This window comes from Natator depressus, chromosome 4 (genome assembly GCF_965152275.1).
Source record: "Natator depressus isolate rNatDep1 chromosome 4, rNatDep2.hap1, whole genome shotgun sequence".
Classification (NCBI taxonomy): Eukaryota; Metazoa; Chordata; order Testudines; family Cheloniidae; genus Natator; species Natator depressus.
In genome coordinates this window covers 43944616-44016704 of record NC_134237.1, presented here as the reverse complement: position 1 = coordinate 44016704, position 72089 = coordinate 43944616, and the positions used below count along the sequence as shown (strand labels likewise).

The 72089-nt window shown below is 41.0% G+C and overlaps 1 long non-coding RNA gene across 1 annotated transcript; it reads left to right on the top strand.

Moving 5' to 3' along the window:
- The first annotated feature begins 39292 nt into the window (after positions 1-39292).
- On the top strand, positions 39293-42669 carry LOC141985828 (uncharacterized). The gene is made up of 3 exons (XR_012639028.1): positions 39293-39490; positions 40835-40901; positions 41674-42669. It is a non-coding gene; the product is annotated as an uncharacterized LOC141985828 (long non-coding RNA).
- The last annotated feature ends 29420 nt before the right edge of the window (positions 42670-72089 follow it).

Sequence of the window (72089 nt, the reverse complement as noted above, 5' to 3'; positions counted from 1 at the left end):
TCCCCCAACTGAGCTGTAATGCCAGAAATGAGCAGGGGCAAATCCATTCCTAATATTTCATTACACAAGGGATGAACATGACCTTGAGAAGACTCTGCTTACTCAGCCACTGCAAGCTTGAAAAGAATAAAGAAAAATCTATAGCACTGGGGGGGGGGGGGGGTTGAGAACAACAGTTTCATGAGAATGATTAGGTTGTCAGCTGACAGGAGGGGAAGAAGTAATCAGTTGTACAAATGAAAGTTGTGAATAAATAGCGCTCTCCCAAACTTCAGTGAGAGAGGAAGAAGAGAGTCCAGGTAGCCTTTGTTCAAGAGAAATGTTTGTTCTGCTGCTAGTACAAGGGAGTTCTGGTCCATGAGTAGGTATCTTAGGGTCTATGGTAATATAAATAATGTTTCCTTGTCAATGTGGGAGACCAGAGCTTGTCTGAATGCAGAAGAAAAGACAAAAGAGGAAATAATGAGTAACAAAAGGGATAAAGAACTATGCAAAAGCATAGAAGGAAGGGAATCCTAGAAAGAAGAGAATCTGTTTGATTAGTCCTGCCAAGACTGTCTCCTAAGCTCTCAACATCAGGAAGTTTAACTTTAGACCATTAGGCAGATTCAGTTTAGAACCACAATAGGAGAATTAAACAGTCTATTTTGGCCTTGCATGGTTGCACAGAGGCAGAGTATAAGGATACCTTTTGTCCCCTGGGTGGAGTACAGGTACTCTCACTGGTCAGAGGAGTGCATGGGTTGCTACTTCCATGTCTTTTCTAGGAGGCAAATTGCTTCAAGGGGGAGGGAAAAGGGTGGGGAGAAGATGGAGCCACTGGCCCCACCTCACTCAATATTGTCCCATGGAAATGATTGACAGCAGAGAAAGAAGCTGTTCCAGCCTAAGTTACAGTGTAGTTTGCCTGTCTACCAGTGTGCTGGCAACTGAAGGAAGGACTGTGACTCCTTCCTTCCTGGCTGCTGGAAGCTCCACACCTCTCCTGCCCCCATTGCTGCTCAGCTGCAGGGGGAGGGGTCACTGTATGGGGAGCTGCTCCCCTGTCTGCCCAACCCTGATGCATCCAGACCCCTCTCAGAGCCAGAACCTCTGGCTGAGCCTCATCCACCCCACCGAGTCCCTGCACCCAAACCCCCATACCGCTGAGCCTCACCACCTGTGAGTCCATGGGTCCAGATCTAATGCATCCAAGGGTGCTGAGGGAGTTGGCTGATGTGATTGCAGAGTCATTGGCCATTATCTTGGAAAATTCGTGGCGATCTGGGGAGGTCCCAGATGATTGGAAAAAGGCAAATATAGTGCCCTTTTTTTTTTTTTAAGGGAAGGAGGAGAAGCCGGGGAACTACAGATGGGTTAGCCTCACTTCAGTCCCTGGCAAAATCATGGAGCAGGTCCTCAAGGAATCCATTTTGAAGCACTTGGAGAGGGGGAATGTGATCAGGAACTGTCAACATGGATTCACCAAGGGCAAGTCATGCCTGACCAACCTAATTGCCTTGATCTATGATGAAATAACTGGCTCTGTGGATATGGGGAAAGCGGTGGATGTGATCTTTACTTTAGCAAAGTTTTTGATACAGTCTCCCACAGTATTCTTGCCAGAAAGTTAAAGCATGGATTGGATGAATGGACTATAAGATTGTCCGGCTCAACAGGTAGCGATCAATGGCTCGCTGTCTAGTTGGCAGCCCTTATCAAGCGGAATGCCCCACGGGTCGGTCCTGGGGCTGGTTTTGTCCAACATCTTTATCGATGATGGGATTAATTGGACCCTCAGCAAGTTTGCAGATGACACTAAGATGGGGGGGCAGTAGATACGTGGAGGGTAGGGATAGGGTCCAGAGTGACCTAGACAAAGTGGAGGATTGGGCCAAAAGAAATCTGAGGTTCAACAAGGACAATTGCAGAGTCTTGCACTAAGAGGAAAGAATCCCATGCACCGCTACAGGCTGGGGACCAACTGGCTAAGCAGCAGTTCTGCAGAAAAGAACCTGGGGATTACAGTAGATGAGATGCTGGATATGAGTCAGCAGTGTACTCTTGTTGCCAAGAAGGCCAACGGCGTATTGAGCTGTATTAGTAGGAGCATGGCCAGCAGATGGAGGGAAGTGATTATTCCCCTCATCTGGCGCTGGTGAGGCCACACCTGGAGTATTTCATCCAGTTTTGGTCCCCCCACTACAGAAGGGATGTGAACAAATTGGAGAGAGTCCAGCGGAGGGCAACAAAAATGATTAGGGAGCTGGGACACATGATTTATGAGGACAGGCTGAGGGAACTGGATTTATTTAGCCCACAGAAGAGAAGCGTGAGCAGGGATTTGATAGCAGCCTTCAGCTACCTGAAGGGGGGGTTCCAAAGAGGCTGGAGCTAGGCTGTTCTCAGTGGTGGCAGATGACAGAACAAGAAGCAATGGTCTCAAGTTGCAGTGTGGGAGGTCTAGGTTGGATATTAGGAAACATTATTTCACTAGGTCAGTGGCGAAGCACTGGAATGGGTGCCAAGGGAGGTGGTGGAATCTCCTTCCTTAAAGGTTTTTAAGGCCCAGCTTGACAGAGCCCTGGCTGAGATGATTTAGTTGGTGTTGGCCCTGCTTTTGAGAAGGGGTTGGACTAGATGACCTCCTGAGGTCTCTTCAACCCTAATATTCTATGATTCTATATGGAGTTCCCTGCACCTGGATCACACCCTGGTGAGCCCTGCACCCAGACACCCCCCCCCACCCCCCCAGTGCACCTGGTATGGAGGGGCAGGCCTGGCCCTTTTGCTATGTCCGGGTCAGGTGCAGCCTTGCCACAGAGTCCATGTCCTGGGGAGGGTTGGGGACTGCAGGGTGATCTCTCACTTCCATGCAGCTGGTGGCCTATGCTTCCCACTGCCATGCTGGAGCCTCTACATTTATTTATTGACAAATAAAATTTGTAGAACTTTAAATTATTGTGTGCAGCATTTTTATTTTTTTGGTGCACAATTCCTTCAAGAATAACTATAACCCACAGCTCCTTTTCAGCAGTATTCCCTCCTAGATAGTCATTTTCCATTATCTATTTGTACAATTGGTTATTCCTTTCTAAGTGTAGCACTTTTGCTCTGCCCCTGCTCCCTACTGGCAGTGCCCCCCTAAGAATTTCATCCTGTTTATTTCAGATCATTTCTCTAGGTTTTTCAAGATCATCTTGAATTCTAATCCTGTTCTCCAAAGTGCTTGCAACCCCTCCACAAACTTTATAAGTGTACTCTCTATGACATTATCCAAATTATTTTTGAGGATACTGAATAGAACCAGACCTAGGAAAGATCCCTGCAGGGCCCCACTTGATTTGCCTTTCTACTTTGAGTATGGTTTTCCAAACAGTTGTGCATACATCTAGGTTATATTTTGCTAGTGTCCTTATGTTAAGGTCATGTGAGACAATAACAGAACAGTTACTGAAGTTGAGATATACTCGTTTTCCCCCATCCACATTGTTTGTTACCCTGCCAAAGGAGGATATTAGATTGGTCTGAAAGGATTTGTTCTTGACAAATCCATGTGGACTGTTCCTTATCACTAGGGCTCCATGTTTGTCACAGAGGTTGCAGAAGTCACGGATTCTGTGACTTCTGCAGCAGCCAGTGTGGCTGACCCCCAAGGCTGCCCAAGCAGCTGGCGCTGGAGACAGCCCCATCGGCTGCTGCTGGAGCAGCTCTGCAGTCAGCTGCTCAGGCAGCCCAGCCCCAAGCTGCACCAGCCACTGCTGGAGTGGCCCCAGTCCCGGGGCCAGCCACAGTGGCTGCTGCTCTGGTGGCCCCGAGGACTGCCTGAGCAGCGGCTGATGCAGCTGGCCCGAGGGACTGCCTGAGCGGTGGTCCTGAGGGCGGCTGGAGCAGTCGCAGTTCAGCGGCTCCCAGTAGTGGTCCCTTCCCCTGCCCATGGTGGTGTCTGGAGCAGCTGCTGGCCCCTCAGTGCTTGCCGCCCCTGGCAGCTGGTGCCTTGGGCTATGCCCCCCCTCCACCCTGGCAGTGCCTCCCCTAAGCTTCAATCAGGGCTATTTATGGAATAAGTAACGGACAGGTCACGGGCAAGAAACAAAAAAAAAAATCATGGCCTGTGACCTATCCATGAATTTTACTAAAAATACCTGTGATTAAATGATAGCCTTACTTATCACCTTTTTATCTTCTAGGTGCTTATAAATTGATTATTTGCTCCATTATCTTTCTGGGTACCAAAATTAAGCTGACTGATCTATAGTTCCCTGGGTTGTCCTTATTTGCCTTTTTGTAAATGGTGTGACCAGTGATATACCTATTGTTCCCTTCACTCTGTGGTAACTACTTTTTAATTTTTTTTAAAAAATTTTTAAAGGTGAATTGTAAATTTTTCTTGTAAAATGACTTCTTTTACAAAAACAATCACAGGAAGCATCACTAACAAGATCAGTATGAATAAATCATTACACAGCAGCTCCATGTCAGTCACAACATAACTTTGAAAAGTTTAATATACAAAAGTGTGTAAAACAATTTTAAAATTGAAGTCAGTTTAGTAAGGAAGAACTAAGCAGCCCTTCTTGCGTTGGTCATGAAATGCTGGTTAGATAATATAAGGGATAAAAAAGCATTGATACTGAGTGACACTAAGGAGAATATAAATTCAGAGACTAAGTTTTTGTGTTCTAGAAAAGGTATATTTGTAAATAACTTTGAATAATTGAATATTGGCAAATCGTATATCTGTGTGAAAACAGACTATACCTGATGAATTTAACTACCTAGATACTGTGTATATCTTCCTAGGTATGCAGTGAGGGTGAAGTTCACCCCCAGAGACAGCTAACACAAGCTCTTTGGTGGTTTCATCCTGAATGAGGCAGGTTTCTGAAGGAGTCGGTGTTGGCTTGGCCACCCCCAGTTTCACCTTTTAATAATCTGATTTGTTCCAGTCATTAAAAAAATCTGTCCTCATTTAGCTCTACAAAAGAAGTTAGATGTAAAAAAATAAATAAGTATATTAAAACACTTTGTTTAAAGAATCAGTTGAGGTTGCTAAAGGGTAATGATCACATTATAGCCTCTCACATAAAACATATTCATTCACATTAAGTGAATGCTTTAATTGTGAAACTTGCTTATTTTTTTTGGACCATCTATGTTCTAATCAAGTATAATGATGCATATTTCATCACAGCACAACCTTAATTCTGACCAACAGTATTGTTCTTTCAGCAGTAACCTTAAGAACCCCCCAACCCAACTGTTACATAATTTTTTGTTTTTTTTATGTATCAAGTTCACATACATAGATCTTACTCTACATCAATAATGTTTTATACTTTTTTAAATATACACACAATAGTCTCAAGAAACAGCAGTTTCAAGCACTTTCCCAAAAGATGCAACTAATAACCATATTTTTACTAATATAACCTTTTAAGAGTATCCCTTCAAAAGTTAATGAAATCAAGATCAGAAAAGAATGTATTAACAAACAAACCACCCAACAGTCCAGAAGTCAAACCCACCCCAGAAAAGATTAAACCCCTTTCCAATAACAGAACTCTACAAAAAGGCAGGCAATACTAATATCGCTTCACAGACCGTTGGTGCCTGTAATAGGCCAAGATGGGGCAGGGAGGTGCAATTTGCAGGGTTGAGCCCATTCTGTACTTGGTGAATGGAAAGTGTTATAAAGCAAATATGTTTAGGCTACTAGTTATGATTAACAGGCCTAAAATTAAACAGATCTATAGGTTTTAGAAAGGAAAATAAGTGCATAAATCTGAGGAGTTTCAGAAAATGTTGAGTTTAAAGGGTTTAAAATTACACATTCAATAGATCTGTAAATGATTCTGCTTCAGCAAAGAATAGAAGACTTTCAGAAATTATTGCTTCATTTCCTATTAGAAAAATTAGATTTCCCTACCTCTTTGGTGATATACTAGCTCTGTTGAAGTCAATGGGAGCTTTGCCGTTTTTTCACGCATTGGTCAATCACCTTTCAGATTGAGTATTTAGTGTACATTAGTTTCTGTGCCCACTTCTCATGTATGGACATTAGCAGTAGAACAGGTTGCTCAGTAACACTATCGGCTTTAAAAACACCTGTAAAATTATTGGCCAGGGTACTCTAAGTTATGCTAAAAATAGTATGTAATTACACAGTTAGCTTTATTGCTGAAGTTTAAGCAGTCCAGATATTGATGTATTAGGATAACATAAATGATCCAGGCAACTATCTCCCAGCTTTGTGTTCTTCAGTTTAAAATAAATTCTCTTTTCAATTCATCCTTCTTAAGCGGCTGAATGAAGTGGAGAAACTCCATTAATTCAGTGTAGTGCCTCTATCAAATGGATTGGAAAACTTACCTCATGAACACCAAGGGATCTCCAATTTCTAATGTTGAGACACTCATTGGTTTTTATGTTGACTGCTGCCATGTAAAACTACAAAAATAAATGAACAATTACGCAGGTGAATCTGATTTCTAGAGAAGCTGCAAACTGGATACAATTAACTTAGGCTTGAATAGAGACTGGGAGTGGATGGGTCATTACACAAAGTAAAACTATTTCCCCATGTTTATCTCCCCCCCCCCCCCCGTTCCGCACTGTTCCTCAGACGTTCTTGTCAACTGCTGGAAATGGCCAACCTTGATTATCACTACAAAAGGTCCCCCCCCCCCCCCCGCTCTCCTGCTGGTAATAGCTCATCTTAAGTGATCACTCTGGTTACAGTGTGTATTGTTTCATGTTCTCTATGTATGTAAATCTCCCAACTGTATTTTCCACTGAATGCATCCGATGAAGTGAGCTGTAGCTCACGAAAGCTTATGCTCAAATAAATTTGTTAGTCTCTAAGGTGCCACAAGTACTCTTCTTTTTGCGAATACAGACTAACACGGCTGCTATTCTGAAACCTAAATTTTTAATGTAAATGAAGCTGCCACAGAAGTTCACGTTTGTAGGAGACTGCTTCAGAATTCAGTCATTTTGCACCGAATTAAGATCTGGGTTGTCATGAAGGACACAGGGCCTTGACTATATAGATTATTGGGGCAGCATAATATAAGCTAAAATGTTTCACTACCCTTGGCTTCTCAACACTTCAATTCTAAAAACTGAAAATATTCCACAGCTTGTATCAATCTAGTGCCATTTTGCTAAATCTCCTACTCTGCATGACAGGGCTTTATTTACAATGGGCTTGTTTTCAATATACACAGAGGGACTTGAAAATCCAAATAACTGTGAAATTTTCACTGACTATATACATTCTTATTTGCAAGTGAGAAACACTAGAGGGCATTAAAAGTTTTACTCAGCTGTTAATTCCACAGTGCTCTCAACAGCAGCACTCTGGTTGACAAAATACTATTTACATGACAGAAAAGCTGTGAAGGTCACTGTGCAGTGGGGCATGTGTGGAAATTCTGGCACTTAAATGATAAGTACAATGATTGTTTCAGGCAATGAGCACGGGCATTACACAATAGAAACAAAACAAAATATAATGCACATTCTCTCAGAATGTAAATGAAACAGAATTAGATACCATTTCTGAGGTTGAATTTTCTATTGGGGACCAGGCAGCTGGTAACGTTAAATTTTACATCTTGTCGTTTTTTTCTTTAAGAATAGAATAAATCTTTTATTTTGCCAGCAGTTGTAGAAGTGCTCTTCAAAACACTTTTGTAAATATAGTTCTATTGAAATTCTATGAGCAGCTAGCTTCTGCTTCCAATGAATTCCAAGCTATATATGGAAATATGAGAGTTAAAAAGGAGGTGAGTAGTAATTTGGACAGTGCAAGTCCGTTAACAGAAATGGGATGGAATTAGCAGGATGGCTCTTTGCTTTCCCTGCAAATATTTGGGATCTGCATGCAGCTCTCTGCTCTGTGATCCATATCACAAACTTTCCCATCCTTGGAAAGATAATGCAGTAGAAACTCAAAAGGTCCAAGAACATGAAATGGACTTTCTCTGGAAGATATTACCTGTCTTATGAATTTTGACTGCCAACTTGACAAGTCCATGTATCTCACTTTAAAATCACAGGAAATTGTACCTATACTCAGTGCTGAAATAGGCAGGAATGCCAAAAACATGAAGAATTCCAGAGAATTCACAATGGAAGCTTACAAATAAGGAGCAAAACTCTGTGTTTATAGCTGAAGCAGAATCACACTGCTGCTCCATGGCTGATCTCCTCCTAACTTAGGCTTCTGTGGGCAGCTTTTATTCACTTAGGATGAACTACTGGGAGTAACCAATAGCTACAGCTCTCACTGAAACATTTGTGTACTCACAAATTTGAATACGTAGCTCCCTTTTGTGATCCCCAGAGACTGTGGATTCTATGCTTTCCAATGTCTGATAGACCTGAGGATTCAGATGAGGGCAAATTGACTAGAGTTCACTTCTTGACTAGACAAAAGTGATGCTGGCTGGAGAGGGGAAGCATTGTGAGGGAATCGGAAGGGAGACACTTGTGCCTTCTAGTGCAGGAATGCAACATGGTCTTGTCAATAGCTTTTGGAGTCTAGAGGCATACTTGACTTGTCACTGCTTCTGGGTTCTCAGATCGTAGCGGTGGCTCATACTAGTTTGTGTTTTTTTTTTTTTCTTCCCCGCAGGTGAGGCTGGCCGGAAAACAATTGCTCCTCTTGGATATGGACTTTGACACAATGATCTATGCTTTTGTTCCTCCCAGACTGAATTTCTGGAGTGGGCTTTATTTGGATCTACCCTTGACAGTCCTCTGAGAGAACAGAATGCAATGGTTCAATCTCAGAGAGGTGAGTCACAGAATACATTACACCAGCACTCCATGAGTAGGATGACCACGTTTCCCTAAACTGAAAACGGGACACTGGCTAAGAGGCAACAACAGGCAGGTTGGGCTAACAACATGTGGGGGCCCCTTGTCCAGAATCCACCGTGACTTTTTTTGGCAAAATTTGGAATTTATGCCTTTTTGTTCCTCTGTACCCCCCTTCTCCCCAGCAAGAGAAAACGAGACAATGCCCAGTGTTGCCAAAAAAGTCGTGACATCAGGGACAGAGCTTAAAAATGGGATGTATGGTTACTCTATCCATGAGCTGCACAGTACTGATATGCTTCTGGTACAAGTCAATGTTTTGGTCATGATCTTTAAAGCCCTGAACTCAGTTACCTGAGACACTGCATCTCAGTTCAGATCTGTTGCATTGTTTCTGCTGTCCATTTCTGAAGTTGTATTATCCAGAACTAGACACCAAAATCTCTACTGGAGTGAGTGGAGTGTCAATTGTTTCCTAGAATGGTGTGTGTGACGGCCTGATTTTTGGTCAAACAACAGGGCACAACGTAAGGAAAACCTGCTAATCTGGTCCTCATTTGCATATTATTTATCATGCAGATCATTTAGTATATTAGTTTAGTCTCTAATTGGAGAGAACACCATTTTAAATACTTGTTCTACTTCAATATCTGCTGGGCTCAGAGGCTACCAGAAGGAGCATCATGCAATACAAATTAAAAATAAGTAGGGCTGTTGATTAATAGCAGTTAACTCACGTGATTAATTAAAACAATTAATCTCGATTAGTTTTTAATCACAGTTACCAACAGAATAATTGGTATTAAATATTTTTGGATTTTTTTCTACATTTTAAAATATATTGATTTCAATTACAACACTGAATACAAAGTGTACATTGCTCACTTTATATTACACATATTTGCACTGTAAAAAATAGTAGTTTTCAATTCACCTCATACAAGTACTGTAGTGCAATCTCTTTATTGTGAAAGTGCAATTTACAAATGTAGATTTTTTTTTGGTTGCATAACTGCACTCAAAAACAAAACAAAGTCCACTCATCCTACTTCTTTTTTTAGCCAATCGCTAAGACAAACAAATTTGTTTACATTTATAGGGGATAATGCTGCCCGCTTCTTATTTATAATGTCACCAGAAAGTGAGAACAGGCTTTCGCATGGCACTTTCTTGCAGCTGGCATTGCAAGGTATTTACATGCCAGATATGCTAAATGTTCGTATGCCCCTTCATGCTTTGGCCACCATTCCGGAGGACATTCTTCCATGCTGACAACACTTGTTAAAAAAAAATAATGGGTTAATTAAATTTGAGACTAAACTCCTTGGGGGAGAATTGTATGTCACCTGCTCTGTTTTACGTGCTGTCTGCCGTATATTTCATGTTCTAGTAGTCTCGGATGATGACCCAGCACATGTTGTTTGTTTTTTAAGAACACAAGGAAGGTACCAATGTGAGATTTCTAAAAATAGATTCAGCACTCAACCCAAGGTTTAAGACTCTGAAGTGCCATCCAAAATCTGAGGGGGATGAGGTGTGGAGCATGCTTTCAGAAGTCTTACAAGAGCAGCTCTCTAATGCGCAAACTACAGAACCCAAGCCACCAAAAAAGAAAATCAACCTTCTGCTGGTGGCATCTGACTCAGATAATGAAAATGAACATGCATTGGTCTGCACTGTTTTGTATTATTATCGAGCAGAATCCATCATCAGCATGGACGTTCCTCTGGAATGGTGGCTACAAAAGTTTCTGAAGTGGACAAGTGTACATGAAGAACTAGATAGCAATTATCAGATCATGTCCCACAGCCCAACTGAGCAGCCAGTTTACTGTTTGTACTGAGCAGAGCATGAGAACTATATCACAAGACCAATGCCCTTCTTTCTCACTACTGAGTTAAATTATACGAGTACCTGCCATGTATTAGTGAAAAGGAGAATGTAGATTGCAGACTCACTGCTGTGGCGCCTCCTGCAGCTCAGTCTGGGAATTAGCTCTTTTCCAGCCCCAGAGCACCTCCTGCTAGCCAGTGTCCCTTCCGTCACAGGCCCCATGTCTCTCCCGGACCCTGGTACCCCTTTCCCTCAGGGTTCTGCCCACAGTAGTACCCCCACTCTGGGTCTCCCCTCCCAGGGGAACCCCCCGCTATACCCACCTTGCCTCAGTGGCTACTGCCAATCATCTAGCCCCCATTCTCTGGGGCAAACTGCAGACTGTGATGGCCACTCGTCATTGGCAAGGGGGTTGGACCTGCTGCCTTTCTTGGTCCAACTGTCTCCCTGCAGCCTCAGTACCTCCTTTGGCCTTCAGCAAGGCCTCAGCCTGGGGACTCGTCAGGCCAGAGCTCCTCAGCTCTACCTGCCCTTTTCCAGCACTGCTTTGCTTCAAGTACCCTGTGCTCCCAGGCAGCTGGATCCTTCCCACTGCAAGGCTGGAGTGAGACTCTTTGCCATCTGGCCCAGCAGCATTGTTATAGAGCCCAGCCTGGCCCTGATTGGCCGCCTCCCAGCCTCTTCTTATTAGCCCTCAGCCCCAGCCCTCTCCAAAGGCTGGCTTTTAAGCCTTTCAGGGCCAGAGCAGGGTGACTGCCCGGCTACAGAGACCAGTTCATACAGGTTAAGGATTGGAATCAACTTCTAATTCTCTAAGGTCTACCTGTGTTAGCTTGCTACTTTAATTACGGAAAATAGAACACAAAACAAATATTTGTAGTTAAAACCTACACAAAATGGGCCAAATCCATTCCCCGAAGCTAACCAAAGTGAATTTGGACTGAAATGTTTTGTATTGTTTTCTGGAGTTTTATAACCTCCAGGGTCTGAAGATTGTTTTTCCTCAGGAGGACAAGGACCTTGACAATGTATAATGTTTATTAGCTACCAGGCATTAAAATCTCACTGTAGACAAGACAGATGTCTTTTTAGCTGGTCTAGGTAAACCCTAAACCCCCTCCTAGGATAATTCTGAAGGCAGGTTACATTCATTCACAGATTATAGCACGTAGGCATGCCCTTAATTGGGTCAAAGTACCTGTCCGATGGCCTGATCATAAAAGCTTTCATGATGAATATAAAGAGAAACAACATCAGTGCATTGCCCAGTAGGAAAGCAACATGACAATCCCCACAATATGTTAAAGGCGATTAGTATGATCTGTGCATTGAAGAAAATTGATATATCTGTCAACTTGGAACACAACTGAACTCTTTTAAGTGTGCATAAGAACTGGTATCTGCCATCCATGGACAAACCACCCTTTACAGTTATCTTTTTCTAGAGCGCTATTAGTACACAAATGGTGTCAATGAAGCAAACTTCAATTGTATTACAGCAGAGCATGTACATTTAATATAAAACAGCATGACAACAGAATACTGGTGAATTCAGGTCACTTTTATAAAGGTCACAACTCTATTTCAATCAATTCCCAGATACTTTGGGACACAAGTTGGCAAGATATAATCATAATAAAGCAAACACCAGGCATACAAGAAAAATAATAAGGCTTTGAACTGAATTTTCTGAAAGGAGCCATCTGCTTGGTGGATGATGAAGTCATACCCCTCCAGCAATTCTCAAACAATGCATGGATATGACATTGGCCTAACCACCTTGCTTACATTTTAAGCACCACTTTCCATATTCTAGCAAATAAGCTCAAGAAAACAAATAAACAGGAAAATAGAGTCCAAATCTTTAATCTTTTGTTCTTGTGTTAAGTGGGCATCTTTTTAAAAACTCTTAAACAGAAAGATCACTACTAATACTCTGTCTCCCCACTACTCACCAGGCTTGCTGACCTCCTGTCTGTTTTGGACCCCTGTGTTGCATTGGTCAAAATTTCCGTAGTGCTTTGCGTACTTCTTTTTATCATATTTTTTTTTTTAAATCTGGGAGAATTTAATTCTCCTAATTTATACTCTCTATTTTTAAATTAGAATGCTAAGAGCGGTCAGAGGAACAAGTGACAGTTAATGAAAGCTGTAGCTGCTCCAGCACAATTAAAAAAGCATTTTTACATTCATATTGTCTGCATAGTAGTGGATTTCTGATGGATTTTTTTTTCTGGTCCAGATGTTACTGATCATAAACTTAATTTTTTTATCACAACAATTTAAATGTTTTTTAGTGAAAAATAAAGTGGTGGTGTTGAGAATAATGAAGAATTCAAGGTTTCAAGGCCAAAATCTGTGCTGAAGACAGTAGGACTAATATGTCTGAGAGCAGAATTTGGCCCTATATGTTGGACCAATGGTGGGGGTCAGAGTGGAGTGAAAAGGCAGGCTGAGGGATGTTCCTCTGTCAAAAAAAAAATACAGGAAAAATATTAACTAATTGCTTCTAAGAATCCTTTTTAGAAGCAGTCATGTCCAGATCTCTCTCACCAGGCTGTCAGGTAGCATTTTTAGCTCTGAAGGGGGGGAAGCTCTAGGCAATGTCTCACTTCATTCGGTAACCTTTCCTCCAACTGGTTAAGGAATTTATGGATTAAGAAGTCCTGTCTCAGAGAGTGTCCCAGCCTCATCCCTCCACAAAGATGATAGTGAATTAAGGATTGGAGGGTGTTTGATTTAAAGACAGGACAATGAAGAGGGTGCTACTTTCCAAGGGAAAAGAGTACATGTTATACAGTGTGAAAATGTATTGGAATTAGCTTCTTTAAAAAAGTTTGAAATTGATTTAATGCTGTATTTTAAATTAAAGTCTGAAATTAAGCTTGGTAAGAAACAACTGTAGCTTTACAAAACACTTTTGAGTTTTTCTAGTTTAAAAAGCTTTTTGCTTTTATATAAAAATAATAGAAAGTTCATCAGTAACTTTTTATTTGATACAGGGGCACACTGTCAAATGCAGAGAGATCATGGAGTAAGGTCCAGTAAATTTGAACAGTCCTCCTTTGAAAACTTACTCTCAACTGTTCCATTCTTGGATTCCTTACCCAGGCAAAACTCATGAGAGTTTTGCTTGAGTAATGAATCTGGGACTGAGACCAAATAACACTTAACTGTAAAGTGGCTTGTACATGATTATTCAGCAAGGATTGTCTTGAATCAGTGAAGTGTAGAATAATGGAACTGTATTTTTGTAATACTACCCACAAGTAACAGTAACAAATAGTTAGAGCTGGGTGAAATTTTTTGGCCAAAACTCCTCAGGGAAGCAATCTCTCCACTTTGCTATCTATCTGGGACCCACTCCCATTTTCTAGTTCTTCTGACAGAAGACTACCTGGGCCTTGCTCCTGTTCCAGCTGGTACTTGTTTTCATGCTAGCCAGCCCCTGCTCATCATGCATCCAGTCTTGCCATAGCTGGCCACCCAGAGATTCTGACAGATGTCTCTTTCACTTTCATTATATTATTAATGTCTTACCTCAGAAGGATAGGTTGGATAATACCAAAGGAGTAAACAATGGTAAAAGAAAAAGATGGATGCCATTTATTTACCAGATGGTCTGAATAGCCATGTTTTGGGGAAGGAGAAAAAGCATTAAACACACCAGTACATCCATCTTGTATGGAAAACCACATACAGTAACAGATTATTAGCTATCCAGACTTAATTTGCTGAAACACGGTTGCAGGATAGAGATGTTTAGAGATGCTTTGACAGAGATGGTTGCTCTATAGGTTCCCACTTCCTTCACTACCTACAAACATTTTTTTCAAAATTACAATGGATAGCCTAGCAAGCTGCAGCACAAGTTTACAAAGCTGCAAGTCAGCCATGTGGATGTAATATCACACTTTTGAGGATATATGTTTTTCTTCCTGCTGCAAAGCATCATGATTAAACCCTCTTTTTCTATGTAGGGAAATGGTACTGTTAGAAGCTACCCTCTGCAATGATAAATTAGACAAATTTGAACTTTGTGTCCTACTTATAAAAAGACTGCATTTTCATATCCATAAAATTAGAAAGTGCATGGCTCACTATTTACATGCTTTGTGTCCTTCAGATGTGGCCTTTCTGAACAGTTCTATTGTGAAACATGATTGCATTTAACTGAAGAGAATATCGCCTATCATGGTTTTAAAAAGAATAATGATTAAAGTATAATCTGGGACTAATATAATTCTTGTTGTTTTTAGGGCATAACTTAGTATTTACCATTGATCAAATGGTGCATTTCAGGCTTTTTGGTTGTCCTGTGTAGTTATCCTTTCACACAGAAAAGTCCAAAGTGGTGTTCCTGAGTTAGTTTCAGTGATGTGGTTCCATTTTTGCCTGCAGTCTTTAGATCGTCTCCATCTTGTGTCCTAAAAGACAGTTACTCAACATGCTGGTCTCTTCACTGACAGGCATCTAAACTTTAACAAATAAATAAAGGCAGTGTGTTCATGTTTTCTTTAAGCATCATATGATATACTAGTTCGCTCATTCACAAAAAGCTGGCCTACAAGGAGTAAAAGATTCCTGCCTTATTTTGCTGCACATATAAAGCTGGCCAGAATTGCAGCCTTTAAGCTTAGGGAAGACTGAACTGAGCAGGGGCTGCTGCTGAAATGTTTCCTATAGGGAATGTGGTGCTCTAAAGAGTGTAGGGAGGGAAGTAAATAAAGAGAGAGAGCTCTGTCTCCCTGCCCCTAAAAATATGATTTTAACTGTTTTCAATGGTCAGCTTGTTGCTGTTAACACAATGAAGCATATTGTGAAAATGCATTTAAGATGAGTTAAGTATGGTGAGAATATTCAGGAGGAGTGTTTAGGTATTAAAGGATTTTAGTTCCACTTCAGCTGCAAGTCTCAACACAACCTTAACTATGGATTTGCAATCACTGCCTCCATAGTATATAATTTTCAATTTTATTTCACTTGTTTCTTAACTGTTTTATTTTCAAATATCTGTTTAAAGTAATTTAAACACTTTGTTTTAAACTAACTAAGAGGTAAACGGATCTGAAGCAACTGACCAGGAAGTCGCAATGCCAAAGCATTGATGCAAAATGGATAATGATTTTGAAACGGGTCATTGTAGAAAATGCCAGAGAGGTCTATAAAAATTCTGTTTGCTTGGGGGGAAAAAAGGGTGTATGGTATTATACACACATTATGGTCAATTCAGAAGGGGGAGTGATATGAGAGAAGTTCCTGAACTGCCTAAGTAATGAGGTGTCAGCTGGGAAAGAGAACAAATGTCAACATTTTGTAAGGGAACACTAAGAACAAAGCACAGGCTGTGCATTATTTACAAATAAGTTTAACAAATGCAATCACCTTGCTGCTCCCCAAGTGTCCTTGTTACTCAGCTCAGTCAACCTAGTACCACTTAAATAAAATATTTGATTAAGCAACTTTAAACGAAATGTTGCAATCAAGCTGTGTGAGATAGTGTAACCAGCAAAATATCAAGAAGAGTTCAAAAGATAGCAACGAGAGGAAAATAAGCACATATATTATACCAATATGTGTAAATGCCTCCCTTGGAATGAAAGCTGTTTTTTAAAATTAAGTTTAGAGCTTGTCACAATAGGTTATCACCCCCCCCCCACTGAAAATTGACTTTTTGGCAGATATTGAAAATGTTCAGCTGAAAACTGAAACTTTTGATTTGGAAATGTAGCCATGGTGCCTCTTGGCAGTTATAGTTCATTTGCCTCATGTCACCTGTTGCTGAGTCACTGTGGTGCATAATGGGAGTCCCATGGCTACAGTATGGCATGGGGGAATATCACACTCCCAGCCCCACATAGATCTTATCTGCAAAGAGCGTTTACTCAGTGTTTGCATGGATGTTGAGAATTTGGCCCCCAGTCTTTACTCTGGCAAAACTCCCACTGAACTCAATGAGAGTCTTGCCTGAGGAAAGATTTGCCCCTAAGTGGTATCACTACCACAGGATGGACACCAGCAATGGTAGGTTTGCAAAAAAAAAAATAAATCCTCTTTAAATAGGGCTAAATTCAGTCTTCAGATGTATTCCATAGCTTGGTTGTTCAGTCGTACATGTGTTTGTCACATTTTATCCATGCTGTCATTACCATCTGCAGATTTTACATTGAACCCAAAATCTGTAGATGATTGTTTGTTTGTTTATTATTACTATATAACTCTGAGTGTTCAGCCGGTCAGGTTTCTCAATTGTTTAAACATTTTGACACCTCTCTTTTGAAGAGATGTCAGCATATGTAGCCAATGAATTTTTCCATTGTTACTGTTTTGAAAGGGAGTGTTTCTTAAATTGTATATATTTTAAAAGAATTAAGAAAATCTAAGATGGAAAAACATCATGGGAATTCCATGGAAAAACAGAATATATTCATTGATTCAGCAATAGAAAAATTCTGTGCTCTCTTTTGAGAGGCCTCATGCCTTCCACTGCCTTGGGTGTGTATCAAATATAGAATAAACGATTTCAGTACAAATCACCAGACTATAATTCTATCAATAAAATGGGTGGGTTTGGTAACTTAATTATAAGAGTGAAGTTCAAGTCACCGAACCGCTGAGATGGAGTTACAGACCATAGTGTATGATTTTATACTTCCTAGATTACTTCTTCCCTGACCCTGAACTCCTCCTTCCCCCAGTAATCTCCCATACTTGCCTTGTGTTGCTCTGACTCTGCTTCCATCTTTTCTACTGCTTCCACTCCTTCCCTTGTCAAGGTTCTCTTCCTCTTCCTGCCCACTTCTACTGAGTCTCCTCTCCTTGCCTTCCACGCTTCCCCTGCTGGCCCCTACACCCACTTCCGGTTTTTGCTGTAGCTCCCATTATTTGCAGTGCCTGTTCACTCATCTTATTAATCAGAAAAGCTCCCCTTCCTGCTCCAGTTGCAGACTGATCTTCACTGTTGTTGTGGCTCTTGCTTTCTGCTCCTTGCAGGTGTCACTCTTAAATTCAAAAGGGTCTTGTTAAAAGCATTGCCATTTATTATTAAACCAATAAAACACATCAATGAGTCTCTTCACTGATGTGTCAGGGAAAATTCCCCTCCTTTTATGCCCTACGAACAAGCACTTGGGTGTCTAGTGCATAAGCTGTGCTAGACATCCAAAAGGAATGTGGATGCATGGGGGGGAAACAGAGACCAGTCCCCTCCTACACCAGTCTGTGTATGGAAGCTGGTATGGGGTATCACAGGCTTCACTGTTTCAGAGAGAGTAACAAGTGCTGGTTCAGTGTGAGCTCTTGTAGGTGTGTCTTGCTACATTAGCTAATGTGGCTACTAATATGCTGTGCCTGAGACTTGTATAACTAAAATTATTTGGTAATGTCTTGCCTATGTTTTGGGAGTGGTTTAAGTTTGGGATCACATCACCAAGAAGCCCCAAATAGCCTGCCCAAAATCCATATTGTAATCGTAGTGTATCAGGAAAAGTCACTATTATGTCATCTTGTCTATTCCCTTTCCAGTGCAAGGTTGTTCCTTGCTACATATTTGCTAGTTTCATCCTGTTTCTAATTATCAAAGCAACGGGGCTTCTATTGGGTGTTCCATCATCTAATAGAGTTCATTCTTAGGAAATGATTCCTCTGTTCGGCCTCTATTTCTTTTGTTGAATTTCAAAGATAATGGGGCCAGTGAGGATTGCTGATACCTATATTTTATTAAAATAGGATGAAATATTGGCCCTCTTTGAAGTCAATAGCCAAATTCCCATTAACTTTAAGAGGCTCAGGTTTTCACCACCCATATGCTATGAAGGTGTGCTTCCAGCTAGCCTATGTAAGTACATGATCTTATTACTGTTACCCTCATCTTCCCTCTGCCCTCCCTTTCCATCCCATTGTATGTAATGCTCACTTGTTGTATCTTCTCTTGAGTTAGATTGAAAACTTAACAAGACAGGGACTAATATTTCTATACATTTGTATAGGACCTACCACAATGGGGCTTGATACTGTCTGAGACCTTTGGGTGCCGTTGCAATATAAATACAATTATTAATAATCCCATTACTTCTAGTTATAATAACTTATATCATCTCGAACAATTCATATTCTTCCGGCTGTCAGATATGCATATATTGATTATATCTCCTCATGCCCGCATAGATGTCATCTGGCCAAGCTATATATAATGTTTTTTCAATCTTTCCTTTTATTCTTTTCTAGTGATATGTCATTGTATTAGAGTATCCTCAGTTGTCATTTTTTCAAGCTATTTATATCACAATACTCAGATGAAGAGAGAGCAGTGGGAGTTGGTATTAGTGTATAGTTTACTTTATGGTTGCAAGACAGACATCTTTATAACTGTATTGTAAGTTAAATCTAGTAGCTATGTCTATTTCTTGAAAAATTCAAGTATTTTCTTTTGCTTTACATGACCACTTTTGGTGGAGTAACTCAGCCTCCTCTGGGAACACATATCTTAACTCTTTGTGCAGATAAAAGGGTTGATCATCTCTGCATTTAAACTACACTAAATACAATTCCATTCCTGGAAAAATGGAAGAAAAAAACCACCAGGTTATAAAACTTGAGGCGCTCAAACTATTGTGGTTGGACAACTTTCTTAAATGGACCTGAGAGAGCTTTTTTTTTTTGAATATACAGAGTAATAAAGTAGTAAAATAAATCATTTTAAAATACAGTTGATCCTAAATAGAATGATTGCATTTTCCAACTCTTGATAAGTTAGAATAGGACTATGAACATGATCTTAAAAGGAGACCTAATTTTTTTTTAAATGAATGAATTCTAGAGCTGTGTTTCAATTCTCAAACTACCAAGAGCAAGAGGTGTTGGCTGATGTGGAGGGGAATGGGATCAAGGTTTCATGTTGTGCATTTGCGTAAAGACCAGTCACAAGCTGGCTCACTAGTAGTCATATTGAATTAATAATTTTCAGAAACTCAGCTTCTTCCTTTAGCATTATTTTGTCTCTCTCTTCCTTCATCAATTTCAGTCTGGGAACTTTTGTAGGGTATGGGAGAATTTCCTGGTGGAAAGTGTAGACAGCTTGTCAGAACAGCAGCAATAAATAATCTGAGACTAAGTGTGCCACGCACTTCAGGAAGGTCTCTCCTGGAGTTGACCCCATGATGTCAGCAAGAACGCCATGTGTTTTGGGGTACTGTACTCTAACACTGTTATTTGATCACAGGCCAGCCCTGCAGATTAGTGAAAGTCAAGAAAAACAGAGTAGATAATACAAATTTGTGCAGAGGAGTGTTTGTTGTCGAGGAAGATCAAAAAAGAATATTTTGGATGTGTATCAAGAAAAAGTTGAGATTATTTGGAGAAGAGGATAAGGCAAGGGAGTATGCCAGAGAAAAGGTCAAAAGGAAGTTAAAAGAAAAGGTGACTTGTTTCAGATTTCTGAGAGCCTTGAATTAGTATGCTAAGGCTTAGTATTAATATAAAGAACCAGCAGCTTTGATGATTACACACAATCGGGCTACATGTTTACATATAGTGTTACTAATGACTTCCAAAAGTCCTGTCTCAAATGCACTGAATCTATTGTAAAACCTGGGATGGAAACAACAAGGGGTAGTTTCTTCTTGTTCTTCTGAAGGCTTGGTTAGGAATATTATAGTAATTAGACAATGTTAAGTGACCCAAACGTATTTTTTTCAGTCACCCTGTAATATTAATTGGTTATGCAAAATTATTATTTTATTTAATATGCACATATTTAAAAATAATTTTAGGGCAGTACTTCCTTCTAAGGATTTAGCTTTACAATATTAATGTCTTTCTGCTGAAGCAGAGACCTGTGGTATCGCTGACAACCTCTGTGATGCTGGAGCAGCAGGGATCCTGGTTGACACAAAGCAAACTCCACGTTCGCCCTGGAAATTTATCTTAGTTTGTCCTGTAAGACAAGGGCACCTCATGCAAATATACTGGTATGGTGATTTCCACTTAATGTAGCATCTCCACATTTCTTTTAAGTTTTCATGCTGATTTTAGCTGGTTAGAAAACTTTAATTGACAGTTTTCTGTTTGACAATGCCAATTTGGTGAAACCAACTTTTGTGTATGTGAATTTAGTCACACAGACTAAATTTTGTTTAGGAAAAAAATTGGAAAAAAATATCAAGGTAGCCTGAAATGGTTTGAAAGACATGAAATTAAATTTTAAAAAACTTCAATTTTGGCTTTTTTGTCCCAACCTGGGTCTTTTTTTTTTTTTTTTTTTTTTTTTTTAAATCTTAAATTTTTTTCATGAGATGGAAAATTTGTTCTCCACATTGTTTTATTATGACAAACGTGTTTTTATGAGGTGGTGTGGGGAGTCAAAGTGGAAAAGTTTACATAATAACTGTGTTTTTATGTGGTGGGGGTCATAGTCATAGAGTTTAAAAACAGAAGGAACCACGTCTGCAGGTTCGGCCGATTTTTGGCTCCCAGTGACTGCAGTTCGCTGCTCCAGGCCAATGGGAGCTGCTGGAAGCGGCGGCCAGTACATCCCTTGGCCTGCGCCGCTTCCAGCAGCTCCCATTGGCCTGGAGCAGCGAACCGCGGCCACTGGGAAGCACGATCGGCTGAACCTGAGGACGTGGCAGGTAAACAAACCGGCCCAGCCCACCAGGGGCTTTCCTGCACAAGCGGCAGAACAAGTTTGGGAACCAGTCTTCTAACCAATAGAAAAAACAGGCTCCTCCCCCCCCCCATCTTATTGGAAATCTATTCAAAATTCTTACTCCTTTTAAATGCTGCATAGGGTAATGCATTATCTCCTTCAGTCACAGGCCTTAGAGCTTGGTCCTTTAACTATTGTTTAAAAGCAGAGTGCTGTGTCCTTTTTGAGAAACTGAAATCAGGGGGGTGCATTCTTTCTGGTTTCCTCATCCAAGAAAGTCTCTGCCTTTAGCAAACAAGTCCAGAATGGCAATGTTACCATTGACTGCTTCCCAGGGAATGGGTTTAAATTCTGGTTCTGTCTGACTTGTCAAATTCTTTACTGTCTGTACAATATTTGATCAGTGAGCTGGACCCCCTTAGGGCTGCCCATTTCACAGGTGAGTGCTTTTTCATTTTATGGTGCTCCAAAAGCACAATTTCCTTCATCTTCTGTGGTCTGATCCTATCTCAGTAAATTTTAGAGGAGGGATAAAGGGTTTGCATAAAGAAATTGCTCGTTAACAATAATCTCCTGATGCTGTTGGGGGGCTCACTCTTTCACGTTGACTATTACTCATTCAAGACTAGTGCTGGGTGAAATTATAGTTTGCTGAATTTTTTTGCTGGAAAATATGCAGATTTGGGTTGCCAGCAACATGTCACAAATTTGTTATGAAATCCAACCCTCACTGAAGTCAATGGGAGTCTTGTCTAGGCTTTGGTACATATGTTTGAAGAAAACCACATAGTAAGCTGCATAATTAACTGTAAATAACTTTATCCTAATGATATTGATAACTTTAGAGTCACAGTGGTAAAGAGACCGTACTAATTTTTCCTCTGTACATTTCTCTGTGACCAGTAAACAGGTACTACTTCAGTGTTTACATAAAATACCTCATAAGGCTCAACCGAAATAGTACATTCATTTTAAAAAAGGTATAAAATCCTAGAACTTTTAATATTTCTAGTATTTTGTTTTAAATAACTTAGAAGTTGTGTTTGTAACATACCTTTTCCAAAACCACCACAGCAAGGAACAAGGAGTTAAGGTAATTGACAATATATACTCCATCCAGACACCCACAAATGAATTTTGCCACTAGATCAGTCACCAGTGCACCATAGACAATTCACCACAGCCTTAGCTCTGCTCCAGTAGGAGTGCTGCCAACACTCTTCCTTCAAACCTTCCCTCTGTCCCACCTCCCCCGAATATTCTAGAGTCTCCACAGTACTGAAAATCGAACTTATTCATGTTTGGAGAAGACCCTGACAAGAGATGATTTAAACAGCCTCCTTACATACTAGGAATGGACAGACTGGGCCTTGATGATACCGGGTAATTAAGAAAAAATCATATCTTCTGATTAACAGAAACTTAAAGTAATGACATCAAATACAAAAATCTAGATGGTGCTTAAAATGTTTGTACTGAGCTATGTACAAACGCCATTTCATTGTTTTTAAGAGTCAAGATGAGTTTGAGATTAATTCTAACATGCCCTCGTTCTGACAACATCATAGTATCATGAGCTGGGTGTTATGGGTTGAATTAAAACCTGTTGAGATTGGTAGGTGTGAATTTACCCTTCAATTTATATAACCGTAAGCGGAAACCCTTCCCCATTCCACAAAAACAAAAGATATATAATATATAAAAATAAATCTGCCCAGGAGCTTTTGGCTGAGTATTGTTTTGGATAGGGGTGAGTGTGTGTGTGTGTGTGTGTGTGGTGGGATATCTTCATGATAGTCTTAGATGGCAGTCTTTTTATAAAACTTCACATCGTACTGTGTCTGTTTCACAGAAAACATGAGTATACCGTGGTGGTAGAAAAGTTAAGTTCAAATGACCTGGGGCAAATGAGCCACATTCTTGCCACATACAAAGGATATCAATAGCAGGGAAAGCTCAGTGTGATGAGGAGCCAAGATCAAGAGCTTGTTACACTAAAGAAATTTCAACGTTTGTAATTGCTGCTCAGGGCAAATAAATGAAAAGTCACCATTTTTGCAGGAGAATGGCATTTTACCATTTTCATTGAAAACAGATATTTATTGCTGGAAATGTGGAAATTTTGCCTTGCATCAATTTTTCAAATATATTTGCTTCTGTAGGGGATGACGCACATCTACACTGAACTATTGGCAGCAGCCGATTATTACAGTTTTACAGCCTATTACTAAATCCTGTCTCGCTAGGTTGCAGCAAAGGCAGGAGATTTGTTCTCAGAGGAAGGCAAGGATCACTCTCTGTGACACATAGCTGGATCTGGGCCTTTTGCTGCCATGCTGTTCACAGGTGTCTTTCTTGGTCTTTTGTGTTCCTAATCACCCTGGACATGATTTCCGCTAATCTCCAAATAAATATTTTGAAAGGACACCTGAGAGAAATTTACCTAGGAAAGATTTTTGGGACAACATAATTCAAATTACTATATTTAAAATATAAAATCTAAAGTCTGTGGACAAGGCAACAACAGGACAATTTCAGGTAGCTGCTATTTAGGACCATATGTGTGTCTCCATTCATGCATCACAAAAGAGAACCTAGAGATGCAAATACTCTATTGGGGGGGGGGGGGGAAGGAGTCTGGGAGGTGATGTGGAAAGGCAGCTAAACATGTTCCTCTACCACATGGCTCTTTCCCTATAGCCACAACCATCCCTGACACAGCTAGAAGGCATGGCCACAGAAAGGAGTGAAAGGAAGAGCTACTCTGCACAGCAAGTTTACCTTCCCAGCCAATCAGGAAATAGTGCTTAAAGCACTGTTAGTAACAGAAATTCCTCTCCCTGCCATGGCTTGTCAATACGATGGATGTGGTGTATGCACTGGGAAAGGAGGTAAGGCAGGTACACCACACAGTAATATCATGAACCCACGATGGGACCTGGAAGACTCAGTAGCAGCGTGTTACAAGGCTAGCTGTCCATTGGTTTCTCCTATACAGATCCCAGCATTTTCACTTTTGTTGACCAGCCTCCTTCCCTATTCATTCCATCATTGTCCCTCCCTCCAGGAGGGGAAGATTATTATCTTTAGATGTACAGCACCAAAATTGTGTGAAGTGCTTGATGTACAAAGGTGATGGGGGCAGATTTGAACCCTGTATCTCTCTAGCCTTTTCATGCCTTTTTAAGGCAGGAAGGGGAGTACATGGGTCTTTGGTAGGGCATCAGGAGAACGTTACCATTTGTTACGTCACTTGGAATAAATACTGTTATGATGGGAGTCAACAGATGGTGCTGTTCCATAAGGACTCACAAGTTCTTTTTTCTTAGTATGTGAGCTCTCTTCAGTCTTTGAAGAAATGCTTTTATTGCTTTTAGTTTTTGTGATGTAGTTCTTTGGTAGAGCTCTGTCAAGAAGCAAGGGAGTTAGCAAGGGACTAAAATAAATATTGAGCATTGTACCTTACTCTGCCCAAGTGTCCATTAGCATTTTAATTTTATTTGTAGCTAATTATTGTTAACATCTGATTATAATTGTGTCAGTGGCAACATTTACATTGAGTAATACAGGAGAGAGGACTGAGCCTTGTGGTTTTCCACAATAAGAGGGCTTTGGTGGTGGAGGGACAATTGCCTATGAGGAAGGCCCTGAGTCATTTAAGGATATGTCTTTTCACTCATCAATTTCTTAGGCAGGTCTTACTTTGGCATTTGATACCATCAGTCACCACAGAGAGGTCCAGTAGGGTGAGTATGGACTTACTTCCCTTATTTATAGTCATGAGGCCATCAATACATGCTGGATCAGTACAGTGTCTCTAACAAAAGCCTGACTATGTGGAGTCCAGGATACTGGCAGATGGTGGTATTGGAGATTTTTTTTTTTAATAGTTGCTTAATTAGCTTGCTTAGAAATGGGAGGTCAGATGCTGGGTGGTAATTTTTTTTGAGGTCTCTAGTGTTGACAAATAGTTTGATTTAACATTGATTACACCTAGTGCCCCGTTTTTGGAGTGATGATAGATTCCCCTAATCAAAGAGTGTTGAAAGCCTGTGTTGGGGTCTGTGGAAGATCGATGCCAGCAACTGGGATGTGGGCTGTCTGGCCTGGTATTCAGGAACCAAAGAGCAATTGGCATGTCAGGAGCCAAGTGTCAGAGCCAAAAGTCAGAACTGGGTCAGTCAGGAAACAGCAGCCAAAGTCAAGAGTGAGTGTTGGGTTGGAAGCCAAAGACCCATAGCCTAGGCCAGAGCAGTCAGAAACCAGGGCAACAGGTTCCAGGAACTGGAAAGAGTCTGAGGGCAGAGTCAAAGTCAGAAACCAGGGGTGAGGTCAGGAGTCAGGTAGCAGACAGGGTCTCTAGCAGCAGCAAACCAAGATCCACCTTGTTTCACAGACAGCTGCTTGTGTCTCCTTCTTAAATAGTGTACTGGCTGAGTCAGGTCCCTGTGGGTGGTATCTTAGAGTGTAAGGCCTTAGGCGTTCTAAATCTTCAGCCACTAGCAGAACCGTCAAGGGGTAGTGTGGATGTGGCAGTAGCCCATGAGTTTGGGTTCAGGAGCTGCAGACACTCAAGCTCTGTTAATAGAGGTCAGGTGAGCTCTATTCCCTTTTATTAGCCAGGAAGGGCAGGGGTCAAGAGTCACAGGCAGAAGCCCTGATTGTCATCATTTTGTATCAATGGGCTCCCATTGTAATCCCATTGAGTAAGTAAGGATGTGCTGGATTGGGCTCCTCGTTAAGATCCAAGATTTCTCTGGCTGAAGAAATGGTGTTTTACTAGATGTGCCTCCCACTATGATTGGAAAGCTTAATCTCTAATACAGTATGGATTGCTTTAGAAATGTAACTTGCCAATAACTATAAAAGCTTTCCAGCTATATAATTCCCATACATGTTGTAAAGTTGTTTCCTTGGCACAATTTAAATAAACTGAAAAAAATTTAAAGAACAAATTTGTGTAACACCTTAACTTAAAGTACCATTAATAAATGGCTTATTAATTGCTGTTAAATGATTACCAGATGGCGCCATGCTCTTTCATACTTATTACATATCATCTTATAACAACACACATTATAAATACATTAAATTTGAAACAAATAATGCTATTACAAGCTGTTGCAAATAGCATGTAATCCGGCAAATATTGTTTAAACAACATAAATGCCTGTTTCATATCTGATTTCAGTATATTCAAAAGTGTGTGATAAAATGCCAGGCACTTTGATAAATAAAACAGTAAATCGTTATAATTATAAATGTATATTTAAATGAATCCTTAATCTATGTTCTGTTGTGTTACTCCCAAATGTGGCAGATACATTTTTATTGGACAATGATGGGAATGATACTGTGGTCATAATCCTTAATATTGTTTCTTTAGTTGAACTGAAGTTGATTCAAGTTTATAACTTTGTTTTAAGGGGAAAAAAGACAAAAATACATATTATTAGAAATGAGACAAGATGTAAAGGCACCCAGCACGAAAAAGGCTACTGGGTTCCTGCGTATCACATGGCTGATTTAAAAAAGTTAAGAGGAAGCAGCTGTAGAGGAGGTTGTCATAGGGGAGAGAGCAGGGGTTCTCAAACTGGGGGTCGTGAGGTTATTACATGGGGGGTTGCGAGCTCTCAGCCTCCTCCCCAAACCCCGCTTTGCCTGTAGCATTTATAATGGTGTTAAATATATAAAAAAATGTTTTTAATTTACAAGGGTGGTTGCACTCAGAGGCTTGCTATGTGAAAGGGGTCGCCAGTACAAAAGTTTGAGAACTACTGGAAGAGAGCATGTGCTCTCTACTCCTAGCTAGATGAAGCTGGAAAGGCCTCTGTTTGAATTGCTGTGTTCTGGTCTGGAATTTGTATTTTTGAAAATAAAGCAAGCCCCAATGAAGAGAATTTGAAGAGACCTGAAGCTGGGACTCAATTTTGTCTTCTCTCGCTGGTGACTGTCCATTTGCTTACAAGGAGAATGTAAAAATCTTTGTTTTTGACTGAGGTGGGTAGGTTTCACATTGTGGAAGACTTGTAAATCACTCTTTAATGTTCTGTGTAATATTGCAAGAGCTGAACCAATTTACTGATGATGTTCTTTTGGTTTGCCATTGTGTAGTATTGAATCCAGAAGGTATAAAATGAATAGCTTTCATATCAAATCTTTTACGTGCCTACTGAAAATAGGTGCTTTTTAAAAGGTGCTTTTGTTATTGAAATGTAAGGGTGGACATAGTAGGGCCATAAAATTGGGATATGCACTGTAAGCGAATATGCCCTCATGCCAAAAGATGACAGTCAACTTCTTTCACTATTGACATAGCTGTACCTCGGTGCTTCATACTATGCTTTTTGCATACAAAATTAATTATTTCGGAAGGACCTAATTTAGTCTGACCTAATGAAACATGTTTCTGCTATTCTAAATACAACTGCTCTGCTCCTAAGGGTCTGTGGAAATTGATGGAATACCTGGTGTATTTGGTAAGAGTCAGAGTTAAAGTTCAAGGGTTTGGTTCTGATCTCACGTACACTGGTGTAAGAATGAAGTGATTCTTGATTTGTACTAGTGTAACCTTGATCAGAATTGAGCATTTATGGGTGGGATTTTTCAGAAGTACTCTGCATAGGTTTCACTCTCCCAGATAAGTCAAGGGGAGCAGAGCTAAAACAACGTTGAACATTTCTGAAAAATCCCACCCTGTATCTGCCAACCTAAATACTGACCTTATTTACAACCCTACAACCTCATTGAAGTCAATAGAATGAAAGGCAGCTATCAGAAATAGGAAACACCTCCTTAAGGAATCATACAGTTTTTTTCTCCTAACGCTTTTCATTAGAGTGCCTTTTGAAGTGGATTGATGGATGGATGCTGTCCCCTTTCCCATCTCGTTTCTTTCATGCCCTACACCAGCACATTCTCATGTTTCCTGTTTCCTTTCTCCCGTCCTTTCCCTTTTTTCCTATGGTCTTTTTCCTTTTCTCTTTTTTTTATTTTTCTTATCTTTTGCTTTCCTGCATGTCTTTCCCTTGCCTTGATAGCTCCTACTTGCCATTTAGAAGAAAACTTCACAGGGCTCAATATGGGCAGGGAGCATCTCTTGGTGGTATGCACTCTTGAAATGTGGCTGGGGGTGGTGTAAACAGAAAATAATTTAGAAGCTTGGTCTAAAAGACTCCCGTTAGAGCCTCAGCCTTGTACACATGAGCTGCCCTTGCTGCCATCCTCATTAGAAGCGGCCACAAGTGTGGGGAGGGAAGGGAGGGTGGTTTTCAAAGATCTATCTAACATTTTATCCACATTCGTACATTTTCTTTGGGGAGTTGGATGGATACAAAGTAATGTAACTTTCTCTACACCCACTGTTCCTCTCTTTGGGTCAGCTACCCTGGGGCTAGTCTGGTACCATTCTAGGACTGTCAGCCCAACAGGTTGGGTAACACTGCCTTGGGAACTTTCCTCTTCCTGTGGATCTGTATGGACCTAGTTTCCGTCCTCTTAAATGAAGAAAAATTCTTTAAAAATCCCTTTTGAGATTTCTGCTGAATTAGTTGGCCTGGCATAGCGCTGACTCCTATAAAATGTCTGGAAAGGCACCAAAATCTTTGTTCTTTGAGAGGGGCAAATTCATACCATAACACTGACACATTTCAGTCTTATAGTCCAAACTCTGTAGTTAGATACATGATACACATTGCTGTGTGTCTTGAAATAGCCACTCTGGATACATGTGTGGTCAGGTAAAGGATGGGATTTTTGATTTGTGTGGTTGTGGAAATGTACACCAACAAACGTGTGTTTCTAATCAGGGTTTGACAAAAATTGGGAGTTTCATACAGAGTTTGTTACATAGCTTAGGCGCTATATACTTACAGCGATAAACACTTGTATGGAGATTATTAGTTTACTTAATTCTAGAACAAATATGGTGTAAATGCAGACCCTCTTATTAAGAATTTATGAGGCATATGCCTTCTATATTTGGAGGCCTCTCTTCTCCCAGAAGATGTCATGCTTTGGAACATGTGCACAGTGTAATTGCTAATATTTACAAGAGTGGTTACAGATGTATGTATTAAAGTAGAAGTCTTGATAATTCAAGACATACTAAGGGCTAGCTTGTGTCATAAGATCCAGCTCGTAGTAGGGGGTCGTGCAACAATGCTGAAGGAGCCACAATTCTCTCCTTTGCACTACAGAATAGTAATTTTGTTGTTTGTCCTGCAGCTGCTGCAAATTAATACCACCTATGCTGCCCCCCTGCACAGGTTCACCAGCACTAGCCAGTGTGATAGGGGGCAGAGCTAAGGCCCCACCTATTCCTCATTCCTTGCCTCCGACCTGCTCCAATGGGGAGTAAATTATTACTTCTGTTTGCCCAGACCATGCAAAAGATTATTCGTTCATGTCTTATATCTTGGTGAAGCTTTAGCATTAGCTTCAAAGGTGCTTAGGCTACTAGTTTAATGTTGAGAGAAGGCATCAGATAGGAAACAGAAAAATATATAAACCAGATTTTTTTTCTTCTTTAATATAAAGTGTAAAAGTGGCTCAGTGAATAGTTGTTGTGAAGTATGCTGTCCTTAAACTGAAACAGGCAAGAGCGTGGGCTACCTCTAATAAGAGTATGAGAGGTTTACATACCTGTCCCAGTAAAAGAGAGCTGCTATTTTAGGGCGTCTTATTTATAAACCAAGCTTGTGTAAAAAGTATAAAGTCATTTGTATTAGAAAGAATACCAAACCCTGCACGCTTATGTAACTCTCAAACCTCCTGGGTGTGGTGTTCTGTCTCCTCTAGTGGCACCAAGACCACTTAGAGAGTAATGAGTCCGCTCTGCAGTGTTAGCTCAGAGCCATGTGGCTTTTAGCTTATGCAGTAGAGGCTCATACATTTAGCTCCAGAGATCCCAGGTTCGATCCCGCCCGCTGATGACCACGGTCTGTCGGTGTTACGCATACGATAGTCCTCCTGAAGGCCCTGGGACAATTCATGAGGAAGGCCAGCAGGATTTTGGCCTTATTGGGTGTGGCTGTGTTGATTTTGAGTTCATAAATTCAGTTGGTAGTGTTCTTTTTATTAAAAAAAAGTTTTAATGTCATCAACACAAGCAGATATACCCACTGCTGACCTTAATAACACACAAGGAGACTGCAAACTATGTCTTCCTCTGAGAAAACTACAGTATTTTTTCCTCCTGAAATAATTTCTTTACCTTTTTCTACAGAAACCTTGAGGAAAAAGAATGAGATTCTGACTCAGAAGAGTTTGAATGTTTGTGAGATTCCACTTCCCATGATAATTTTAAAACAAACGTTCTGCTTTCCATTTTAGGATAGCTGATTACTAGATGTGCTATGGATTCTAGCTGAGAATACTTGGCTTTGCTTTCGCCTAGAGTGATGGCATCCAGCCTGTTTCAATGATGAATGTGTAGAACATTCAGCTTTGTAATACTCCAGTCTCCAAGGAGCAGTCTTTCCATATCTGACATTTATGAAGGACACCTGTGCAGTGTCTGAGTGTTACACAAATCTCCACATTTATCATCTCTATCTGCATCTAGCTGTGCAACACAATTATAGCAATAAAAAAAGCAGTTCTCTCATTAGAAATACAAGAGTTTCAAGGTTTTGGCTTTTAGTCCCTGGAACATCTGTTGCACAGCATGAACTTTTGGTCAATGCCTAAATATCTTCATTTAATTTACTGAAATAGACAGTCCCAAAGTTGGGGTTTTTTTGCCCCTCTTAGTGAAAGGTGAAAATAAGAAGTGCAAAAATGTCACATAAGCTAAAACTGGCAAAATAAAATAAAATTCCCAGAATGCTTTGCAAATTTTCTGTGTAGGAAAAGCAGCTTTATTTATATTTATTCATTTAATCAAATCAAACACTGAGAGTCCCTAAGGTGGTGGTTCTGTGTGTTTGAGTGAGAGAGTAATGGATCAAAGATCAAAGTTAACCCACAGAATCCTAACATTCCTTAAATGCTTAGGAACACAGGTATTATATATACACATTTTATAAAATAAGCACCCGGGCTAAGACTCTAGGCAGATTTCCTAAATTTTATACATCAGGTGACTTTTTAAACCAATGTGTCAAAAAAAAAATCACAAGACTTCTCTGGTTCCCTACAATTTCTTCAGCTATGTTTGGTCCACTCCTCCTACTCCATTGATATAAGTACTAAAGGAAACACTACTTCAGTGTCAAGGTTGTATGCTTAAAATCATAAAATGGCAGGAATTGTAAAAGATAAGGTTACCCATTGCTGTTAAAACCTTTGTAATGGGTAGCAGGTTTAAAACAACTAAAAGGAAGTTCTTCTTCACTCAGCACACAGTCAACCTTTGGAACTCCTTGCCTGAGGAGGTTGTGAAGGCTAGGACTATAACAGGGTTTAAAAGAGAACTGGATAAATTCATGGAGGTTAAGTCCATTAATGGCTAGTAGCCAGGATGGGTAAGGAATGGTGTCTCTAACCTCTGTTTGTCAGAGGGTAGAGATGGATAGCAGGAGAGAGATCATTAAATCATTACCTGTTAGGTTTACTCTGGGGCACCTGGCATTTGGCCACTGTCAGTAGACAGGATACTGGGCTGGATGGACCTTTAGTCTGACCCAGTATGGCCATTTTTATGTTCTTATGAGATCACTTAACCTTATCTCACCCACATTCCATGTCCAGCATATTTTATAGTATAATTCTAAAATATACAGTAATCCATGAAGCTACATATTTAGGGCTGCGTTGTGTCTTTCCCTTAGTGGATGCACAACAGTGAGCAAATGGTTGAAAACTGTTCTCTCTCCATTTGGGTCCCTGACTTGGTGATAGCCATAGTTACTTTTGGGCTAGTGCTACTGATACTAGCCACCCCAAAGTGGGTGGAATGGGTTCAGGTCCCATCTCCTGCACTGGCTAACAGATGTGACGAGGAGCACATACTGCTCCCTGGTTAAGAAGGTGGTGATTTCACTTTAGCATACGTTCCCACACATCCATCTCTCAACCCCTACAAGAATTCTGGTTGAGTCAGTATATAGATTCAACACAGGTTTGCTATAGCAGCCACAGTCAGGACCCCGGTGGAGCAACAAACAAAAATGAAAGTTGCTCTCCCTAGCAGAATCCCTGAAGAGGGCAGATGGTGTTTGTACCATCAGCTACCTCCTCTTAGAATGAATCCCATTTCAGTGCCTGGACTTGGACTTTCACTGAAGCAGAGATATCTTATATAAGGCTGAGTGATTCTGGCCCAGAGTCTTCAAAGGGTTAAATTTTGAGCTGGACTAAATATCTTTACATGTTTGGGTCTGAGCTGGGAAGAGAGAATTCAGATCCATATCTCTGTATCTGACCTGGCTTAAAGAGTGTTTGTGTGCTGTTTTTTAAAAATTATATAACCAGGTGCATTGAGATGCTCCTCATTGGTAGAAGGTTCTAGTTGCAGAGATACCCAAAGGAGTTTGTATCCAACTGAGCCACAGCACGCATGCTGTTTATTCCTATTGACAGTGTGTTAGGATTTAAACATACTTATCAGTGTCTTTAGTGATCCTACTGGAGTTCCTGAGCTCTGGTGACTTTAGTACATGTACAGGCACTATCATCCTTAGGCTATTTAGCCATGTTAGTGAAGAAAATATTGTCCCTGTGATTTTTGGTTCTGAGCTGGATCCAAAGCAAGAAGAGGGAGCCTTTTTTTAGTTAAAGTTCAGATGTGGCAAAATGGCAGGAATCTCCTGAGAATGGTCAGTCTTGAAAGATTTTAGGCCAAAACCTTACAAGAATGGCTCAGGAAATTTTGGTCTCCACTGAACAGAAATGAGAGAAAATAACTGCTTCACAAATAATGAGAGACAGACAAGCTGTTGAATTTTCCCACCTAAAGTTCAATTAAATTAACTGCTTTACCAAAGGGGGATGGGGGAGAGAGACAGTAGGAATTTCACAATTTTGCCACTGTGGGATATTGCTTCAGAGCAATAGCATCCCATACACAAGACAGAAAGAGAGTGAAGCACTGACATTACAAATGTTGGGACCAAATTCTGTGCTGAGTTACACTAGTGTAAATCAAAAATAATTATATTGGCTTCAGTAGAGATACTAAGGAATTCTACTGGTGTGAGAGAAGAATTTGACTTTAAAAAGTAATGCAGATAATACTGGGGTTACTAATCTTAATCCTACTCTGAAGCATAGGAGGTCTGACGGTCACCTACTACCATTCATATAGTTATGGCTTTTTCCTGCAGATTTCAAAGCTTCACTGGGTACTATGATATTTTAAGTTGTGCTGCTTCTAAATTACAACTTGGGTCATTATTTATCTTCCCAGTTTCCATTGCCATCTGTCAGCACTCCTTTCATTGCTGATGATGTGCCAATAAATGTGTTTTAATTCTTCACCATTCTTTGCACTGATATCACTGTAACAGGCTTGGCAGGAGAATTGGAGCATTGTCAGAACGAATTAATAAAACTGGTCTCTTACCTTGGCCAACATTTATGGTGAAAGGATATAGGTGTCCATGGAAGAGTCCATGTGCCGATACAGGAGCTGGCTGTAGTCTGCAAGAAATATTAAGCACCTGTTTTCCTTTTCTTGCTATAACTCTAGGTTAATGAAATGAGCTGCCACACTTTTGTCTCATACTGGTCAATCATATTTCATTCATTGAAGCCAGCAGGAGCTGCGGAGTGCTCTGAAAATCAGATCATTTTAATGTGCCCAAATACGGATGTAGGTGCCCAGCTTTATGCACTCAAGTTTGAACATTTTGTTCCAATTTTTAAGGTACTGATTCTCTGAAGTGCTGAGCATCTTGCAGTGTGTGCCTCTCTCCTTTCAGGATTGGGCCCTCAGTCTTGTGTAGGATGCATATATTTAACACAATAACATGAGGAAGGATTATGCTACAATGTTTAGTTTTTCCCATTTTCATGCCTAATTTTAACAACTTTTGTCCTCACTTTGCATTGTATGACTTCAAATATTTGACTCTATCAGTATTTGTTCTACTTTTGTGATGTCACTGGTTCATCTTTTCAATTAACTGATTATTTAAAAAAATAAATAGAAATTGATATTGCATAATATAGATTAACCTTTTTTTAACTGAAAATGGGTTTAAACAGAGAATTATTGTAATAGTTCTAATTGGCGTTAGCAAATAAGTTTCTCACATATCCATAGGAGAATAGACAATGTTATGTCTGAAATGAATAGCACTATTAGCAGCACTACCAATTGAATATTTACCTTCCATACTGACACTGCTGCTCTTTTCATTCATGTACTTAGGGCAAAATAGTAACTCGAGAGGTGAAGAGGTGCTGGGCTTTGCAAAGAATTAGAGAAACACATAGCAAAAGGAGACACTGTTGCCATATTTTTCCCTTGTTTAGTTTGGTATCTTGTATGTTCTCCCCTGATTCTCTCTTGCTGCCCCTGCCTTTTTTACCCTTTTAAAGTTTGCGTATATACTTTGTCTTAGACTCACTCAGATTCCCCATTCTGCACTCTAATCATCTTCCCCTCTACAGACACAACCCAAACCGTATGCTGCTTAATGATCAGCAGTTCTGATGACACAGATGAACAGTGATTTGTAGCACGCAGACACTATTTCATCAACCCCAGAAGTACTCTGCTTGGTTCCTTCTTGAAATCTCAGCACATCTAGGTACCAAATAGCAGCTAGGGATAATAGCATGCTCCAGCCACTCCTCTTTCATATCTTGACATCTCCCTCTGCACCCAACATGGCTCTTGTACCTCGAGCTATGCGGAGGAAGACATGAGAGCCATCTACACTGACTTTGTGCCTGTTGAACACTCCACACACAAGAGGAATCCCCAGTAGGGTGACCAGGTAGTGAGTGTGAAAAATCGGGATGGGGGTGGGGGGTAATACGAGCCCATATTAAAAAAAAAAAAAGCCTCAAATATCAGGACTGTCCCTATAAAATCGGGCCATCTGGTCACCCTAATCCCCAGCAGGGTACTTGAAGGTGTTTTCTTCTCTTTGCACACTTGAGTAGCACAAAGGAATGGAATGGGGCACAGAAAGTAGTGATTGTAGCCTCTTGACCTTTTAAACATAATATCATTGACCCTTAGGCTGAACAGTTTGGAAACTAGTGATCTACAGGATACAGTGAAGCAGTTGCTGGTGTGAGCAATAATTGTATGGGAAATATAACTAGGAAAAATAAGTAAATCTTCACTCACTTTGCAACCGGATGCCAAGTACTGGCCTGCACCCATGTACAACTGATTTAATGTTATATTTATTTATACATTCTCTTCTCAGACTTACTCCCTTTTTATAGCCTAGTACTTCCTTCTCTGTCTGTATTGACAAACCACTATGACATCTGTGGTGGAGGACTGGAGCCTGTAGAGATACAATACACGGCTTCAGGCTTTCTGCCAAGCAGGATCACTATTACAGTTACTTCCAGTCAGTGGTTTAGGTTTCCCCCCTCCAAAGGTAATCACCGTAGAGTAAACTCCCTGCCATGTGGCACATAAAGACATACATAGAGACTTACAGTGACAGCAGAGGCAGTAACAAACATTCACTGCACTCCAGAGTAATACAATAGTTTCTATATCCCATGTCTTCCAACCTGCAGGCTAAGTATGGTAAATATTTTTGATATAAAATTTCCTCCTTAGAAACTAAAATTTTGGAACTCCCTTGTGCTATTTACTTGGGAAGTTGTTTATTAGGGTAAAGAGAGGATTAAAAATGTTTATGAAAGATCCATGTTTCATCATTTGCTTGGCAGGACTGTTTGTCAATACACAGCAGGAACTGAAACTGTCCTGAAACTTTCTTGTTAAATGGAAGTCACTGGCATTTTTGTAACAACACAACACAGAAAGCATTAGAAATGAATCAAGTACTGATTCTGTTCTTGGCCTGTTCCTCACAGTCTAGCCCCTGACTAAGAGCCCAAGCCTCCCTATTCTCTTCAGCAACTATGTGCTGCCTTTGGAGAGATATGACTTCTCATTGTATGCAACTGTATCTCTCTCTTGACTCCCAAAGAACATTATCACCAGGATCCAAGTCGCGTTAACTCGGAACTGGCTGAGAATAAATCCTAGCAAAACTGTAATTATCCTGAATGGTTTGGTCCAGTGTGGGGGGAGAGCAGCATTTTCCCAGGTCTCCTGGCCTTCCAATCTTTGATGGAGGATTGCTTCAAATAGTCAGCATTCCTGAATACTGAAAAGATATTGATGAACATCCATTAATATACTGAAGCTCTAAACTGGGAACAGGAAAAACAATACCTGTTTGTCTGAAAGGATTAAATCTCCATACTAGCTGAGTTCTGGGGAGGGGGGGAAGGGGGGGTCCCTGAAGTGAGATTACCAGTGATGCTATATTGAAGGATTCTATTAAAAACGAGCTTTAGTGACTGAAATTTCAGTAGAATGTAGGTTATATTTCAGGTGAGATTTTAACCAAGTCGGAACAATTGATGTATTTTATAAATAAACACCATTATATAAGTGATTTATTGGCTTTTGGGAAAATCTTGGCTCCACTGCAGTCAATGACAAACCTTCCACTGACTTCAGTGGGGCCAGAATTTCACCCTTTGTATTTCTTCTTAGAGCATTTTTCCTCTTTTAAAGACCCCACATGGAAATCACAACCTTTGGCCTTTCATTCTTACCCAATTATTTGCTGTTATAACAGTTAACTTTGCTTCTTGGCCTTTTTACCTAATTTTTCACATACCTCATACTGTGGAGCTAGACACAGAGCTATTATTAAGATGGCTTCAATATCCCAACGCTGTGCTTATCAGTAACCCAACAAGCATTGTGTATCTAATGCTCTCTTGATTTTATAGTGACTTCAAATGAATTGGGATCAGAAATAACATGATATAAATGGCTTAGGTTGAAATGAAATTATTTCTGTCTGGTGCAAATCACCTACAGTACACATATAGTCAATTAAATTAGCAGTAAATACAGTTTAATAGTCTAGTTAGCCTGCTGCAACATATACCTAAAACTGTGCACAACTTTCCAAATGTCATTATGAGTTAGAATAATTACTGCAGTTTAAAAGTAAAGGCAAAAACAAATCTCAATTCTACTTAGCAGCATGGAATGGTCTCTCCATGGAAGGACCGTGATACAGTGGTGACAGGCCATCTAAACGTACCATAGTCAAATAGGGAATTTCAGTAGGAAATGGGTGCCTACCTCCTTAAGGCACCTTTGAAAATCCCAGCTGTAATTTTTCAGTTTTCCATTTTTGTTTCAAATAATTTTATAGAAAGTATATCTGTGTACGATTCACACAGGGTTCATGTGCTTGGCAACATTCAGGGCACACCCGGAGTGTTGTGTAGGAGCAGTGTACACACAGCTCCTCTCAAGGGCATGAACCTTGGAATCTCGCCCAGATGACATGAACCGTGGGAAGCCTCCCAGGACTGGGCTCAAGGCCCGAGAGCAAGGAATGCGGTAGATAGAAATTGGTAAATAAGAATGTTAAACAAAGCCAGTGTATTCCTTTTATCTGTTGGAGAATGTAATGCGCGGGGGGAGAGAAAGAATAAAGGGGAAGGTGGAAAGCTGACAGGCAGAAGTCCGTTGGCAGACCAGTTCGCTTGCTTGCTTAAAGCTCTGTGCTGTCTTGTATTTGAACCGCCAGAACTGGCGCCCAAACATGGGGCCCTCAGCACTCACCTCACCCGGCAAGGGTTTCAGACGTCACTCATCCGCTTCGTGGATCCCGGTGAGTATTTTTCATTGTGGTAAGTATGGAAGCTCCCTCTCTGCTTTGCAAGTGCAACACCGTAATGAGCTACAGTATTTGCTGCGTAAGGCTCAGCATGACTGCCCCACTCGAGAACTCATTCTCCTGCTACAGGAGGTGAGTGCCCAATGCCCGTGGTACCCTGAAGCCGGAACCCTTAAGCTAGCGGACTGGGAGCGGTTGGGCCAGACATTGCACAAAGAGCCTCGGACGCCCGTGCAGGCTTTACATGCCTGGCACCTCTGCCGCGACGCGATACAGCGTGTCGCCTCGGACAGGCCCTCCCTCGCGAGGCTGGTGATCTCGCCACTCCCGTCTGCTCCTGCAGCCATCCCCCCTCCTAGCAATGCGACACAGTGTGTCGCCTCGGAAAGGCCCTCTCCCGCGCCAACAGAGGGGCTGCCAATCCCGCCACCCCCGTCCGCTCCTGCAGCCATCCCTCCCCCTGCTTCGCCCCCAGTGCTTCTATTACCATCGCCTCCCTTGCCTTCCCCACCGGAGCCGGTGTGTGATAACCATCCCCCCGTGGTGCCCCATGCTACGGGGCCCCCCGGGGGGTCGTCTGCGTCTGCTCAGGGGCTTTCGCTGGTGCAACAAATGGTTCACACAGCGAAGACTCGCTCAGATATTACAGCAGAGGAATTAGCTGATCTGGTCTCAGTTTGCCCGGTGACCTGGCAGGATGATGGCCAGGGCAACCAGCTTGCAAACTGGGTCAGTTTGCCTTACTCGGTGATCAGAGAGGTAAAGAAAGCGATTCGCGAGTTCGGCCTCACTAGCACGTATGTACGTGGTCTCATTGAAGGGCTAGGTACTGGGTACACTCTGATCCCTGAAGATTGGAAGGCGCTGTTGCGCATGATGCTGATGCCCAGTCAGTATGTTATTTGGCTTAGTGAGTATTGGCAGATGGCGGAACGCTAAGCCCAGGTATATAGAGAGCAAGGTATCATTTATGAGCACTTGGCAGGGGAGGGCCAGTTTGCTACCGTTCAGATGCAGTCTCAACTCCCTCAGGCCGTCTTCCCCATTATTTCCACCTGCGCCCAGCATGCTTTCCGGAAGGTCCCGGATTCAGGCAAGCCTACCAAAAGCTTTGCCAGTATCCGTCAGGGTGCATCAGAGTCCTTTATGTATTTTACCAACAGATTGCAGGAGGCTATCCTCTGACAGGTGGATAACCCTGCGGCAGCTCAGGAGATCCTGTTAAAAATGGCAGTTGAAAATGCGAACGAGGATTGCCGCCGTGCTCTCCAGGAGGCACAAGCCGCTGGCGTTCTAGAGCTGTCGGACATGCTGCGGGCGTGCCAAAACGTCGGCACACAAGCAAATAAAGCTGGGGTTCTGGCCGCCGCCCTGCGGAAAAGCAGGAAGGAGGGGAAGCGTTGTTACTGCTGTGGTAAGGAGGGTCACTTTCAGCGGGAGTGCCGCTCATCGACGGCGCCCGCCCGCCCCTCAAAGAAGTGCCCCAAGTGTCGGAAGGGCTATCACTGGGCTAATCAGTGTCGTAGCGGGTCGGGAAACCGCACGACGGGTCTCCCCCGAACCCAGGGCCAAACAGGGGTGTTTCCCACTCAGACAACTGTTCCTGTGCCTTAAAATCCATAGATTCCATGAGGGCGGCGACTGCCGGAAGTGCAGGGCTTGATTTGATTATGCAGGAGGACACTGATTTTCAGTTGCCGGGGGAGGTTTGCGCCATACCTACACAGGTGACGGGACCTCTCCCTGCCGGATTTGTGGGTCTGGTTCTCCCTCGCTCACACGCTGGGAAACAGGGTTTTTTTTGTCATCCCAGAGGTCATTGACGCCGATTACACCGGCGTTATTAAGGTTCAGGTGTGGACCCATCTTCCGCAGTCGCTCCCGTGTGGACGGTCAATTGCACAATTGATTTTAGTCCCCTATCAGGTGCCAGCCGCAGAGGATCGAGCCCGGGGCGGGAACGGCTTTGGATCGACGCTGTCTCAGTTGCCGTCTCACAACACGTCCTCTCCACTTGTTGCTCTAACAATGTCGCTCCGCCCCTCGAAACCTCAGTTAACACTTCTCTTAAATAATGTTCCTTTTACAGGGCTGGTGGACACTGGAGCTGATGTTACGGTGATTCGTGATCTGGAGTGGCCGGTCGGTTGGCCAACAGTTCCTTCTAAAGAGTTGTGGGGGATCGGGGGTAGCAAACCCGGGCGCCAAAGTTTGTCTTGGGTCACGGTCTCTAAACCAGGAGGCCGTACCCTTGCTACAATCCGCCCTTTTGTACTCCCTGTCCACCTCAATATTTGGGGCCGTGACTTACTTGTAAAGCTGGACACCACCCTCGATATTAATATATAATGGCCCAAAATCCTCCCTCACCCACCTTGCCATCCGCATTACCATTGGTATGGCAATCCTTAGAGCCCATATGGATTACCAGTGGCCCCTCCCCCTAGAAAAGCTGAAAGCGCTTCATTCATTTGTACAACAACATTTGCATGCACAGCGCTGTTTTGCTGTTATGGGTCGCCCAAGGAGAGCTTCACTAGTCCTTGGAACTAGCTGCTGTTATTTTGGCCTTTCAACTTTTTGCTGATTGTCCCTTTAATTTGATTGTGGACACGCATTATGTTTATCAGGTAATTGATCATTTACCCCTTGCCCTCATTACCCCTCAGGTCGACGCGGACCGTCTTCGCCTGTTTTTGTCCTTACAGTATCTCATCACCAATCGTAATTTCCATTATTTTGTTGCTCATATTTGCAGTCATACCCCTCTGCCTGGGCTACTCACTGAAGGCAATGCACGCGGTGATCGCGCGTTACGTGGTCAGGTAAATTCCCTCTTTTCTGACCCCATTGAAAGCCATTCCTTTTTTCATCAGTCTGCCTCTGTTTTGGCCCAACAATTTCACATTCCTGCTGATCATGCATGTTCTATTGTTCGTTCCTGCCCCCACTGTGCCACTGCTGCCCCTTCCTTTTCTTATGCCGTTAACCCCAGAGGTACCACGGTGAATCAGCTGTGGTAAATGGATGTCACTCACGTGCCACAATTCTGCCCCTATTCGTTTTTACATGTTTCCATTGATACCTATTCAGGATTCCTCTGGGCAACCCCACAGCGTGGGGAAGCCACTCCCAAAGTTATTCACCATTTGCTAACCTGTTTTGCTGTTATGGGTCGCCCGAGCCAGATAAAAACGGATAATGCCCCAGCCTATTGCTCCACAGCCCGCTCCACCTTTTGTGCCCAATGGGACATCCGTCTCAAATACGCGATCCCTTATAATTCCACAGGCCAAGCTATTGTTGAACTTGCAAATTGCACGCTAAAAACCTTGCTTGACAAACAATTAAAACAAGGGGAGCTGCGTCTCCGAACCTTAGGAGACATTCAGCAACAATTGCATATCCTTTTGTTTACTTTAAATAATTTAACGCTGAACGCAGATCAGCAGACCCCCGCGGATCGGCATTTTCACAAATCCGAGGTACTGGAAAGACAGCGTGTCTATTACCGTCAGCTGCCCGATCCGCAATGGTTGGGCCCAGTACCTTTAATCACTTGGGGTTGCAGATATGCTGCTGTGTTTCTCCCTGCAGGACCGTTGTGGGTTCCGGCCCGGTGTGTGCGACCGGCACTGAAACAGCATGGCGTGGCACCAGGGGCTATCGAGCCCCATACCGGAGTTTCAGCTGACCTTGGAGGAGAACGCGGTGCCTCCCGGGTCGACAATGGCGGTACGGAGACGGAGGAGACGTAGCGTCCCAAGCCAGCCCGTGGCATGGGGAGCAGTAAAAGCATTGGTCGCCGCGGCTCAACGAAGACTGGCAGCAAATCAACAGCCAGAGACTCCTGAGACTTTGTTTGTGGCAATTCTCGCCCATATTACTGCTAATTCTGTATTGATTGTATGCCTTTTGTGCCTGCTATTTCCTGTAGGGGTTGGCTCGGGAGCGCTTCCTCCGTTACAGGCCCGAATGACATATGACCTATGGGAAAGATTGGCTTCAATAGCAAATGTTACCCACTTTTGTTTATCTGATTTTGTAGCAGCTGAAGAATTGTTAGGTACGTGCCTTATTCCAGTATGTCATCACCCTGAGGAAACTGGGAATGAGATGATGCTCGCTGCTTACGCGAACCTCTCTTCCCAGTACTCTAGCATGGCTAATTGGGGCCCGGCCAATTACACTTTACCTTCTTGGGCTTATTTTTTGCTAAGGCTTTGTCGAGACCCGCCCTGGCAGGCTCCACGAGTTATGACCTTGTCTGTCCGGGAGTTAATTGGCTTGCAAAAGCAAATTGATGGCTACCATGAGATGGCCGAGCACAAATAAACAAAAAAGGAGGGGATGTAGGATTCATACAGGGTTCATGCGCTTGGCAACATTCAGGGCACACCCGGAGTGTTGTGTAGGAGCTGTGCACACACAGCCCAGATGACATGAACCGTGGGAAGCCTCCCAGGACTGGGCTCAAGGCCCGAGAGCAAGGAATGCGGTAGATAGAAATTGGTAAATAAGAATGTTAAACAAAGCCAGTGTATTCCTTTTATCTGTTGGAGAATGTAATGCGCGGGGGGAGAGAAAGAATAAAGGGGAAGGTGGAAAGCTGACAGGCAGAAGTCCGTTGGCAGACCAGCTCGCTTGCGTGCTTTAAGCTCTGTGCTGTCTTGTATTTAAACCGCCACAATATCTGCATAGTATTTGCTTTATAGAATTGCAGATTAATATTTTAATTGGCTTCAGTAAATCATAACTAGCATGTATGTAGTTCTTTTAATCTGATCTCAAAGTGAAAAACAATATCATTCATAGTGCAATACAAAGAAACTTAATGCAGAGCTGAAGATAATGTAATGACTTTCAAATATCACACCCTTACTGGGATTAGTTGCTTTGCTTATTTAATTCTGGTTCTCTTATTTTAAATACAAACGTAGCTCTCTTGATAATGCTGTACAATGTCATCTACATGGAATGTTGAAACTCCCGAAAATTGTTAACTGTATGTGAGTAAAGAGAATCATGTTTAAGGTCTAATACCATATTAGCAGCAGAACAACAGTGAAATAAAACAAAACCTCACTATGCCCAAACTTCAGATGACTCATGGCTCTTTTTTCCCCATTCATATAATTGCAACAAACTGTATTGTCAGTTCATAATACTTGCAAAGCTCAAGAAATACTTCGGTTACCAGCACTCCAGTAGGGAACATGAGTGAATCTACACAGAAGAGAAATTTGAGTGTAGCAGACAAGTTAGAAAATTTCTCTTCAGTAAATGTAAAGAGGGAAATTAAATTGCATTATAATCCTGTGTCAGTAGAATAGTTTTGCTACTCCATCACCACCCCTATTTGGAGAACATTCATCGTACTCAGAGACTCAGCTTTGTTTTCACTTGATCCTGAGACCAATTTAATCATGCAGCACAAGAACAATGGGATGGGTTGGCCATTTCAGTTCTGCCTAGTCAGAGAAAGACCAGTAAAAGAGAGAGACCTGACAAAGCCCAACCAGATGACATCCCAGACCAGGGTCTAGAGCAGCAGCTGTTGTAGCTGACCTGCCAGGCCAGAGCATCTGTCTGTGACTGACCAGCTGCCTTGTATCCTGAGAACATCAGCAAAAATACTACTGTATATCTGACACCTTTAAGATCCTCTCTCTTCTTTCCTCTTGTGTCTTGTCAAACCCAGGACTCACTGAAGTATTTTTTAAATGTTGGAATGCTCATTCCTACATACAGTGGGTTGCAGTAAACAAGCCTGGAGATCACAAAGGTGCATGGATCATTGTCACCAGGTCTGTCTGTCTGATAAGATGTGGCACAGTCTCTTAGCTGGTTATCTAAGGCCATTGCTATCTGAGCATCCCACACGAGTGATGAATGCATGGGGGACCGCAAGGTTGATGACTAACTTGACAGTCTCAGAGCAGACAACTTTGATGGAGGATGATGCGATGGTGGTTGCTATATTTTCAAAATGTTTCCCTCTTCCTACAGACATCACCACTGTCTTCTCTAGGTTCGTCTTCAGCCACCTGTCTTTCATTAAGCAGAGGGATAGCTGGAAGATGGTGCTGCTTGCATCTGAGGAAAAAGAGATATATGTCCTGCTGACCTCTGGAAAATTTCCTCAAACTTAATGTAGGTGATTAAAAAAGATGAGGAAGACAACTGAGAACTGAGCCATAAGGAACTGCACAGGTGAACACCTAGTACCACTAGAAATCAATCTACCCCACTCTGCGCTAACTGAAGTTCTGGAGTGGCTTTCGGAGGCAGCCTCATGTTGAATTAATCCAATATGGCGGTTACAAACTCATGGATAGTTGTGCTGACCTTTGCATCAGAAAGAAATGGTTGAAACCTGACAAAAGGCAGATGGGAAAAGGTGCTGCTTTCCACAGTTCCAACCTAAGAGTATATGAACAGTCCAGGGTTCAGACTAAACTTTTTTGAAAGATGGTGTATATTCCATCTGGAACTGTAGATGTTTCCAACTAGCTCCCAACATCACCTCTGTTATGTTTGGAAGAAACCTCAGCTGGCTCACTTTCATCTGAGACCTTGTCTCAGACAAACCCTGGAAAAGCAGAGAAACTATTCCAAGGACTGAACATCATCAACATGTCAGTCCAAACCAACTCTATATTCCTTAGCTATCCCTCTGTACTATACAGTGAATGAGAGAGTGACATAATAGAGCCCTGGCACACCCTGAATCAGAGGACTCTTGGGTGTATGAATAATTCTCAGGTGTGTTGGGCAATTATTCATATTCATATTCTCAGAAAAGAAAGAACAGCTGAAGCAAGATTCTGTTTACACTGCTAGGATATTGTTCATAGGTCAACAGTATTGAAAGCTCCTGACTGCATGTATTACCAACTCTCCACCCCCAGAAGGAGATATTCACCGTTGAAACCAGTGCAATCTCTCAGCCATGCCCAGCCTGAAAGACAAATTGTTTCTAGATAACCCCAGAGTGTTATAGCCTTCTCAATCACCTTCCACCAAAATTGAAAGCTAGAGGGAGCATGGTAAGTGGCAAGACTGCCCAGATCAAGAGATGATTCTCTGAGCAGAGGTTTGACAGCTGCTCATTTGAAGGAAGCTGGCAGCCTGTCTTGTCAGCAGGTGTTACCTTTTTTTTTTTTTTTTTTTTTTTTTTACCAATAATGGTCCCAGAGTGTGCATGCATTCCCACCTTCACTTTTCAGGCACCAGCGGTGTGGATCTATCTTAGTGCAGCTGTCCCAGCTCTTCCAGGACCTTAGTGAATGAAACTTGACCAACATAGAGGTTGTTTGTTCCTCCTGATATGGTTCTGTTATCATTAAGCCAATTGATCCAGCTAGAAGCCAACCCATAATATACATAAAATAGATTAAAAATTCTTTAAATGTTAGCTTAGTTCCTGAGCAGAGGGAGCCTGGATTTATGTTGCTCTCACCTCTCTGGAGAAGTTCAGATAGTTGGATTTTCAAGAATGTGATGGTGGAGGAGGAGACTACTTTCTCAGGGCCTGATCCTTCAACCCTTACTTATGCAAGTTGCCCCATTGAAGTAAATGGGATAACTCTCATGAGAATAAGGCCTACCTGCATGAATAAAGATTGCAGTTTGGGCCCTTAGTCTTTGCCCTGACAATTGTATAGGATTTTACAATTATGGAACAGACTTTAGTCAGCCTTGTTGCCTATGAATCCAATATCCACTAAAAAAGTATAGCTGGTATGTGACAGTGATTCTGAAGTATGGCCAATTGTGATTTTCCACTTTGTCTTGCTTTCTAGATCCTCAGCTGGTGTAGTAGCTCCATTGACAGCAATTGAACATCAATGGAGCTACGCTTAGTTGCTCAGGCTGAGGATTTGGCTCGCTATATTTTTTTCAGCACTGCTAGCTAAATCTCATTACTTGCTAAAACCACAAAACCCTCCACCCCCTGCCAAAGATCCATTTTCTGTGAACAAGAAAGTATAAATCTGATAGCTGGTTTCCCCCAGGAAGGAATATCAGTAATTTGCTCCTCTGGGTTCCATAAGTGGTGAGATAGTACTTTGACACATGAAATACGGTAAGTGTAGTTATTCATGCTTTCTTTCTCAAACATTATTTTACTTCATTTATAAAGAGTGCAGAACACAGAATCTTAGCAAGTAAATGGCTGCTGTTTTTTCATATATGAAATGTCACTAGAATTTAATGTTTTTTTGGTATATACATCTTCATTTGATACCTAAACAGAGGGTACGTTAATTTTTAAGCAGACTAGAGACTAATGGAGTATCAAATTTGAAGTACCTTATACTGAAGTTTTCTGTCAGTGCTTTGGAAGTTGTCTAGTAACATTATAAGAAGTCAATGGGAGTTGCATCGGCATATCTCAGAGCAGAATTTAGCCCTAGAGTTTTACCATTTCTCTAGTCTTAACACAATTTATACTCTGGAACAGAACCTTATGTGTATACAAAAACTTACAGAATCTTTATCAACTTACCTTATGTGTAAGAATTATAGACTTCTGGAATCTGTCTTTCATTCTTGTTTAGATCTTATTTTGTACTTACAGTGTTGTGTTAAATTAACTGTCACTTCTGGGATAGTATGAAGGAAATGTCATTAAGACTCAGGACTTGTCTACAGTACCGCGCGGGGTCAATCTAAGATACGCAACTTCAGCTACGTTATTAGTGTAGCTGAAGTCGATATACTTACCGCGGTGTCTTCACTGCGGCAAGTTGACAGCTGATGCTCTCCCATCGACTCTGCTTGCACTTCTCATTCTGGTGGAGTACCCGAGTCGACGGGAGAGCGCTCAGTGGTCGATTTATCATGTCTATACTAGATGCGATAAATCTAACCCTGCTGGATCGATTGCTGCCCGCCGATCTGGCGGGTAGTGTAGGCAAGCCCTTAGTTAATAAAGGAAAAAAATTCTCTTAGCATATGCTATCCATCTAATCTATGATATTTCTAAAGTGCCTATCACAGAGATGTCTAAGCACTGGATTTCAATTTACTTCAGATTCAGCACATCCTCGTTTGATCTTATCATAACTTCCCTCCTCTACATGACATTTTTGCAGCTAACCTGTGAAATATCTTTCCCTTAAAAGTTTTCAGTTAAAAAGTTTTTTTAACTTGCTTGACAATATAACTTTCTAACTGATATTGTAATAAATTCAGAATTCTTAGCTCCACCTGTTGGTGAAAATATAGAGCTGAAAATGGCTTGTGCTAATCTGCATAATTAATGTATGATGGGAGAGAATAAGTAATAGATATTGTTCTTCTCTTTGTATTACTTGAATTCAGAGAAACATCAGGGATTTTTCAGAACATGAGAATTAACTCATTAATTAACTACAATAGAAAATGTTTTTTAATAAATAATATCATTTTACAAAAACAAATAAAAGATAAATCTTATTTCATGGTGGCCTTTCATTTTGCTATTAATAAGCAGGAAATAGTCAAAATCAAGATGAAATAAATTCAAATTCCATTGATATTAATGGGGAAGAAAATCAATGGCTTTTAAAGAATTCCTTTTGTTCAACAGTTATTTTAAATTGAATATACAGAATCAAGAATAACCAAAATTTGACTCTGAGTTGCAGTTTCTTCCTCACTTGGGGCTCAATTCTGCTCCCAATAAAGTCAATGGCAAAACTATCAGAATTAAACCTGAGCTGAGAGAGTGAATCTGTGAGTCTCTGTATCAAGGAGTGAATTAAGTTTGTCCTGTAGCCAGCTCCCTCTCTCATATGCATACGCATTCAGGGCTTTGGAGCTGTGCTCTGACTCCGCTCCAGCTCCAGGCAAAAACCTGCAGCTCCACTGCTCCGAAGCTGCTCCACAGGCTCCACTCCAAAGCCCTGTGTGCATTAACTGTCCTGTAGGTCTGGTTTGAGAGCACCTGGCTGAAGAAGCTGGATAGGGGACAGAGATGTGTGGGACAACTTTGGATTTGAATTGGACTTTCCTCAGGGGTTGCTTTTGTCACCAATGTTGTTTACTGTGTATATGCAGGTTTCAGAGTAACAGCCGTGTTAGTCTGTATTCGCAAAAAGAAAAGGAGTACTTGTGGCACCTTAGAGACTAACCAATTTATTTGAGCATGAGCTTTCGTGAGCTACAGCTCACTTCATTGGATGCATCCGATGAAGTGAGCTGTAGCTCACGAAAGCTCATGCTCAAATAAATTGGTTAGTCTCTAAGGTGCCACAAGTACTCCTTTTCTTTTTGTGTATATGCAGCTACTTGGGAGATCATGGTGAAGCATGAGGTAGAGCACTATCAGTATGCCGATAATGCTTCATTATATAGATCTTGTATCATGGACTCTGCGAGTTTAATCTTGGGTATGGAGGAATGCTTGAATGAAGGAATGCTTCCTCATTGAATGAGGAATGCTCGGGGGAAGGATAGCTCAGTGGTTTGAGCATTGGCCTGCTAAACCCAGCGTTGTGAGTTCAATCCTTGAGGGGGCCATTTAGGGATCTGGGGCAAAAATTGGGGATTGGTCCTGCTTTGAGTAGGGGATTGGACTAGATGATCTCATGAGGTCCCTTCCAACCCTGAGATTCTATGATTAGTTGGATGCATCAGAGCTATCTTGCCCTCAACCCTGAGAAGACAGAGATGAGTGGCTCCTCCTCTGTGTCTCTTTTGATTTGAGGGCCTCATTCAGAGATTCTGAGTCAGGTTAAAAATTTTGGCATTATTTTTGAACATGCTGTGTCCATGGAAAGCCAGACGTGGTTTGGAAATGTGGTTTACAGCTATGCAATTTGCGTAGGTTGTGTCCTTATTTATCTCGCGCCAACCTAGCAATGGCAACTCCTGTCCTTGTGACCTTGAGGCCTGATTGTTTAATTCCCTCTTTGCTGGATTATTGATGAGGCTGATCCGTTGCTTGCTATAATGCAGCAGCACAATTGTTCATGGGATTGAGCTATTGTGATCATATTCAGCCTGCACTGCATTCTTTATGTTGGCTGCCTGTCAAGTGACAAGTTCAGTTTAAATTAGTGTTACTCGTCTATAAAGCTCTGAATGGGGCTGGCCGTAGTTATATTCAAGACCTCCTCCTCGTGCGTTCACATGCCACCTGGTGTTTAGGGGATGAGATTTTATTTGTAATCAGTTTCTTAAGGGAATTGTGTTGTTTGGACTTCTGAGTAACAAGTAAGGTAATAAAGAAGCTGGTAAATCTAAGTATTGGAATATCCACCAGCTTTCTGGGGATTGTCAGCCTCATTCTTTGCAGTTCACCCTAATTGAGTGACCACCTCTGGCCCCCACTGAGACCCTAGTCACAGTTGAACTCACTTAAAATTGAGGTTCAAAGCTGTGACTATAATAGGAAATGTGATTATTCCTGTCCTGATTTTTCTTCTTGCCTTTTAGCTGCAAAGACAGTTTTCACTGAATAAACTCAGGCACAGTCAGAGAAAAGCTTGAACATCAAGTGGTATTTCTTAAATGATTTTTGTTTAAGGAATATCCTTGTCAGAGCCATAACAGAGCCCTAAAAAATTAAGTTGTCAAGCTTGAGCTGTGGTGCTTGGAGCTATTATGCCTTGAAAAGTTTTGAAGGGGCCAGATCCTTGGCTCCCTGTCTGGTTTCTTTGTGCTGCAAATGGGCAGCTGAGAATTCCCCTTATGGAGGGGAATTCCTGGATGGTATAGAGCCAGTGTAGCCAATTCTGTGTCATCCAAACCTGTCCCCCTAGTATAGTGGGTGTACTAGGGCATGTTGGCAGCAGGCCTGGAGTATGCCATGGCCCACTGATCCTAAGTTTGCAGAATGGCCCCTAAGCCCCTAAGATAGAGCCTCCAACTGCCCCTAGGATTGAAGGTCATATTGGTGAGAGAAAGACATCTGTGCTGCCCCCCCCCCCCCCCGCCTCAGGTGCACTGAACAAAGCTAAATCTTGTCTTGTCTAAATCTGATCTTGTCCAATATCTCTAGAAGCCTGACAAGCGAATCGGGATGACTTCTGTTTGCTACACATGCTTGGCACTATAAGACTCAATTGAAGGTGTGCTCCTGGCCCAGAGGCTCTTGCATTCTAGGTTGATCAGACACAAAACACAATGGAGACCTGAAGGATGGTGCAAACTTAGAGCTTTTTTGTGTGTGAATCGTGTGGTGGTGAGACTATTTCCCCGACGAGTCAGTATTTGTGGTCCTCAAAGTGAGAAATGAGTTTGCTTTCATTTGAATATGAAATGGTATGATTCTCTTTATATTTCATGCCTTGGGCTCTCAGTTTTCACAGCAGTTTTGTGTCCAGATTAACAGAGAAATACTTATAAGAAGTATCAGAGTTGATGCACCTGGTGTTGCTGAGCACACACAACTGAAATGATTTACCTCTGTATTGCCATAAAAGAGTGAACCCTGTCTCTTGTTTCTATGACATCACCACAATTCTTAACGAATTTCCATTTGTCGGAGGCTCAGGAACCTTCATGTGCTCTTCACATCCTAGGCCTCCCAGGGAACCTCACCCTATGTGGCTTGTGCCTTGGCCTCCAAGCAGCAGTTGTACCTCTTCATTGCTTTTGCAATTCACTGTCTATGAGAGCTCAGTTCTGACACAATGTCTTTTTTCAGTGTGTTTTCACCCAATTTTCCAGCTGGATTTATTGAGAGACAGACAGGAGAAGCAACTTGCTCCAAGGTCATGAAGTGAAAGTGTTGATGGTTCAGGAGGGATTAGAAATACACTGTCAAATGAGATTACCCAGCAATGTTTTTTTCTGTTTTTGCTAAATAAAGAATTAATTAAAATAAAATAAAAATTTTAAAGTAAAGTAATTGAGCTTCAGTCTAGGGCATATTTTCATTGTCTCACAGCCTATCAATCTTCAGTGTTCATGGACCTTGAAAATATAAAATTGTTCTTGCTATGGATAATGGAAAATGTAAATGCCCTAGGCAACTCAAAGCCCAATCGATACAAAGTCCAATGAAGTCAATGGAGGTCTTTCAGTTGATGCCAATGGGGTTTAGATCAGGTCCTTAGCACACTAATCCATCTTCTGGATTTACAGATGTGTAGCATGGATTACATAGCATATGTCAGGGAATAGCCAGGTAGCTGGATCCGCCAGGTTTCCATCTGCTGTGAGATCTGAATCCTTAATTCTAAGTTCTTTTTTTCTTGTTTAGAAAAGAATACTTTATTCTTTTGTTTTCACATTTTTCTTGTCCATTTAGGGGTGTTTTTTTCCAGCTGTTTTAAAACAACGGAGTACTTTTTTTTTTTTTTTAAGGAATAGCAGTCAGATAACTAAACATTTTGCTACAAAATAGCATATTGACATACTTGAGTTAATATCCTCTTCTGTTGCAATATTTAATGTTTGGATAAGATGCTCTGTGAGCCAATATGATGCAGGGTATAGCAGCTGATTTACTGTGATTGATATCCTGTTAAAAAAGAATATCTGAAATTCTTATGATTGAGAGCCATTGTCTTTGACATCCTTTGAAAGTCCATTCTTTATTCTTCCCAGGCACCAATGTAACTCCATAGACTTCAGTAGAGTTACAACTGATTTATGCTGGATTGGAGAATCAGGCCTTTTGAGTTCCCACTTGTGACGTTGCACTCCATATAATTTTATGAAAATATGCTAATGAGTGTGAATATAATGGAAGTGGAATATGCGTCATGCAAAAGGTCTCTTGTAAGGTATCATTACAAAGCTTATAATCTACTGAGTGTGGTCATCCTATTTGTATAAATGTATCATTCTTGTATCTGAAACTAGAAATATGAAATATAACTCTGAGGTCCTGTTGTAATTATGCGAAGTGTGGACCATTAATGGTGGTTTGGAATCTTGATGGCTCCCATCAACTAGGACAATTGGTTGTAAATGGCTCTGTTTACTTGCAAGCCTTCCTGTGAGTCAGGCCAGGAAGAATGAAGGCTTGGCGTCTCACAGGACATGTGACCTTGTCACCTGTTACTGGAATCCCTCTTAAACCTGGAGCTTTTCCATTGAGAAGGAGGGGTGGGGACCCAGAGAGACAAAAGATTTCCACCTTGTGCCAAAGTTACATAAGGGGATGGAACAGAACAAAGGAGGTTCCAGTCATGAGAAAATCCCCTAGTTACCACCTGAGCTGGAGCTAACAAGAACTGTACCAGGGGAAAGGATTGGGCCCAGACTAGGAAGGAGACCAGTCTGTGAAAGAAGCTTATTGGAACATCTCTGAGGATGAGATTTTATTTGTAATCAGTTTCTTAATGTATTAGGTTTAGACTTGTGTGTTTTGTTTTATTTTGCTGGTAACTTTCTTTGTTCTGTCTGTTATTATTTGGAACCACTTATCCTACTTTTTATACTTAATAAAATCACTTTTGCTTATTAATTAACCCAGAGTAAGTAATTAATACCTGGGAGAGCAAACAGCTGTGCATATCTCTCTATCAGTGTTATAGAGGGTGGAGAATTTATGAGTTTACCCTGTATAAGTTTTTATACAGAGTAAAACGAATTTATTTGGGGTTTGGATCCCATTGGGAGCTGGGTGTCTGGGTGCTAGAGACGGGAACACTTCTTAAGCTGTTTTCAGTTAAGTTTGCAGCTTTGGGGCATGTGGTTCAGACCCTGGGTCTGTGTTGGAGCAGACTGGCATGTCTGGCACTACAAGGCAGGGTTCTGGAGGCCCAAACTAACAGTAAACGGGCTCAGAGTTAGTCTCGGTACATCAGGTGACAGTCCCAAGTGGGTCTCTGTGACCGAACCTGTCACACCACTGTTACAGCGAACAATACAATTCTCCTTTTCTGCAAAGTGACAGGTTTCACAGTGGTAGCTGTGTTAGTATGTATCAGCAAAAAGAATGAGGAGTACTTGTGGCACCTTAGAGACTAACAAATTTATTTGGGCATAAGCTTTCGTGGCAAAAACCCACTTCATTGGATGCATGCAGTGGAAAATACAGTAGGAAGATATATATACACAGAGAACATGAAAAAATGGGTGTTGCCATACCAACTATAACGGGACTAATCAATTAAGGTGGGCTATTAGCAGCAGGAGAAAAATTGATTAGTCCTGTTATAGTTGGTATGACAACACCCATTTTTTCATGTTCTCTGTGTGTATATATATCTTCCTACTGAATTTTCCACTGCATGTATCCGATGAAGTGGGTTTTAGCCCATGAAAGCTTATGCCCAAATAAATTAGTTAGTCTCTAAGGTGCCACAAGTACTCCTCGTTCTTTTCTGCAAAGTCACTCTGAATTCTTTGCCACGGTTTCTGAGCGCTTTTCAGGGATTGCAAGATTCAGAGTTCACTTTTTTACTGTGGCACATTTCACTGTGCTGTTCCTTATATCCTGTGATGTCCCTCTGTGATGAGGGCTTCTGTATCTGCCAGCTTACCTCAGGCCATCACAAACAAATCTGTCACATAGCAAAGAATGGTCTAAAGTCACAATCTCTTGCCATTTCATATAAGCTCACCAGTGACTTGGAGAGCCCTTCTTCTAGTAACTGGTTTTGGAAGTGTAGATTTTAACATTTTGCAATAAAGTTGGATCTGGGGGAATGAAGATTTTAATCAAGCCCACAATCCATTTTCACGTAGCTTTTATGATGACATTACATTCACCAGTAGTCTGTCTTTCTACCTGCCATGGTCAAAAATATGGATTTACATGTTTCTTCCTCTATAATTTAGAGAAGAAATCATTTTAATGGTGACCTACATAAGTGTCAGAGGTGTCTGTTTCATGAAAATGAAAATCCTGTGTTATACCAGATGATGATTGTCCAGCAAGAACTCTTCAAAACTCTGATTCCTCTTGTGGATATGATTAGTAAGGATTTTTCAAGGAACAAACCAGAGAACATTCAACAGTTAAACATCCTATCCTATTCTGTCCTGTGTTCTGAAAATCATGAAGCACCAGTTTAGATTTCCTTACCAAAATGTTTAACTTTGACTAAACAAAGTACTATCAGAAGCAATAAGTAAGATTTTTTTCCCCCGTACACATATGAAACTTATAATGAGGACAGTGCAAAACCCAAAATTATTTGCTAGTAAGAGTGCTAGAATTTACAGAGCATAATATCAAATGTTATTTTTAGATTTGCATCGCATTGATGTATCATAGCCCAAAATGAATATGGAAATGAGAACTCACCATCACATTGTTACTCTGCCTATACAGTATGATACGGATTTTACATGATCACATAATCTGCAATCCATATACAATTTTCTTATTCCAGTTTATAGCATGCTGTTAAATGAAAGTGTAAAATGTAGTAAAATATATTATTGTCAATAAAGTAAACAGATTGACTTAGGCATGCAGAGACCAGTGGAACCATCTTTTTCAAAATCACTTTTTAGAGTAGAACCATATTATAACTTTGTCATTTACTCTCCGTCTAAAGAATCAGAACTTCAGTCACAATAACTCTTAGCCTGAAATACAAGACCATCTCAATTACCCAGATGTTAGGGTATATTGAATAATAGTGCTCTAGGTAATTAAGGTTGTAGTGTATTAAATACAAAATTAATATAGAAATCACAGAAATATTTTTGACATAGGAAAAAAAAAGTCCAGGAATGCAAAGTGTTATAATTTGAAACACCAGCTTTACCTGATTTGTTATTGCTGTAACCTTTGTGTTTTGTTCATGCCAGTAGACATGGATCTGGTTAAATCCTTGCTGGGTGTGGCCCTGTGTTGTATTTTGTGGCTCCAGACAAAACAGTGCAAGGCACTCACTTTTTTAAAGTTTTCAGTGTGTTTCTGGGAAATCAGACCACAAAGTTTTCCCCAGGAAATTGTTACTTTGTGGCCAAGACCCTTGTTTACATATTTTCAATAAAGGAGTCCTTAATGAGCTGTTCCTTTTGCACACAAATTGCCCAGAGAGGGTATTCTTACCCTCTTTTGGAAAGCTTTGGTAATAGATAACATATTAAATCAGTGGCTTATAATTCAACTGGAAAAATCACTTGGGGTTGAAAATTTTGAGGTTCGAAAGTGCGCTCCCTTAACTCAGATACAGCTTTTGGCTTTTAGAATGAATTTCCTGAGCTGAGGCTGGATTGTCAGTTTTAGCTTTGAGTTTCCTCATTTTGTTGATTTCAGTTACGTTATTTAAATTATATGGAATTTTTCCGTAGGTTACCCTAGAGCAAAATAATCATGAGTCCTAGGAGAAAGCTACAAGTGGATGCTCACAAATGTATTTTCTTTCAAAACTGATTTTGGGAATAGGTACTGGATTAATGCCCTTTGATGTGGAAGAAGTATGTTTATCCTCAAACTAGCACTGGCTGTTCAGATTTTCCCCACACCTCATCAAAATGTGTCAGTGATGACCTAAGATGGGCAACCTCTGCAAGTCCATATGTAACCTTTACACTTATTATATCCTTTGCAGTCCTAACAACAAAAGCACAGTTACAATGCAGACATTGGTCCAGTAGGACTTGAAACTCGCTGGATATAAATCATACTGAATAGCCATCAGCTTTTGATTGTTTGCAGTATGTTCTGGATTCAAACCAGTGAATGGCTTCCTATCCCATTTCCAAGTCTGAGTCATCCTCTGTCTGCAAGAATGTGAATCTTCCACTCCTGTGCGAAGCTGGAGTCAGTCCTTCAAAGGCCCAAGAAGGAGGAGCGTTAAAGGAGCCTTTCAGCAACAAACAATGAATCCACCAAAAAGTTAATGTAGTCTTAGTCTGTATTAACTTCTGTGCAGAGTTTCTTTTCCAAGTGTGCAGCTCTTCCCTTAAAGATAGTGGCTGTAGGGAGTTTCAGGAACAGCAGCTTATCTGGGAAACTAGGTAGGAAGTTGGAGTGGGGCCCAGCTTTGGTGCAGAGTGGTACAAAGCTTCAGCATGGATGGTCCTGACATCAAGATTTCACAGGATCTGTGCTGATCTCGAGTTCTGGGTGTAAAACTCTTCTCTCTGTCCCTCCCCAGTCCAGTGTATTTAATTTTTCTTCCTCTGCAAGGTGGGTAGATTTCTCCTTCTCCTACACTTGGTGCTTCGGTTATTGAACAAAGCCACCTACGCACAAGTTTTCCTGTCACTTGTTTTTCATTTCAAATCACTGTAGTGTTCAGAGCTGAGAGAGGTTGAGCATGAACTTTATTTTCCATGCATAATGAATTCCAGACTTCCTTCAGCTGGGAATGACGGTGTATTAAAATTATATAGTTTCTCCCGTCTCTTTTTAAAAAATATCTCTTTGTCTGAAGAAGGTTCAGGAATGTTCACTTAATGTTTATAAACTTTCTATGTGGAATAATGAGAAAAAGAAACAAAATACACCAGAATTGGTTTTGCTCATATGAAAACAAACAAAAGTATGTTTCTTAACGTTAAGTGCTAATATTGATGCTGTATTGTCACTAGAGGGCACTCTGGCTCTTCAATTTCTCTTTTTCAGGTTTCACTTGTAAGGAGCAAGAATTCAGTATTTTTTTTTCCTCCTGAGGGTTTTTTATTTCAAGGGAAAAAAATATTACAAGGTCATACCTTTAATTATTTGTATTTAGTTATGTGTTTATCAACAATATCTCAGTGCAGCCATGTAGCATATTCTGTTACAATATGTAAGGATGGCCCCAGTGTTTGTGAGCTCTTAAAATGAGAAGATGAATCACGTTTTTCTTCTTCTTTCCTAGAGAAAGATCGTTTCTTAAGATGGTTCAGTCAGCAAGGGACCTCTTCGGTATGCTTTTTATAGGGTCTTTTAAAATAACACTCTTTCCATGGTTGTAAGATGGATACATTCATAAAGTAAAATATTGTATATAACCAATAATGGGATTTGTTATAAAAAATACCTGCCAATAAGCATTCATGCTTATTCCACTCAGTCAATCAGCTGGACCTCTGAGTTGTCAGAGCATGCAACATTTGGAGGTTTACTAAGATCATTTGAATACAGAGGGTCTGATTTTGCGGTTACATCAGTTTTACACTTAGAATGATGCTACTTTATTCATTTTAGTGGAATTACTCCTAATTTTTTAACTTTTAACTAGTATGAGATCAGAATTAGGCTCAGAGGACCCAGTTCATTCTTGGTGTAACTTCCAGAGAGGATGGTTCTAGACTATTCTTAGTGGTAGAAGAGGACAGGATAAGGAGTAATGGTCTCAAGTTGCAGTGGGGGAAGTTTAGGTTGGATATTAGGAAAAACTTTTTCACTAGGAGGGTGGTGAAACACTGGAATGCGTTACCTAGGGAGGTGGTAGAATCTCCTTCCTTAGAAGTTTTTAAGGTCAGACTTGACAAAGCCCTGGCTGGGATGATTTAATTGGGGATTGGTCCTGCTTTGAGCAGGGGGTTGGACTAGATGATCTCCTGAGGTCCCTTCCGACCCTGATATTCTATGATTCACTTAAATTAACAGTTTCACCAGATATGATTTTGGCCCAGTCAGTGGTGTGCTAGATATTATGCATAATTCCTTTCCTTTCTCCTAAAGGAAAAAAATTAAGACACTATTGAACCGTTTTTTATTTTTTTGTTTTTTCTACATTTCTTTCTGCTGAGTGCCTTTACCTTGCCTGGCCTTAATGCAGACTTCATCCAGAGAGACAAACCTAATAATCGCATGCCCTTTCATTCTGGTGAGCAGTAGTTTGTTATAAACCCTACCAACTTCCTTCATAATAAAGGCCCCTGTTATGGCTCTTTTCTTCTTGTACTTTTAGGAGTTCACACTGTGGTCTCATTGCCTGTCATGTTTCAGCTTTAAATAAAAACAGCTGTTCATGTTCAGGGTAGGACAAAGGCACCTGAAATATGGAAATTTCCATATTTTAAAACTAATTTAAAAAGTGACCTCGCCATTTAATTTCAAATATTGTGAGTGTGTGTGTGCAGGCCTATATGTATGTATAGTTCTCAGAGAAAGAGTTTTGCATGCTAAATTTCACCCTGGAAATATATGTATATTTTATAGCCAATTTACAAGCTCTTTCTCATAAATTGTTGGAAGGGGCCGAGGATTGCTTTTCACCAATGGGAGGAAGTTAGACCAGCACTTGTCAGGTTAAAGAATTAGATGGAAATAGAGTGTCAGTAAAATATTCTACCCCCCAGGTTCTCACAGTGTGGAGTGAGGAGCTGTCACCCTGTGCAAAGGGCTGGCAGAATCTTCGTTCACAGACGAATATGCTAAAATTTGCATAACTATTCCAGAATCACTCAGTGGAATGGAAAATGTATTGCATCAGAAAAATCCCAAATACTATAAAGTGATTGGTTTGGGATATCACTGTTGTGTAAGTATTTTGTGTGCTCCAAGAAGAGATTATGGACTGTGATGATTTGATTGGCTGGGGATTGTGTGTGTGTGTGTGGGGGGGTGGGGGTCGTCTTAGCCTCTTTTGGAGCACTTAAGAACAGTCCATTTCCCCCCTTTTTAGTCCCCCCTTCATCAAAAGCCTTGTGTTCCACACAGCTGTTTTCTTTCTTGTCCATGCTGATCCATAAATCTGCCAGCAGAAGTTGAGAAAAAAGCAGAGCAACGTTCTCATGTTCCACCCGGGCTGAGTATGCTGCCTCCTTGTTTTTCCCAATCATTGCCAGTCAGGAGTGAAGGGCCCTACTTGGGTTCCAAACTCAGATGTAGACCATATCTTTATCTTGCTTTTGGCCATAGGAAGAATTGAGAAGTAGAAGTCTACAGTGCTAGTAAAATCTCTCTCTGATTTGGAGCCAAAGTGATTAGAAGTCACCATCCAAAGATTATTGCTAATATTCTGGACACTTCCTACACGTAGTCCATGTAGCCTTTATTTCTTCTCCAGAAAGTCTTGTTCCTCTCCTCTTCTTTTCTCTCTCCTCATTTACCTTATCCCTCCCCCCCCTCACTGGTCAATACTATCATGGTAAAATGTGTGTAGCAACATTATATGTAAAGTTATGAATTCCTCCTGAATGATGTTGATGGCACATGTTAAAACCCACATAGCGCCTGATCAAGCAGGTCCTAAACAGAAGGAATGTGCGTTTACCTCAGTTTCCATATAAGTTGTAAACAGGGCCCTCAGACAGTGAGAGGGGAAAGACAGGAGACAAGGAAAATCTGCATTTCAGCAAACAGAAGTGAGAAGAAACAGCATTCATCTTCTTTCACCACCAGACACCATGTCACTTTTTGAATGAACTTTAAGTAGGGGTAACCTTTAGGAAAATACATTTAAAAAGTAACTGAATTATAAAAGTGAGGGGCAAAACACCCCAAGTTATCTCTCCCTAGCCATCTCTCTTTTCCACCTAAGACGACAAAAGAAACAACCTTTGGAAGCAAATCCTGACCTGATATTTGGTCAGCCTTGTTGCTGGATGCATGTGGTAAGAACTTCACCTTGAACCAAGTCTAGTTTCTTGAGTTTAGAAAGCATTTTATCTTTATTCCTCTTCAAACATTTCTGACGTTAATGCCTTATACTTGTAGTCACTTAAAATTTCTCTCTTAAATAACTTTGTTTTATTCTTTAATTAAAACTAATCTAGTGTTGTGCCTTGTTTGGGTAACTTCATTTAAGGTAGCAGACTGTTGTATATTGTTTGCCTTTCATGGGCAATGAACCTAATATATTTGGACTGTCCAGGAGAGGGCTGGATAGTGCAAAAGACATGTTTTTGAGAGAAAATGTGGGACTGGGTGTGTGTTGGGGTCACCCTGCAATAGTAACCAAGGCTGCTGAAAGCAAGAATGTGGGTGGTGTTTGCTAACAAGCTGCTGTGGTCAGAGTTTCTGGACCAGGACTGTGGCTGTACACAAACACTCAGGATGTGACCTGCATGCTGTTTGTAAGGAGCCCAGGTTGGAAGCTTCAGTAGCAAAGCATTGTGAGGCACCCAAGGTTGCAGGGCAGGGTTTGGATTGCACCCCACATTATCATAAATACCCAAGAGTAATTTGTCTCCTAAAGTCCATATTGAGACACCTAAATAGGCGATCTTTGAAAGAGCTGAACTCAACAGCTCCCACTGACATCTGGCAGCTCACAGTTGCCTCATGCTTTGCCGAACTGTTCTGATTTGGTCCACTAGCTCCATTGTGAATACTTGCTTTATGAGGATCTGATTTTTCAGACATGCGGAGTGCCTAAAACTCTGACTGACTTCAAATTGAGTCTCATTTACCTCTGAAAACAAGGACTTAAGCAGATTTTTTAAAATGCATCCTGAAAACATGATTGCTTTGCGACTCACTTTCTATTACATTGTCTGTGTAAGACAGTCTCACTTTATTTATGCTATAGCCACTCAGTGTAGGTACCAGCAGATATTTGAAACAAAGCATGGATGTTTTAACATTCCAGTGGATTAAGACGCATGAATTGGCAGAAGACCATCAGCACTACTGGCACAAATTCATGACTCTTGATGAGCTGTGCTAAGTCTGTCAGATGCCCTTCATAGGTTGTCCAGACCACCGTGGTTTTGCTTCTCAAAACCATGATGCACAAAGATAGCAGAAAGCAATGTCATGTGGCAAATTGATTCTTGGAGGAATTGCATGGAATACATTTTATATCTTTAAGTTTTCTGTAATAAAAACATGTGTCGGACAAATGAGAACAAAAGAAATCTGAGGTAATTTCCCGCTGGGATACTGAAAAAGTTATGGGCTACAGTGGCATCTGTGGAACCACTTTCGGTGCTCCCTTGTCAGTTTCATTCTGGTTTGTCTTTTTCCTCGTGGACACACATCCTCTTTTCCATCTTCGGATGACTTAAACTTAAGAAGTAGTATATGGCTGATAGAGCAGTGTTATGCACAATATTCTAAAGATTGGCTATATGAAGGCTACCAACTGATATGCATTTGACTCAAGTTTGAGGATCTCAGATATTCTGGTAGCTAGGTCATTTGTACTTCAGTCTTCTGAAAGTATGACAGACTCTCTGTCTTCTGGCTTCTCTGTTCCAGCTCACAAACTGTACAATTTATATCCTGTGTGTATATGCCAACAGTGTGGCCTATTAGTTCTCTTTATTTTATTTTGAAAATCTCCCATTTCTTGACATTCATGTGACAGGAGGGAATCTGATGAGGCTCATGTGTTGGACAGGGACTGTTGCCATCACAAGATTCTTTATTGCTGTTAGCTGAGGTTCTTAAACACACAGAGCATAAAGTTAATTCCTAAAAATATCAAAAGGATGTAACCAAACTTGTGCCTATATCTGAGATACTGGAATGCGTATTTACGTAAGGGTAAACCCTGCTGCCTCCTCTGTGGCTGCTGAGGACCATGTTGTTCCTCAGTTAATTGGTTATTGATACAGAAGACAGAGGTTTAAACTGGGATCTAGATTACAGAGAGAGTGAAACAATTCTATTAATTCAAAGCACATTTTGCCTTATAAGATTAATTTGTAGAATGGGGCATTCAAAATAAAACCATCCTTTCCTCACTCCCCTAGGCCCACTTTCATTGTAGCAACAGAGTAGTGCAGTATTGCTGTTATCTCATTTTGGAAGCCAGCAAAACAGAACACAATCAGGTTATCCTGAAAATCCCATGTGTTGGATAGGGCTTGGGAGCCCTGATAAAGGAGGGCGAAATGATATATTTCTCTGAGAAAAAGAAACAGTGTCAGGAACCATCAGAGAAATGTATAGATACTTTCTGTAGGATTTCCAAATTTCAGCAGAATTGTTCTACCCTGAATAATGGTAGGTTCAGTCTTTGCCAAAATGCAGCTGGGCAAATCCATTACTTCCCATATGGAAAGCAACTGTTTAAGTAAATTATATAATTATACATTATAACATTGCTTCTGTCCAAAACCTAGGGCTGTTGCAGGACTAAGCCAAGCTTTTTCTTGCTATAACTATACCTCTTCGCTACACAATTAAAGCCATAAGGGAGTAAACAGTTTAATTTTTTCTTTTGCATTCCCTCTCTGTTCCCTTCCCTTCCCCCTTTCCGCCCATATTTTATGATACATTTACTATTCTGGACCATGAGTTGGCCCTTTTGGCTTTCCTGTTGGCTGTAGGTCCCTGTAACATGGGAGTAGCGAAGCTATGAGGATTTTGTGCTGCAGAAATCTTCGGTTTTTCAGCCAGAAAATTCATCATGGCCTCTACAATGGAGATCCTAAATGACAAGAAAGGGATTAAAATAAAAGGAATGACTATGAAAAATAAGCAAAAATTGCACTGCATTTGGAACAAATAATACACTAATAATACTTTAGTGTATTTCTCTGAAGGATCTCAAAGCTCTTTACCAAGATTGGACTTGATCCATTGCTACTGAGGTAGAGAGATACACATTTACAAATTACATCTCCCTGCAACAGAACAAACTTCTGGCTCCCAAGAATGGCCAGATGATGTTTAACTGTAGTTGGGGCTTCTGTGGCACTCCACTGAAGGTGGCAACTTGGAGAATGTAGTGAGCGCTTCACGCTACATTCCCACCCTGCCCCCCACAAACACATTTCTGTTCACCTGTGAGGTGGTGTGACTGTCAGCCTGCATGGCTTTGGTCTTTCTGCCCAGAGGTTCCCTGTGCCTTGAGTCATGATGGCAGAAGCTTGAGTACTCCAGAGCCAAATCTAGTCCCTTAACTAACCTTCACCTCTTTGTGAGGCAGGTAAAAGATAACTTCACTCCCCAATGAAATGCAGTCACCTTTTGGAGGGAAACATAGCAGCTGTTTAGCAGCACATAGCAACAAAATTCCACAGTTCTAGAGGAAATGAATGCCTGTGACACTATGACCATTGTGTGGAAACCATGGATTATGGATTTGCTTATCTCAATGACACAAGAAGGATGAGGATAGGCCACAGTCCATTGTGTATTGGAAATAATGTATTTGTTATTCAATTTGTTTTTCTATTGAATTTAAATAGGTGCGGGTAGTACCAATTCTGGCTCTGATTACCAGGGACACTGTTCTTTGGTCTCTCATCATTAGTGGTGTATTGTTTTTTCAAATTACCATAATCAGTTGAAATGGAAGGGGTTATCAACTAGATACAAAGAGCCTTATTCCTGCAGCCTTACTTCTTGTGTAGTCATTATACAATGTTTAAGAGAAAGGAGAATGCAGATTTGGTAGCACTTTACACTTATTTTGCAGTCACACACTGCACAGGTGCAAATGACTACCTCAGATGGAAGGCAGTGGAGAACCACACCCAATGTAATTACCTCCTGTCTGTACTAGAGCAAAGTGACTACATAGTGGCTGTGTGAGCTCCCTGGGGAATAGCTGTGGAACAAGAACTTTTCTACGGAAGATGCAGAGCAAATGCAGAAGTCAGTGTGTAACATATGACATTGTGTGCATGAACATGCTATCAAAAACAACTCCTTTATTAAAAAAAATGTAGCTTTCCAGTAGAAAAAGGTTTCTGTTTCTTTAAAAATGTGTGTGGGTGGAGGCCAGATGTGAGGTGCGTCCAGGAGTTGGAGAAACTAGAGAGAGAGAGAGAGAAGGGGCAAGGCTGTGGGCTATAATGTGTATTGTGAGAGCTTCTTAAGGTGTAATATCATAGTGGAATAAGGAGTTACTCAGAATAATTGTTTTTCTCTGAGCAGCTGTGAATAGTTGGGACGCTGAAGTCACCTGTGACTGGACCACTGTATTTTGCTGTAAATGTTCATCTCAGTCCAAACACTGAATATGTGGACTGTGTGTTTTGGGAGTTCCTTGGGGACTAGTGGAAGAAGGAATCCTTCAGGTAATGGAATGTCAGTGGATTCCCTTTGCTGCAGAAGGGTCTGCTCCTGCTCCTGCTCCATTCCTAGGATTTGGCTGGTCAGCCCTGATAAATGCAGACTGACTGGCTCTGCTTCTCCTGGGGTCTGCCCCAGCTCTTCCAGTACACATTCAGCCATTCATGCTTCTTCACCTTCTGCTCAGTAGACCCACATGGGTCCAGGCTTGTAGAAGAGTTGATGGGAGAGTATGGGGCTGGATTTGTTTGTCCTATGAGGATAAGTGGGAAAACATGGGAATGTTGGGGCTTTATGAAAATTCTGTTTTTTATTTTTTTTAATAAGATTTTGGTTTCACAAAATGTTTTTGAGTTTTGTTAAACATATGTTTCCTTAATTTAAATGGCTGTTTTTCAAGGGAAATTTAACTAAAAACATTTCTAACTAAATGGAATCTTGGACTATGGAAACAAGAAAAGTTCCTGTCTAATATTAATGCTTGTCCTGTTTCTAGTATCAGTAAAATAATTTTTTTTTAAAAAAGAAAGTGGAGTGACCCTGCAGCTCTCCTCTTATGAGAGCAAAACAGAGCTAAAACCTCAAAATTTTTCAGTTCTAGAGCAAGAACCTATGATTTTCAAGTGGGTCCTAAATCTGGTAAACCAAGTTCTCTTCTCCCTAGTTATGTGGAAGAGATTCAGGGGACAAAAGAAGCACTGTGTATTTTTACTGTGCTTACCACTTTGGTATTTGCTTGGGAGAAGTGAAAAAAACATTGGAAAGAGATCATCTGGCCTCGTTAACTGTGCCTGACACAGTTCTAGGTGCAGACACGGACGCCACATGACAACCTTGATATGCTCTAGAATGGCTTCTAAGTCATGGAAGTCCAGGCACTGACAGAGTGTTGTCCAGTCAAGCATCACTATTACATACAAACACTCAAACCTGCAACTTTGCAAGCCAAAGCCGCTGTACTCTGGGTGAAGCGACTGCAAGAAAAACCCACACCTTTCCTGAGTTGAGTGCAGCTAGCCAAACTGCCAGGTGTCATAGTACTGATAATTGAAGCATGACCCATCATCTCTGCAGAAGGAACATACCATAATTAAGCCAGCAATTACAGCAGAGTCCTGAATTACTCCGACCTCATCCAGTCCCACAGTCCATGTCTTGTCCCCTTATAGAAAGGTGTCCAGAGAGACTGACTTTTTACATAATGTCAGTGGAGTTATTTCAAATTTACAATGGTTTAAGTGATCAGAAGAAGATCTAGAGTCCTTTAATAGAATGCTTTAGCATTGATTCACCATTACTGATTTAAACAATCTGCTTTAAGACACATGGTATTTCCTGGGCATGAATGACTGCTTGGAATGAAATGGACTTTGGGGCTAGAATTTTCAAAGGCACCTTAAGCAGTTAAGCACCCAAACTCCACTGATATTCAATGGGACTTGGGTACCTACCTCAGCTCCCTTAGGCACCTCTGAAAATTCCAGCCTTGTTTTCTTTCTTGCTTTATGTTTATATTGTTACTGATTTGTGCGTCACTTTGTATATTCATCTGTATTAATGCCTATCAAATCATGACTTATTTTCCAGTGTCCCATTGAACATGCATATATCTATATAAAACAGGTGACATATGTAGCTACACAAAATTGTTACTCAGTCCCCTGCCAAGTTAACCGTGATTAAAGGATTTTAAACTATGGTTTTGAATTTGTGTCCCAGACCCATGGCAACATCTTACAAGGTGGAGAGTGCCCTCAATTCAATGAGTGTTCAACCCAGCACTCTGCAGATACATGTCCTTGAAGCTCAGTCCTGCAAGGTGCAGAATATTCCTGTGACTCCAGAGAGAACCCATTTTATTCTAATGAGCATCTCCCAAGGATACTCAGCACCCGGTAGGATTGAATGTTTACACATCTAACAAGCCTTTGTTTGGGGAATGGCGTTAGCCATTTTATGAAGTATTTGAACTTCTGTTAGAATCAGTGAACACCTCTCCTAACTTTAAATACCCTATATATCTACATATCCATATATATGTCTTATCTTGTCTAAACCCACAAAGCCATTTAGAGACTTTAGTTATAAAATCTGACTTTTTAAATGCAAACTATATGATGTTTAATATTAAATATATAATAAAATAAGTTGCTTTTCCAGATGTTGAGCAGCTCTGAGGGTGAACTACTAAAAATGACTTTTCCAGTAGCCAAGTTCTCTGAACAATTTATTTTCCAGACTTTAAGCTGCTCTCTAAGCATTAATCATTTTTAATACAAATAAGTTCCTTTTTTTAATTGTTGGACCTACAGTATTTGTTTTATTCACCCAAGTAAATGGAAAACTCCATTGGCTCCAGCCAATGCTGGTTCTTATTTTTCTTTGAACCTAGTTTTGACACTTAAAAAAACACTATTTAATAAATTAGTCTTTTTATTGAATGATTTAACAAAATATTCAGTTTTCATAATTTTTAAAACTGCTGTCGTAAAAGAGAAGCATTATAGAAAAAGCAGGTTGGCCTAGCAGAGACCACCAACCAATAATTTTAAGTCTAAATGCCATGGAAACACTAAGCAAACATTCACTATTTCAATATGGAGTATTTGCAGTGTTTTATGCTTCTGAATGTTGCATTGTATTCAACATCCTGTAAATATGGGTTTCTGATTCGTCCCTGCATTGCAGTTAATGGAGTTTCACCACTGTGTCACAGGCTGGGCTGGCCTTTAAGGAATTGGGGTGCAGCCCCATCTTTTTCATGTCATTCTATGCCTGGTGAATGGCTTGTGTTTGGACAAGTAGTTGGTTCAGATGACTAGGCATCATGTAGCAGGATCTGAAATGTTGACCCCAGCAAGACAGGGAAACTTATGCAGCAGTGGGGTCTGACACTGGATCAATTAAAATTCGGTTACACAGTAGAATATCAAGCCTCTGATTTATGCCACAAAAGGTATGTTTAATTATTGTGTGCATTCCAAAAGTACTATGTGTTAACCCGAAGCCGTGGGTGATGCTCCATATTATAAATCTTAAATAAATGAAAATGGGTGTAACTAAGTTGACGGAGACAGCATTTGGCTTCTCTTCCTGACCTCCCTTGAAAGGTCTCTTTCTTCCCTTTCCTTCTTGTTTAAACCAATCTTTTTCTTTTCTTAGAGCCATTTTGGTTTACTCTCTGTTTGCTGGGGTCCGATCCATCTTTCCTCTTATATTGCAGCCATTTAAGTCAATAGCGAATCACCCATTGGCAACAATGAGGTACGATAAGGCCTCTTGTGTCCAGGGCCCTCTTTCTTCCTCTCCCTGTTTTCCAGTTTGCTACTGCAGTGTCTTATTTTCTTTCTGGGATCTGCTTTCTGTGTTGCTAGCCCTGCCAATGTTAATGCCCCCCACCGCAGAAGTTCTCAATCTGAAACTCCCACAGTCATCTCCAAATGTCCCGAACCTCTTTCCAACTGTAGAATCCATTGGCAGCCCCCTAGATGATAAGAGATCTATGCTTTCAATGAGAAGTGTCCAGTTCTGAGCCTCCCAACAGTTGCTGAACCTCATCTTAGGCCAACCTGAGAAATGTCCCAGCTGCTGGATCCTTCTGTTATCTGTGTTTCTCCAACACCATCACAGAAAAGCTTAAAACCCGGTCCTTCAAGTAACTATGGCACTGTCTCACATTATGCCTTAGCCCTACAAGTAATTAGACTTGAATCTCTTCTCAGAAAATTCCCTCCTAAGCATGTGGGCACTTCTTCCTCCCTCCTACCTGTCCAAACTTCCTGATGCAAACTACCTGATGAATGTTCCAGCTTTGCCAAGTGATGAATCTTCCCACTATTGTTGCTTAAGAAAGCTCTTGGTAGCCTTTCAGGCCACGTCAATCTGGACATGAGGTAGTTTTCTAAGTGTTAATAGTTCTAACTCAGTCTGAACAATGCACATCTCTGGTGTGATGGCCCAGACAACACACTGGAGAAGGGAGGGCAGATAGTGAAATTCTCAGGTGCACACCGAGGCTTGGCTGTAGTGATATCATTATTTGGAGTTAGCACAATTGAGCAGTAAGATCAGGATTGCCTTTGAAGACAAAGTCTATGCAGCAGTGAAATGGAAAGAGTGAAAGAGTAGGGGCTGTGAAAGCAGAGAGGGTAATGGGGATCTGAGAGCAGAGAAGCATAGGGCCCTAGAGAAAGGAGCCCAGAGAGAAAGTGAGGGAGCATTGGAAGAGAGAATTACGAGATTCCATTTCCAACTCCTGCTCCATTTCCTGTTTACAAGGAGTTGTACTTTAGGGGATAGGTAGTAGTTATATGGTAATTAAAAGGAGTACTTGTGGCACCAAAGAGACTAACAAATAAACTCTAAGGTGCCACAAGTACTCCTTTTCTTTTTGCGAATACAGACTAACACGGCTGCTACTCTGAAACATGGTAATTAAGTAAGCCATCTTTTCCCACATCTGAAGTTCTAAATGAAATTCTACTTTAACTTCAACTAAAACGTGGGACCTCCACAGGGATGACTTCTACTTGTATATATACAATAGTGCTGGCTGAAAATTTTCATCAAATTTGCCTTTGATGGAATATTCTGTTTTTGATAATTTTTCGTGAAAAGTTTCTGCTTTCTGTGGAATATTTTCACTTTTCATTGAAAAAACAAACAAGCAAATGCCAAAAATTTTGTCCTAAATTTTGATTTGGAAATACTGCTGTGATACCTCATGAGAATTGTAATCTGGGTGTCCGATGCTCCCATTTTCCTTTATGAGTCAGGTCCTCAGCCAGACTACATCTCTTATGATGCGCTGCAGCTAGGGACTCCCAGGATGCATTATGATGCTTCAGCAGGAGTTGAGACTTTGGTACATCATGGGAGATGTAGTCAAGCCAGGCAGCTCAGCTTCTATATGAGAAGGAAGGCCTGAGCACCCAAACTACAAGTGCCTCCCATGCATCACCACGTCAGCATTTCCAAATTGAATTTTTGGCTTGATTTTTCACCAAAAAGTCTAAATTTTCCATAGGAGAAAAACCATTTTCTGACCAGCTTTAGTATATATGTTTCCCTTCTTCTCTTGTTCCTCAGTCTCTTCCCTGCCACTTCTTAGCTGAAACTGGGTCTTTTGAAGTTTTGCCAACCCAAACATTAAAAAAAAATCACAAATTCCCCCTCCCCCAAATCATGCAATTATTTTTGCAGTAACACCTATGAGTCCTAGTCATGAACGAAAACTTCATTGTGCTAGGTGCTGGACAGAAAAGATGGTTTCTGCCCCGAAGACCTTACAATCTATATATTGAGTTCATTTTATTAACTTTTGGTTTCTGAGCCTTTGGGGTGTACTTGGGTCATGCTTTTAGTCCTAGGTATCCTTGAAAACATACTTTGTACAAAACATGAAAGTGAAGATCCTCATGTAAAAAGTTGATTTCAGGAGCTAGGACTTTAAACGAAATACTAAATATCGATCACTAAACTTGTGATAAAACTGACAGAGTTCGGAACACTGGTCCTGTAAATAAAATGTTGACACCTCTTTGAAAGCCAGGGCACTTGAAAGAGAGAAAGGGGACCTTCTCCTGTTTCCATTGAAATCAATGAAAGATTTTTCCATTGATTTCAGTGGGTGCAGGATCTGGCCCAGAGAGAACAAGAAAACAACGTAGAAATCTGGTACTGCAGAGAGAAAGAGAGCTGAACTCCGGTACTGCAGGGAACTTTTCTCTGAGGAGAGACAATTTAGACCAAAGTGCTGAACTCGGGAATGCATGTCCAGCCAGACACGCCAAATTTTTTTAAAACACTTTGTTTGTTTTTAAACAAAACTCTTTTTCTTATGTCACATGTTAGTTCTAAGGTGCTGTTTATTTAATGTAGTGATTTATACATTGAGCTGTATTTTTCTTTGAAAACACGATGATGTTCAATTAAAGTTCTAAAATGCTTTGCACAACATATAGGGCAGACTCATCCCTGAAGACAATGGAATAACACTAGGGACCCAAAAAATAAAACAGAACACCTTGCCTGAGATATCTCTCCTTTTTTCTCTCCCAATATTACCTCATATGGTGTCTCCTCTTGGCAGGATGCTACAGCAGCAGAAGTAACATTGCTATCTTGCAACTTTAATGTCATGACATGCAGCTCTCTCAGTTCCTCCATCCCGGAGCAATAGACTTTCCTGAGGCAGTTTTATCTTCATAATATGAAATAGGCTGTCAAACATTGTTTGGAAATGCCAAAAGAAACTGTCTCCACAGTCCCATATTGTTTAATTCATCACCACGGTGCACAATAATCAATGTATAAATAATCTAATTATTTACTTTTAATATGTTTGATGAAATATATATTAAAAGTTAGAGACAATGCCAAGGAGGAGGATGTTTATGAAACAAAGTCAGTGAATGTGGGAGAAAAGCTTTGAACTGATTCTTACAGAGTCCAGATTTGAAGAAGGAAAGGGAATAGTTTAAAAAAGAATCATGGCTTGAAACGAATGGGTTCCTCCCTTCCCAGGAGGGCTATTACATTTTTGAAGTGGTGCATGTATATTTAGCCTTTAAAAATGCATATGCTTGTGTAGCTGATCAGTGTTCCTTCAAACCTGCATCTGAGAGAAATTTCTTTAATTTTTGAGGAGTAAAATATGTTTTTCTTTACTATTTTAACCGACACAGTGTTTTGCATAAAATAGGCATATGGTGGCATTATATATTTTTTTCTTTACTCAACATATGTAACTATGTAATGAAAAGAGGGTCCACCAAGTAGTTAAAGCTATGGTCCCTCTTTATGGACCTTACCATACTGTCCTGTTTCAGGAAAAAAACCCATTGATTACAGGACCAGATTGGATAGGTGCAACGTCATGGAACTTTTGGAATAATTTACATTGCATTGTTGACTGTTGGGTCACCATAGGATAGTCAGGCTGTTGTAATAAGTCAATAGTTAGCATTTACAACATATAGATAAATGTTTAGCACTAACACCACAAGTTATCATGTTCAAAGCACTTTACAGACTTTAATTCTCACAGCATCTCTGAAGTAACTTTGTTATCCCCATTTTACAGATGAGGAAACTGAGATAGCTGCAGGGGAATTTTCAGAGAAGATACGGATGTGTAGTAAGGAATTTGAGTGCTCAGTTCTGCATGCTCTGGATATCACAGGAACTTTCAATTATGAGGGTAAGCAGTGCTGAAATTTTGAGAATTCAGGCCCTGCTGTGGGTGTGCAAGCTAGCTGCCTGGCCATTCTGGCTTTACTAGCTATCAATATGGTACCCAGCCACTGCAGTACCAATTCATTATCAAATGCCATATCATCCCTCTCCTGTTCTGGGCTCCAAATATTCAACAGTCATGCTGTGGAGGCTGCTGAGTAATAGAAGAATCCATGCAGACCCAGGAAACATGCATCGCATTAGAAATGCAAAAAGAAGAAATGGGAATAGTTCGCATAGGTAATCAATGGCAAGAGAGGGCGAATGACTGGGAAGCAAAAGGGCCCTATCATTGGCTGCATGCAAATCAATCAAATGTTAACATGAGGTGTGTTCACTTTCTTTTGCCAACCCATGTTTTCCTGTCTGGTTTTTATTTTAAGTCAGTGTGGTAAGGGATTCTAGATGTACTGGGTGGATCGAACAGATGAATGGCTAGTACTGTACTTGTGTGACTTAACATTTGTTTTCTGGCTTAGTTGTGCTTCTGACACAACCAAGTCAGAAGCGCCTGGCTGAATATGTAGGAAGCTTATAAACCCTTTTGAACATGCCATCTGAGGGCCCAGCATCTTAACTTTGCTCTGGCACTATCCTCTTTGCAGCACTCAGCATCCAGAGCTCTCATGAGATTTGGACTTAGATGCAAACTGGTGCTAAGAATCACTGGACATCCAAATAGGCACTTAGTCCCAGCACAATAGGCAACTTGAACAAGATTTTGTAAATTCCAGAATAAGCAACTACTGCAAGGCCACATAGTGACTCCAAGATCCTCTGTGAAATAGCAACTGAAAGGGTTGCTGTTTGCTGAAGTGCAATTGTGCAATAGAATAGATGTCAGAAATGAATTTGCTTGTAAATCAGGCTGCATATCAACCTCGTCATTCCGCAGGAAAGATCCTTACACTGTGTTACTTGGCCAAGACATGGAAACACAAACAGTCTTCTAACCTCTTGAAAACCAGTGAAACACTGGCAGTTAAAAATCCTGGGAGGCAACATCCCATCCAGTCCG